Source organism: Ranitomeya variabilis, chromosome 3 (genome assembly GCF_051348905.1).
Source record: "Ranitomeya variabilis isolate aRanVar5 chromosome 3, aRanVar5.hap1, whole genome shotgun sequence".
Classification (NCBI taxonomy): Eukaryota; Metazoa; Chordata; class Amphibia; order Anura; family Dendrobatidae; genus Ranitomeya; species Ranitomeya variabilis.
In genome coordinates, this window is record NC_135234.1 from 205,916,489 (window position 1) to 205,988,577 (window position 72,089).

The following is a 72,089-nucleotide window of genomic DNA, read 5'->3' on the forward strand; positions in this document are numbered from 1 at the left end:
TTGAGCGTTTATAGGAACTTTCGTTCATGACTCTTTCAATGTACATGGATCTTTATTCCCCTCTGCCTACTGAGAACATACTTTATACAGACTCAACTATTCTGTGTGTACATATAAATGCTGGGAATTGATTGATCAACTGGACAAGTGACTAACAGCTATTAGGCCACGTTCACACTTTGCGGCGTCCCTCTGCGGGTTCTCCCGCAGCGGAATTGATAAATCTGCAGGGTTAAAACCGCTGCGGTTATCCCTGCAGATTTATCGCGGTTTGTTCCGCGGTTTCCGCTGCGGGATTACTCCTATACTATTGATGCTGCATATGCAGCAATATGCAGCATCAATAGTAATGTTAAAAATAATAAAAATTGGTTATACTCACCCTCCGATGTCCGGATCTCCTCGGCGCTGCACGCGGCGCTCTGGTTCCAAAGATGCTGTGCCGAGAAGGACCTTCGTGACGTCACAGTCATGTGACCCGGGCGTCATCACGGTCATGTGACCGCGACGTCACCGCAGGTCCTGTTCGCACAGCAACTCTGACCGGCCGGCCGCGTGCAGCGCTGAGAGGTGAGTATAACATGATTTTTTATTTTTATTCTTTTTTTTACCCCAAATATGGTTTTCAGGGCCTGGAGGAGAGTCTCCTCTCCTCCACCCCGGGTACCTCCCGCACATTAACCGCTTACTTCCCACAACGTGGGCACAGCCCCATGTGGGAAGTAAGTGGTTCAATGCATTCCTATGGGTGCAGAATCGCAGAGATTCTGCACAAAGAAGTGACATGCTGCGGGTTTTAAACCGCTGCGTGGTTTTTCCCGCAGCATGTGCACAGCGGTTTGCGGTTTCCATAGGGTTTACATGTAAATGGAAACGCTATGGAAACTGCTGCGGACCCGCAGCATCAAAATCGTCGCGGTTCCGCGGTAAAAACCGCAAAGTGTGAACATGGCCTTAGAGGTGTCTGGCTACATTTCACAATCTTGTATTGCAAATATAATTAAATCATTAAGTAAATTATTAATTATATGGGATTTCTTAATGTGGGAAATCAATGAGCAGAAACTACCTCTAAGTTCCATATACTAAAAGTGCTACCTTTGTGCATGAGATCAAACTCATTATAAGCTCCAATTATTTAATACTGATAATGGATTTACCAGGGTTGGAGCACAGGTTTTCTGTTCTAGACATGTATCTGTTCCTGAACTCTACACAACATATTCAGAGAAAGTGGCAAGAATTACACAAATAAAATACCTTTTGGCAATATAAATTCATTGCTTGACTTGCATATGTTAAAACTTGTAAAGTGGGAACAACTGTACTAATATTTCCTGAGGGAAGGTACATAAGTTAAAAAAAATTACAAAAAATCTAAAAATGTAATTTTAGACAACTCATGCTAAGGAATACTTCCAATAATAAAGTGTTTTATTTTACAAATATCTTCCTCTCTGGAGGGCAGATTACATTGTTACTGTTCTTAATTTACATATCAAAAGGATTTTGAATAATCTGCAAAACAATAGATCTGTGGTTCACATGCCCCAGTAGCCACATTGTCCGCCCCTTTACAGATGTTAAGAGGCCTTGTTGGTCTCCAGGCTACTTTGGGACAAAGACTGTTCACACCTCTTGGAGTCTATACATTTGTATATTGCTCATCTCTCAAAAGGAAGACTGAATACTTATCAGAATAACCACACAGGCATGGGTTCCTTCTAAAATCCTATTAAATTGTGCAAACCTCAAGCAGGATATAGATTAGGACTACAGAAATCCATGGGTGTGTTCCCGTAAATTTGTGCGGGCAAAGTCAGGATATGACATGAGAGGCGGAGGCGAACTATCAATTATGCCAGGCATTCTGGGGAGATGCCAAGAGCCTGGGCACGAGTAAGTGAATCAGTAGCGTCTCATAAGAGGAGTGTATTATTTTGACCCACTGAGAACAATAACCTTGTGAGCCACCTACAGATCAGCCTTCCCAGTACAACCTCTGCTTTCAAGCATGAAGCACCAAACAGTGCTACTGTGTGCGGCAGATAGAGTCCGCTGACGGCTACATTCCTCTCCTGTATAATACAAGTCCAGACAAAGGACGCATTCACAATGTAAGCCGGGCACACAATAGATTTAACTCTCTAATTGATTGCAAAAGTTAATTACTTTCTAATAATAGGACAGCATGAAAAACTGTAGTACTAATAAGTAGTGACTAAGATCCATTTATACACACCGGCCAATGGGCAACATGCTTGCCAGTTGCTTAACAACCTGTTTACACAAGCAGACCCCTCTTCTGATTTATTACATAGAACGATCAGGTTAAAAAATCGTTCAGTGCACCTAGGCTGCTATTGATCTCGTCAGTGTATGACCAGTTTACACAGGACAATGTGCTACCGAGAACGCTGAGGTTTGTGCAAACCAAAAGATTAATTCATCCAATGAACAAGCATTTTGCCCCTTGCTCCAGTATACTGGACTTGACAAAGGGGAAGTTCTCCTGATTTATTAAGAGGCACCAGCTGAAAAGGGACTGGAGTAAGATTTGTGGCTTATGGAAGGCCACAGCTCGTCATGAATTTGTTCCACCCATTGTGTCAGAGCAGGGCGAAAATGGTGCGAGTCTGCCAAAAGTGGCAACATTTTAGCACAGACCTGCGTGGTGACAAATTTTTCAACTTTTAAAATCTGTTTACACCATAATTCTGGCGTAACAGCTTTGATGCATTGGGGCCCTTGTGTTTCCTTCTTCTACTAAACGACCTAAACCCAATAATGGCATTTTCCCTGGTTGGTTCTACCATAATTTGCAAGCAGCACACCCGCTGTTTTGGGGTTGTATCTGACCCAGATCTTTCCTTGACTCCTTATTTACAATCGCTGACTCGCTCATGTCCCCTGCACCACAAAAACAACTCCAGAAAGCAAACGTGCGCTCTATGGTTCATCATTTTCAGGCCTATATGCCTGTTTGAAGTGGACATGTAGGATGCTAGCAGGTGCGTAGGATGCAGTGACACACAGGAGGCAGAACAAGGGTTAACAGGTTCTTTATTTACAAGAACAGTAATGGTACAAGCAGGGGGGTAAGGAATGTGATTGGAGGATAGGGGGAAAGTCAAATGCAATAGAATGTAACAGGTTAACTTATCAGTCTCTGTGCGCTGGAGGGAGGCAGCTGGAAGATCCCACGGCGGCACCTCAGGCGGAGCGAGATGTCTTCGAACCGGTCCCGCAGATGAGCAATGCACTTTCTCCTCGCGACGACGAATCCTCCAGGTTCTTTGGCACGCGATCTCCTGATCCATGCACACGGTGAGGCAGAGGTGATAGCCGGCGGCACAGAAGAGGAAGCAGAGTTCAGTGAGCAAGGCCGCAGTAGGAGCACACAGTCTAGTGGACACAGCCACAGGCACGGCACGGTCCTCAGCAGGCACCGCAAGGATGGGACTAAGCGGTGCCTCCGCAGTGGCGAGCGGAGCAAAGGTCTGTACTTTATCCTGGCCACTACCCGGTGAGGAAGTCTCTCTGGGCTGAGGGTAGGAAGCGTTGGCAGTCTGGCTAGCTGGGGATATAGGCACAGCTAGCGGGCGTGGGTCTGTGAAGAGGGAGTTAACCGTCTTACTACTCAAAAGCTCAGTCCCCACCAAGTGTCCTGTCTTCCCGCTCAAACTGCTACTTAAGTCTGATCCGCCCCATCAGTCAGGTGCCATGTACTGCCCCGGTCAGTAATCCCCTGACCTGATCCCCCTGCAACACTAGTGACAGCCTCGATGGTTCCAGCCCAGATATGCAGGAGAGATCATCAACTTGGTTCTCCTCCCTACAGACACTCAGAGGTAATAAACTGCGTCTGAGTGTCCACCTCCAGTTGATAGCAACAGATCAGTTTAAATCTGAGGAAACGCTAAAGTAAAAAGGACGTCTTCCATTTATCATTCGTTTTTAATTGCTTCCCTAAACTTTAATGTCTAAGTCTGATACACAAAACGAATAGGAATAGAACCTACTATGAGTCTTGTGGATTTAATACACAGATCCGGATCAGTGTATGGATCAATGAAATTCTATGGTCCATGTGCTCATTGTATAAAAAACGGACAACATATGGATGTGTACAATGAATATATGAACGTAGCCTTATTCTGCAGTACTTTAGGAACAGGAGTACACACCTCCCATAGAGAACGGCAGGCAAGTGTTGGAATCAATAAGATAACCAGTGAATATGCCAATCAGCGATTAATGGGACCTGCACACAGTGGATTTTCTGAAGTAAAACTCGCAGTAAAATCTGAATGTGTCACAATTTGTCACAGATTTTGTTGCAAATTTTACTGTTTATGTTGAACAGGACAATTTACACACAGATAATCTCATCTACCTAGCTGGTAGCGTAGAATTCTACCAATTTTATCAACGCAAATTTAAGCGGAAAATCTGTCACAAAAATGTGCAATGTGCGGATTTGAGTCGTAAGTTCCCAAATATACATTAAACTAATTTTGACAGCACTCCCCAATATCGACATGTTCAGCCGGAAAGCTAATGTGAAAGGAGTCATCAGCTAACTGACTGTCGGGGATAGGTCAATTAGGCATATCCGATTTCGGACTGCCAATGGCTTTGTTCTCCCAGAGATAAGCCGCTGCAAAAGATGTCTGTAGGCAGCTTTCATAGAGAACACAAGAGCGCCCCTGTGTATGGAAGAGACGGCCAAGGTGGCTGTCAGTTAAACAATAGGCAAAAGTATTGCTTGACCAACTGCCATCTAATGTGGATGGTGGCCTTAAAGGGAACCTATCACCCCGTTTTTTAAAGATTAGATAAAAATAGTGTGAAATAGGGGCAGAGCTGGGCTTTACATTAGTGCCTTTTTGTTGCCTTTATTCCCCCGTTAAGCTGCCGAAATACCTGTGTGAAGTGGCCGTTTTGTCCTGTCACTCAAGTTGGTCAGGTCGGATGGGCGTGGTTACAGCGCTTTTTTTCCCTCAGAAACCTGCTCATCATTACGTTGGTGGCGTAGTGGTGTGCGCATGTCCAAAGCGAAGATCCACTGCCCAGGAGATTCAAAACAGTGCGGGCTTCGCTATTCGCCGTTTACCGGTGGGCGCGGCCATCTTTCCTGTGGCCGCGCGTGCGCAGATGGAGCGCTCTGCTGCCCGGGCTTCAGGAAAATGGCCGCGGGATTCCGCGCGTGCGCAGATGGAGATCGCGGCGGCCATTTTCCTGAAGCACGGGCAGCAGAGCGCTCCATCTGCGCACGCGCGGCCACAGGAAAGATGGCCGCGCCCACCGGTAAACGGCGAATAGCGAAGCCCGCGCTGTTTTGAATCTCCTGGGCAGTGGATCTTCGCTTTGGACATGCGCACACCACTACGCCACCAACGTAATGATGAGCAGGTTTCTGAGGGAAAAAAAGCGCTGTAACCACGCCCATCCGACCTGACCAACTTGAGTGAGAGGACAAAACGGCCACTTCACACAGGTATTTCGGCAGCCTAACGGGGGAATAAAGGCAACAAAAAGACACTAATGTAAAGCACAGCTCTGCCCCTATTTCACACTATTTTTATCTAATCTTTAAAAAACGGGGTGATAGGTTCCCTTTAAGTATGCAAAGTCATGGATCATGCTAGATATCCAACTTTTAAGCCCCCCATATACTTTAGATATGTCTCCCAAAATATTATTCACCTGGGAGCAATTTTAGCCATCTCTCTCATACCCATTGCATTGCATTGCATTGCATCTACGAGAGTCACTGTCAGATTCCTCTGGGGGTGGCTTATCTAGAAGAGAACAAAAGAATCATCAGTCAGAAATGGACCTGCCAGATACTTATAATTTGGATAACACCACAGAGGAGAGTAGCTGTAAGGAAATCATATTTCCATGTATCTACTCCACCTAGTGCCATCAATAGAACATAGTTGACATTGATGACACTAATATTCTCTGTTAATGGAAAAAAGGTAGAAACAATGGTGATGGCTGGCAGCCAGTCATAGGGTAAGTTCACATTTGCGTATATATGTACGCAGCATATCATCTGCATGCGCAAATGCATGCAAAAATGTGTGCAAACGCATGCTTACGTAGCGTTTATCCGCATCAGCGTATGCACAATGCCAAAAAACGCTGTGTGTGCGCATGCGTTTGTGTTGTTTATGCGCATGCATTTAGACACCCAATGGGCGTGTTTCATGGGATATATATATATATATATATATATATATATATATATATATATATATACACACACACATATACACACACTGTGTGCAGATTAGGCAAGTTGTATTTTGATCACATGATACTTTTTATACATGTTGTCCTACTCCAAGCTGTTCAGGCTTTAGAGCCAACTACCAATTAAGTAAATCAGGTGATGTGCATCTCTGTAATGAGGAGGGGTGTTGTCTAATGACATCAAAAGGGTGTGCTTAATTATTAGGCAACTTCCTTTCCTTTGGCAAAATGGGTCAGAAGAGAGATTTGATGGGCTCTGAAAAGTCCAAAATTGTGAGATGTCTTGCAGAGGGATGCAGCAGTCTTGAAATTGCCAAACTTTTGAAGCGTGATCACCGAACAATCAAGCGTTTCATGGCAAATAGCCAACAGGGTCGCAAGAAGCGTGTTGGGCAAAAAAGGCGCAAAATAACTGCCCACAAATTGAGGAAAATCAAGCGTGAAGCTGCCAAGATGCCTTTTGCCACCAGTTTTGCCATATTTCAGAGCTGCAACGTTACAGGAGTAACAAAAAGCACAAGGTGTGCAATACTCAGGGACATGGCCAAGGTAAGGAAGTCTGAAAAACAACCAGCTTTGAACAGGAAACATAAGATAAAATATCTCTTGATGGGCCAGAGGCTGGATCAGTAAAGGGCAGACCGCTCCACTCCTGACTCAGATGCCAGCAAGGTGGAGGTGGGGTACTGGTATGGGCTGGTATCATCAAAGATGAACTTGTGGGACCTTTTTGGGTTCAGGATGGAGTGAAACTCAACTCCCAGACCTACTGCCAGTTTCTGGAAGACAACTTCTTCAAACAGTGGTACAGGAAGAAGTCGGTATCGTTCAAGAAAAACATGATTTTCTTGCAGGACAATGCTCCATCACATGCCTCCAACTACTCCACAGCGTGGCTGGCCAGTAAAGGTCTCAAAGAGAAAAAAATAATGATATGGCCCCCTTGTTCACCTGATCTGAACCCCATAGAGAACCTGTGGTCCCTCATAAAATGTGAGATCTACAGGGAGGGAAAACAGTACACCTCTCGGAACAGTGTCTGGGAGGCTGTGGTGGCTGCTGCACGCAATGTTGATCATAAACAGATCAAGCAATTAACAATCTATAGATGGAAGGCTGTTTAGTATCATCATAAAGAAAGGTGGCTATTTTGGTGACTAATTTTGGGGGGTTTTGTTTTTGCATGTCAGAAATGTTTATTTCTAAATTTTGTGCAGTTATGTTGGTTTACCTGGTGAAAACAAACAAGTGAGATGGGAATATATTTGGTTTTTATTAAGTTGCCTAATAATTCTGCACAGTAATAGTTACCTGCACAAACAGATATCCTCCTAAGGTAGCCAAATCTAAAAAAAAAAAAAAAAACCCCACTCCAACTTCCAAAAATATTAAGCTTTAATCTAAAACTAAAATTAAAACTAAAATACAATAATTCTGCACACAGTGTGTATAATTTATATATATATATACAGTACATACACACTGCACTGATGAAACCATAGTCTTTGGCTGCTTTATCAAGCTGCAAGATAGATCTCGACATGGGACAGCTTCTATGAAGATCTAGATTTACAATTGAAATTGTCTGCTGCCTTTGCTTTTGCTTGTCAAGAACAAAGAAGAAAAGACGGAGTAGACGTCGTCGCTATTGGCAACACCCCTTCCTTGAACTCTGAGAGAGCCGTGGAGCATACTACTCCTTGTACACCGAACACCGGCAAAACCTGGATAAGTTTTTAGACTATACGAGGATGACTGAAAAGAGCTTTGATCACTTATTGCAACATGTCCAAGGATCAATCGCCTGGCAGGACACACAGCTCCGTTGACCAATTCCTGCTGAGGAATGGCTGTTGGTCACCCTGAGGTACGTAATTTTGAAAAACAAACACCTGTCATTAGTATTATTGTAATAAAAGCCATGTACTGATTTTTTTCCCCTTCTTTTCTAAAATCCATTATTTTGTTGTTGTTTTTTTTTTTATTTTTTAAAAAAAGCCATGTACTGACTTTTTTTTCTCATTTTCTGTTCCGCAGATTTCTGGCTACTGGAGAGACATTATCATCTCTCCATTTTCAATTCAGGATTGGAGTCTCCACACTGTCTGGGATTATTGGAGACACCTGCTGTGCTTTAGGTGAAGTTCTGCGTCCAGAATTCCTCCCCCAACCCACAACTGAAATTTGGTTGAAAAATGCTGCCAAATTCCAGGAAATGTCTAATTTTCCTAACTGCTTGGGGGGATGTGTACGGCAAACACATTAGGATTATGAAACCTTCTGGTAGTGGAACTGAGTACTTCAATTATAAAAAATACTATTCAATCGTTCTAATGGCGACTGCCGATGCTAAGTTCAGATTTGTCACCGTAGACATTGGCTCATTTGGACGAGAAAATGACTCACAAACTTTCAAAAACTCAGACATGGGCCAACGATTGTATGGGAATGATTTTAATTTCCCACAGCCACAACCTCTTCCTAACACTGAAGGACCACCAATGCCATTTGTTGTGCTTGGGGATGAGGCCTTCAAAATGTGTGCCAACCTACTAAAACCGTATTCAAGTCGGGACTTAAATCACACAAAAAAATTTACAACTACCGACTGACAAGGGCACGAAGAACTCTGGAGTGTGCCTTTGGATTGCTGGTATGTAAATGGCGCATTTTGGGAACATCTATTAATCTAAAAATTAAATCTATTGGTGAGGTTGTGAAAGCATGTGTTCTTCTACACAACTACATCATGGCAAAAGATCAGCCCAACTTAGAAACTGAGGAACCTCTTACATTGCATGATTACCAAAGTCACCCTCTGAGGACTACTGTGGAAGTTGCCCAGATTAGAGATAATCAGTAATAGAAGAAATGGTGTGCACTCAGGTCTAAAATGTGAGGTGCAGGTGGAACGGACTGTGATTGTCCCAGAATTACAGAATTAAAATTCACCGCACGCTCTCTTTCGTTAGTTTGCAAAAAGTGTTCATCAATTTTTATTCCAAATCACAAATTCAAAAAAGAACCACAAGCATTGGAGGTCAAAATAATATAATCTGACTGAAACCCAACGTTTCGACCCTCTCGGGTCTTACTCATGGGGTTACTTAGTTTCAGATGTGATAGTAAGGTAGGAAGAGAGTAGGGTGTAGAGAGACCTCTGTTGTTAATATCCAGATGCTGTTACTGGTAGTAGAGAATGGCTGTAAAGCTGCGCTCCCGCGCCCTGCTTTCATGCTGCTGCTGTGCTCAGTCAGATTGTATTATTTTGACCTCCAATGCTTGTGGTTCTTTTCTGAATTTGTGATTTGGAATAAAAATTGATGAACACTTTTTGCTTTTGCAAACTAATGAAAGAGAGTGTGCGGTGAATTTTACTTTTGCAGATTACAGATAAGTTTGCTGCTTACTTTGTGTCTGATAATGGACGTGTGGAATTTAAAGACGAAATGGATTAAGCAGCTAACTAAAATGTACCTGTAATTTTAAAATGTATCTATAATTTTAAAATGTACATGTTATGTTAAAATGTACTTGTTATGCAAAAATTTACCTGTTCTATTCAAATGGACCTGTTAAATTAAAATGTTCCATTAAAACTTACAAGTTACCTCAAAAAAACAACAGACACATGCATGTGCTTGCGGCAGCAGCGCAAAAATCAAAGCAAAGATATTGTGGAAAAAAATACAAATTTTATTTACAATAATAACAAAAAAAGTGTGGTAAGGTTCGGGGTGGTGATTGGGTTTAGGATCGGGGTGTATCAGAGGGTGAAATCGGGTGGACCTTGGGGGTGTGCAGCTGTGAGGATTGGGTGGTAGTTGAAGTGGTTACAGGGGAGGGGGAAACAAATTGAAGGATTGAATCAGGGATGGGAGTCGACACATTGGAGAAGCAAGAAAGTGAAACATTTGTAGGTGAGGGTTGAGGTGGTGGGTCCAATTTTGAGAGGGATTTCTGTCTCCGGGTCTTCGTCCTGGTCCTAAGATGAGTTTTGGTCCTCTTTTTTGTTGGCCCAGTGGGAGTGGTTGCCTCTGTTGAAGTCATTGGCCATGGTGCTGGATTGGGCAGGGGTGCTGGAGTGGGCAGCGTGGTGGATCGGTGAACTGGAGGCGTGGTGGTGGAGGATAGTTCGGTGCTGTGGAAGTTGGAAAGATGATCGGCTGCTGGTAATATCCTCCGACCTGTGGATGGAAGCTTTGGGACTGCTGCTGAGACTGCTGCTGAAATTTGTAGCTGTAAGCAGCCTGGCAGGACTGCATGACGTCCAGCTGGAGTTGAGGCGTAAGGTTTTCCGACACGTTTCGTTCGAAGGCTGAAAAAAAAAATATTGCGCCAGTCTCTCAGGGTCGGCTTCCAGGTGGTCAAGGCGTTTGCTGACATCATGTAAAAGTGTGTTCACATGGGTGAACCCACTCTTCAGTCTACTACCAAGCACTCTAATCCCATCCTGGAAGACCGAGCTTAACTGCATAAACTCGGGCATGCCTATCCTCTCCCAGGCCCTCTGACGCTGACGAGAAGACCCAGCAGAGGAAGAGGGCTGGGAGAGGGGAAAACTAGATGGACTGGCTGCCTGTTCCCCAGCCTGTGAAGCCTGCCTGGTTGCTCCATTGCTGGTGGATGATTGGGACTGTATATGTTCGGTGGCTGGTCGATGAGGGGCCGCTTCAACAGAGGATGATCCAGGTTGTGTTGTGCTGCAACAGGTTCTGTGTGGAAAAGAAAAGAAACACATTAGTAAAAAAAAAATATATGCTGTGACGTGCTGCTCCAGGTTCTGTGTGGAAAAGAAAAGAAAACATTTTAAAATCAACATTAAAAAAAAAATAAATATATATATATATATATATATATATATATATATATATATATATATATATATATATATATATATATATATATATACACATATACATACACACTTACGTTCACTGAGCAAGCGCTGGCCTCAGGAAAGCAAGGTTCTTGTGATATTTGTATTTTCTTAACCTTGTTGCAGCACCACTTTTAGTTAGGTTCTCCTCTCTCATGTCCTTGATGAAGCAGTCCTTCATCGAACGCCACCGGATTTTGATTCTCTTCACTGTGAAGGGAAAAAAAAGGAAAAAATTGGGAAAAAGTACATTAAAATTTTCACTGCCGCATCAGACCACATTGCAATAGTTACCAAAATCATTTCTTGCACGTGGCTTGGCACAGTCCCAATCAGCAATCAGAGATGTTGCCACTTCTTCCCAGAGACGTCGAATCACCACATTGTCGGAGTGCTGACAGTCACGGGTGTCCCACAACGGTACTCACTCTTGGACAAGGTTGATGAGTTTCTCATTGTCAATATCTTGATTGGCTTCTTCCTGTTGTGGAACCTATAGATCAAATAGAACAAAAATAAATTGTAAGCAAAACTGAAAACAAATTCTATTACAACTCTGTTGAAAAGACTACTTACACCCCACCTTTCCTCCTGACACACATGGGCCCGACGACCCCAAGAAGCCTCATTTTCACTTGAATGCTCCAGCTCATCCCCACTGGAAGGTACCTGTAAAGAAAAATAGAATTAGACTTACCGGCAATTCGGTTTCTAGGAACCTTCCACGATGGCATACGTTGGTTGCCTCTTTGCCCTGATGGGGAACAGGAAATATGGAGAGGTTAAAAGGCCCTCCCACCTCCACTTGCCAGTGACTTATAACTGAAAACCATAGCACCGGTTTACCTTTGAATCCCAGATTTTTATCCAGGACTATAGGGAATTAGCGCCGTCGTGGAAGGTTCCTAGAAACCGAATTACCGGTAAGTCTAATTCTATTTTCTCTAGTCACCTTCCACGACGGCATACGGAGGAATACCAACTAATTTGGTGCTAGGGTGGGACAATGGCCTTTAGAACTTTGCAGCCAAAGATTATATCTTTATTGGACAATATGTCCAATCTATAATGCTTGGAGAAAGTATGTAGTGAAGACCATGTCCCCGCCCTGCAGATCTGGTCTGCGGATGCGCCTGCTCTTTCTGCCCAGGAGACTGATGTGGATCTGGTTGAGTGGGCCTTGATCCCCACTGGGGGTGATTTATTTTGAGCGAGATATGCTTCTGCTATAGCTTTTTTAATCCAGTTAGATATAGTGCTTTTTGCAACTTTTTTCCCTTATTTTGCCCAGAGAGATGGACAAACAGATTCTGATGTTTTCTGCAATAGCTGGTTTGCTCTAGGGAATATAGCACAATACGTCTGACATCGAGAGTATGGAATTTTTCTTCTTTTGAATTTGCTGGATTTTGACATAAGGAAGGTAGGACGATTTCCTGGGAAAGGTGAAATTCAGAGACTACCTTTGGGAGAAAGGAAAGGTCGAGACGAAGTACTATGGAGTCGTCTCTGATTGACAAATAGGGCTCTCTTATTGATAGGGCTTGCAGCTTTCCTACTCTTTTTGCCGTGGTTATAGCCACCAAAAAGACTGCTTTGTAAATAAGGTTTTGAGGCGAGCAAGAAGATAAAGGCTCAAATGGTGGACCTGTGAGCCCCTGTAGTACTAGGTTAAGGTCCCATAAGGGAACCACCAACTGAGTTCTAGGGTTCATTCTGAGGGCTGATGTCATGAACCTCTTGATCCAGCAATGAGGGCAGAGACCTGGACTTTTAAGGTGCTAGGCCTGAGGCCTATCTCTAAGCCCTTCTGTAGAAAATCTAGGATTTGTGACATATTTGGGCTAAGGGGATCTGGTAGATTATGGAGGCAGAAGGACGAAAATTTCTTCCAGACCTTATTTTAGATAGCGTTGGCTACTGGTTTTCTGGACCTTTGTAGTGTAGCAACTACTGGGTCCAATAGCCCTTTGGCTCTTAGCACCTGGGCCTCAGTAACCATGCTGCTAGATTCCATTTCTGAGGATCAAAGTAATGAATAGGCCCTTGCAAAAGAAGGTAGTTTTCTGCTGGAAACTGGACCGGGCCGTATACCTGAAGATCGATAATCAGGTTGAATCAACTTCTTTTTGGCTACAACGGGCCTACTAGGATAGTTGGGGTTCGTTCTTCTCAGATCTTCCGTAAAACCTTCGCCAAGATCGGAATTGGTGGGAACGCATAGGCCAGGTGAAAATCCCACTTCTGGGCTAGAGCATCTACTCCCCTGGAATTGTCCCTGGGGTTTAGGGAGAAGAAGGCTTCGACCTGCGTGTTTTGACGAGATGCAAAAAGATCGATTTCTGGTAAACCCCACCTGTCTACCAGTATCTTGAAACTTCGACTGTTCAGGCTCCATTCCCCCGGCTGTATGTCTTGGCGACTTAGATAGTCTGCCTGGGTGTTGGAAGAGCCTTTCAAATGGACTGCTGTCAGAGACAGTAGGTGTTTCTCTGCTCAGGAGAATATTCGAGCGGAGATGCTTTTTAGGTTGTTGAACCTTGTACTGCCGTGATGTATGATGGGAGCAACTGCAGTCATATTGTCCGAATATATTTGGATATGTTGTCCTGTGATCTGATGACTTGCTGCTAGAAGGGCTTCCTCTACAGCTTTTAACTCTCTGAAATTGGATGATTTCCTGTTCGTTGTCTGGTCCCAGAGTCCTTGGAACGGGATGTTGTTTATCATGGCTCCCCAGCCCCTCTTGCTGGCATCTGAGGAGATTGTAGTTAGCGGGACCTGAGTCCAGCTGACACCTTTGGGAAGACTTTTTGAGTTTATCCACCATGGCAGGGAGACTCTGACTCAACCCAACGTGTGTAGCCTTCTGTTTAAGGTGCTGGGATGGCCGTTCCAGTTCCCTAAAATATGAGCTTGAAGGACACTGGAGTGGGCCTGAGCCCAGGGTACTGATTAGATGCAGGCTGTCATGGAACCCAAAAGTGACATGCCTTCTCTGAGCGTAGGAGACCTCATGTCCCTGAATCTCTTGACCTTTGTTATTAAGGTTAGACGGTGGTCATCTGGAAGGAAAGACATTTGTTTTGCAGAGTTCAGGAGTACCCCTAGGAATTTTCTGGATTTGGAGGGCCGTAGCTGGGATTTTTTCAGATTCGGGATCCACCCCAGGGATGTTAGAATATCGAGAGTCTTTGATACGTGAGATTCTAGGATCGTCTTGGTGGAGCTATTATCAGCAAGTCAACCAGGTAAGGCACTATGCAGATGCCTTGGCTCTGGATAAAGGACACTACTTCCGCCATTATCTTGGAGAAGACTCTTGGAGCTGAGATGCCAAACGGAAGGATGTTGAACTGATAGTGTTCTATCTGTCGACCTTCCTGTACCGCAAACCTGAGATACTTCCTGTGTCTCAGTTGAATTGGAATTTGGAAGTATGCGTCTTTTAAGTCAATGGTTGACATAAAGCAGTGAGGGCCGATCAAAGGAATGGCTGATCTCATCGATTCCATCTTGAATCTGCGGTATCTCACATGTTGGTTCAGCCACTTCAAATTTATAATGATACAGGCTTCGCCTGAAGGTTTGGCTACCAAAAATAGTCGGGAGTAATGGCCCAGACCTCTTTCTGTTTCTGGAACGTGAGAGATCACATTTGATCTTGCCAGGTCTCTGAGGCCCACTAGCAACACTGTTTGGTCTCTTGGGGAGGGAAGGGAGGTGATCTTCAGACCCCGTGGAGGGGAGGAAATGAATTCTATCAACAAGCCCTCTTTGATGACATTGAGGACTAAGTGGCAATTGGTAACATTCTTACACTGAAGTGCGTATTTTGAGAGTCTTCCCCTACCGGGTCGAAGTCACCACTTTTCCTGTTGGGACTGCTGTTGTTGCGGGATAAGAATATTCTTTCCTCCACCTTTTGCATAGCTCCACCTCCCAGACTTGCCCTTTCTCCTCTGAGAGCTTTGAGGCTGTGAGGGACGAAAAAAACTTTTCTTGGGGGGTTTTTGTTCTGGGAGAGCTTTTTTCTTGTCTGTGGCCTTTTCTAAGATCTCGTCCAGGGAGGGCCCAAAGACATAGTCTCCTTTAAAGGGTATGGCACACAACGTGGCTTTGGAGGTGATGTCACCAGACCACATCTTGAGCCAGAGGGCTCTCCTAGCCGAGTTAGTTTGTACAAGTGACCTAGCGGCAATTCTGATGGTTTCCATGGAAGCATCGCTAAAAACCCAGTAGCCCTAAGAAGGCTAGGTAGTGAGTCCAGCAGTTCACCTCTGGAGGTACCCTGGGATATATGGGACTCTAGCTCCTCTAACCAGCGGGAGAGGGCTCTTGTTGTGAACTCTGTTTTCAGGCTCCCTCTTGTGGTCACTGGTGGTATGGTGTGACTTTTGCTTTGGGCTCCCCCTGGTGGCTTTGTTTGTTATCCTGCTGGTCTCTGGCTATCAGCTGGTTCGTTATCCTCTGGGAGGTTCCTATATAGCTCTGTTTTACTTCCACTTGTTGCCGGCTGTCGATGTAATCAGTGCTACCCAGATTCCTTCTGACTACCTTGCTCCCAGTCCATCCAGGACAAGCTAAGTTTTGTTTGCTCTTTTTTTTGATCAGCAGTGTTTATCATGTTTTCTTGTCCAGCTTGCTAAAATGTGATTCCCTCGCTTGCTGGATGCTCTAGTGGACTGAGTTTCTCCCCACACACCATTAGTTGGTGCGTGGGTTCTTGAAATCTCAGGATGGATATTTTGTAAGGGTTTTTTATTGATCGCATAGACCCCTGCTCTATTTTCTGCTTTCTAGTACTAGTGGGCCTCTTGTGCTGAATCTGATTTCATCCCTATGTATGTGCCTTCTTCTTACTTCACCGTTAATATTTGTTGGGGGCTTCTATATCTTTGGGGATTATTTCTCTGGAGGCAAGCGAGGTCTTTCTTTCTCTTTAGGGGTAGCTAGTTCCTCAGGCTGGCTCGAGACGTCTAGGAATTTTTTAGGCACATTCACTGGCTACCTCTAGTTGTGTTGGATAGGTTCAGATTTGCGATCAGTCCAGTTACCATCTCCCTAGAGCTTGTCCTTAGTCTATTCACTTGCTGGTCTATTCGTGATCCTCAGCCACTAAGGATCATAACAGGCTCTAGCTACACAGGTGGAAGCAATATTAGCCTTTAAGGCCACCGTAGAGGTCTCCCAGGATTTTTTCATGAGACTTTCTATTTTCCTGGCCATTGGATCCTTCAGTTGTGAAGAATCTTCAAAGGGAGTGCAGTTCTTTTTGCCACTCTTGCCACCTGTACGTTGATTTTGGGAATGTCCCATTTGACAGAATCACTTTCTATGGGAAATCTGTGTTTCATCTCTTAGGGGGTGCTGAGGCATTTTTCCGGCAGATCCCACTCTTCAGAAATCATGTCGAGTATATTAAAATGTACTGGGAATCTTACACGTTTTCCCTTTTTTATCCCACCAAACATCTGGTCCTGGATGGACTGAGGTTCTGACTCTTCTTCCAGCCCCATAGTGCTGTGAACCACCGATACCAGGTCCTCAATCCAATCTGAAGAAAAAATATATTTTCTGGCTTCAGAGTCCTTGGGTGATATGGGTTCTTCCCATTTACTAGAGGACGAGTGTTATGATCCGGTGACTTTGGAGCCGCATGAACTTTCTCTGGAGTAGGTGGAAACTGTACTGACCGCAAAACCTGAACTAACACCGCAACTAGAAGTAGCCGTGGGGTGTGCCTAACAAACCTTAGACACCTCGACACAGCCGGAGGACTAAATACCCCTATAGATGGAAATAGGAATACTACCTTGCCTCAGAGCAGAACCCCAAAGGATAGGCAGCCCCCCACGAATATTGACTGTGAGTAGGAGAGGAAAGACACACGCAGGCAGAAAACAGGATTCAGCAAAAGAGGACACTCTAGCTAAATAGGGAAAGATAGGACAGAATACTAAGCGGTCAGTATTAAAACCCTTCCAAAAATATCCACAGCAGATAATGCAAAAAGTTCCACAATCTAACTAAAGACATGGAATGTATATCTTCCACTCCAGAGAATCCAACAAGACTGAGAAAATACTGACACAATCTAAGCTGGACAAAAAAAAACACTGAATAGCACAGAATTATTAAGCACACAGCATGTGTGCCACAGAAACCAAAACAAGACACTTATCTTTGCTGATTTGGCACAAGGCAGAAGGAACCAAACCAGGACCAAAACCTCCCAACAACCATGGACAACTGGCAAGCACTAAAGAATCCTGCACGCCTAAATACCCCAGTCAGAACCGCAATCAGCAGATACACCTGACCAGGACTGCAACTCAGGGACAACTGCATTACCACCTACAACCACCGGAGGGAGCCCAAAAGCAGAATTCACAACAGACGAGGCATAGGAGAGGTCTAATTCAGACTCAGAGTCTTTAACCTGAATTTTTCTTTTCTTCCCTGAAGAAGGTGGTGGTGGCGGGGTAAAAGCCGCCATGGAAGACTGCACCTCCTGCTTGACTAGCGAGCGAATCTCTCTCGTCTCCCTGGAACGAGAGGGAGAGTAGTGTCAGACAAGGAGAACCTCCTAGATCATCTATCTGAGGACCCCATCCCTGCATACACTTACTGTGGCAGGGGCAGCGCTGGTCTCTGCAGGCACAGGGCATGGATTGCCTTCCATACTGAAGGATAGTCTTACCTTTGGCGACTTCAGGCAGGTTTTATGTGGTTGGTAGCAAGCCCCTGCCCCCAGTGAAGATAGATTTCCCTCTTCCCCCTCCTGGATCCATGTGCAGGAGGAACGGCGCCCATGAGCACCAAGCGCCGCCGACGGAAGTTCCGGTACACTCCACTGGAACGCAGAGTACCAGTGTGACGCGCGCCAACCACTTCCAGGATGCCGGCTAAGCGTGTGAAGGGGGAGAAGACCGGAGAGCTCTGGGAGGACTCCGGTCGGGATCACTGGCCTGCTTTACCCTCGAGGGGGTGCAGGAAGGCCAGGAAGGGGTCCTGAGGTTAACCACAAAGTGGAACGACGGGAGCAGCCAGGAGGAGGCGGGACGCGACCACATGCTGCCCGGCAATACAGGCAAAGCCTGTCATAAGGTACTGTAGCCGCCGGCCACCACAGCACACGGAACCTCTCCCTGCTCCATGGGGACTAGGAAAGACACTGGTAAGTGGGAGTTGGGAGGGCCTTTTAACCTCTCCATATTTCCTGTTCCCCATCAGGGCAAAAAGGCAACCTCCGTATGCCGTCGTGGAAGGTGACTAGAGAAATAAATGATTTACCACATGTATAGTATTGCAGTCAATACATACAATCAGTAATCAAATGTGATTACATAGTCAGCGTCATGTCCGCCTTCGGAAGCTTCAGTGGAGGACATCTTGTAATAGCTGGTAGCAGTCAAGTGAAACACTAGAGAAAAGAACAGAGAAGAAAAAGTAAAGTTGTTAAGAGCCAAACAATATGTTGGCAAAAAAAAAAATGGACACCAATACTTACATTACAGGCAGTAGTCGAATAGCACAGCAGTCAGCACAGGCCAGGGACAGGCGGCAGCACCAGGAGAGAACCGCTGCACCAGGAGAGAACCACTGCACCAGGAGAGAACCACTGCACCAGCAGAGTCGACCAGTCTACAAGGAACAGAAAAAGCAGTGAGAGAGACACAGACATTTTCTAATGTTCTATACTTACATAGACTGTGTTGTCCTCACCAGGACAGCCAGCAGGACCAGGAGACAACTGCTAAACCAGGAGACAACTGCTACACCAGGAGACAACCGCTACACCAGGAGACAACCGCTACACCAGGAGACAACTGCTGCACCAGGAGACAACCGTTGTACCAGGAGACAACCGCTGCACCAGAGTCGACCAGTCTAAAAAGACAAAAAAAATTGTACAAAGTCCAAACTGCAGTGAGAGAGACATTTCAAAGGTTCTATACTTACATAGCCAGTGTTCTGCTCTCATCCAGAGTCCATATAGTAATGGCCTTGCAGTGACCACACCCTCTTTTTATACACATTTGTTTTGGGAGTGGCTGAAACCATTTCCTGGACCTTCTCATTATGAAGTGCGCATGCGTATCGAACGCAGGCGAACGCATGTCCTTGTGTACACTTGCATTCCCATAGACAGTAATGTGTTGTTTTGACGCACTCCATCGACAGTCATCCGCTGCCAGAGGACTACAGCAGCTTTCTGATGGAGAGCACAGCGTTTAGTGCTGAGCATTCCTGTGTATGGAGAGAGGGGTGGGCGTTTATCCTTTATGGATTATGCAATCCTTACACAGTAAAGTGGCAGACTCATGCGAAGTATGTAACGGTCCATTTACACAGACCGGCCAGTGGCATGATGCGACCGCCAACCAGTAAGCCTTTACCGATCAGCAGCCCTTTAATAGCCTGTCTACACAGGAAGAATAAAGTAAACAATGCGTACTGAATGATCTGTAATAGATCGCTCATTGCTTATACACTGCCATGGTTCTCGGCAGCATGAATTCTATTTACACAGGACAATGTGCTGAAGAGAATGATAATTTGTTGCTCTGCACAAAAGATTATTTCACCCAATAAACAAGCATTTTGCTTCTTCGAGTGGTCAGCAGCCATTTTCATGGCAAGGTAATTATAAAACGTTCATCATCATCTTTCACAGCAAATGCAGCGTAACATTTTTTTTATTTTACAGCACTGAAATGAAAAAAAAATCTTAACCATGATAAGTTAATGTTTATATGATAAGTGAATAATTCATTTTGCATAGCTCGCTTATCTGTGTCATTCATGATAAAGGTTACACTACTTGTATATTGTTGCCTGTAATTATTTTCCTTTATACCTTGATTAGTGTAAATGATATATTGTGAAATAATTATCCTAAAGATTCACTATGTCTGTGTACTAAACTTGTCAATAGGAGTAAAAATGTTTAGAGACTGCGACCACCACACCAAGTATTGATGGTACGTTATGTTGGTTATGTTTAACTGTTGAAAAAAAATTAGAATAGACATATGCATTATAGGTGTGCGCAATATGTGCTGATTCCTGGCAAGCGGCCAATGGACGACACATCAATAGCGCCTCAATAGCGCCTCTGATGTCCCGATGCAAGTAGCAGCTACTGATTACCCCCGGTAACTCTATCTCTGAGTTACACATGAGTACATGTAGTCCTACTGTGGGTGGTTTCACATTTGTGTCTCTGCGTGCAGCGTATCATCCGCATCTATCTTTAACATGGCGTATGCAGGGACATGCGTTTGTATGTGTTCAGATACGTCTGCGTACGCATGCGTTGTTTCTCGGAGTGCGTCATGTTCCGGAGAACGCAACATGCTGCATTTTTTGAGGTGTCAATTATGCGCAGTCATCCGCATGCAGCTCATCTCACAGGGAACAAAAGGATAGGCTGTCAGAAATCAGAAATGCTAGATCCCTTGAAGTTGCATTTCAATTAAATAAGCTCTGATGCAAGCGTGCATCGGCTCCTATGGGCCCTCCGCAATGAGATTGTGAGGGACCAATGGGTTACTATGACAGCCAGTGGTGTATTCAAGACCCCCATCACCGCAATCTCAGTCAGCTAAAGGCCCCGTCACACATAGCGACGCTGCAGCGATACAGACAACGATGCCGATCGCTGCAGCATCGCTGTTTAGTCGCTGTGTGGTCGCTGGAGAGCTGTCACACAGACCGCTCTCCAGTGACCAACGATGCCAAGGTCCCCCGAGTAACCAGGGTAAACATCGGGTTGCTAAGCGCAGGGCCGCGCTTAGTAATCCGATGTTTACTCTGGTTACCAGTGTAAAATGTAAAATAACAAACAGTACATACTCACCTTCGCGTCCCCCGGCGTCCGCTTCCTGCACTGACTGAGCGCCGGCCCTAACAGCAGAGCGGTGACGTCACCGCTGTGCTGTACTTTCACTTTACGGCCGGCAGTCAGTCAGTGCGGGAAGCGGACGGCAAGGGACCTGACGGACACCGGAATGTGAGTATGTACTGTTTGTTTTTTTTTACATTTACGATGGTAACCAGGGTAAACATCGGGTTACTAAGCGCGGCCCTGCGCTTAGTAACCCGATGTTTACCCTGGTTACCAGTGAAGACATCGCTGAATCCGTGTCACACACACCGATTCAGCGATGTCAGCGGGACCTCAACGACCAAAAAAAGGTCCAGGCCATTCCGACACGACCAGCGATCTCACAGCAGGGGCCGGGTCGCTGGTACGTGTCAAACATAGCGAGATCGCTATGGAGGTCGCTGTTGCGTCACAAAACTTGTGACTCAGCAGCGATCTCGCTATGTGAGACGGGGCCCTTACAGCTGAGCATCACAAGAGAAGTTCATTAGGAGACCTAGATTTTCACTATATTCTGTAATACTGTGGTACTGCAGTAAATAGTATAAGAAATCGATTGATTGCAGGTTAAACTCCCCTAGGGGAACTAAAAAATGATGTAAGAAATAAAAGGAAAACCTTTAAAAAAAATATAAAATAATAAAATCTATATATATAATTCAAATTACCCTCTTTTCTCTATGCTAAAAATAAGGGAACAAAATGTTTAAAAATTAACATACTGTGGCGTTCATAAAAGTTCAATCTATTAAAATATGGAGTTAATTAACTCAATCGGTAAATGCCGTAAAGAGAAAAAAATCAAAACTCCATAAATGCGATTTTTTTTTTGTCTCTTCTCCTCCTTAATGAAATTTAATAAATCATAGCATCACACACAAAAAAAAGGATATAAATAAAAACATCAGCCCCCTGAGCAAAAAAAAAAAAAAACAAGCCCTCAATCAGCTCCATCAACAACAACAAAATATTGTGGGTTGCGGAAAATGAGGACACAAAGCAAAAAATGTATTTTTAAATATTCAAACATTTTTTCATAATTTCAAAAATAAAAATCGAGGCATGTTTGGCATCACCGTAATCGGAATGACGTGGACAATCATGTTTCCAGGTTACTCTAAGCGCACATTGAAAGCCGCAAAAACAAAACCCCAAAAAACAGTGACAGAATTGCAATTTTTTTTCACCATTTCATGAAACTAGGAATTTTTTTTTACCCCTGTATCAGTAATGTTATATGGTATAATGAATGATATCATTCCAAACGAAAACTTGACCAGCAAAAAAACGAGCCCTCATATGTCTATTACGATGAAAAAAATGAAAAAGTTACGGCTCTTAAAAGCAAGGAAAAAATAAAAGGGCGGAAACAAAAAAAATGTCTTCTCCTTACAGGGTTAACGTTGTAAAAGACAGGAGAAGCTTTGTAATTTATTTTTCCAAGTGAAAGTCACTGATGAAAAACTAATGGTAAAAACTGATTCACCGAGAAAACTCTGATGAAACTCAGATCCAAAACATTGAGGATACTTGGACCATTTTTTTTTTGTGTACGTCAAAAAAACACGTTTGATTATAACCTTAGGGCAGATGCAAGTCATCCATGGATCTCGGACCGCAATGCATGGTCTGTCCACGGCTCTCCCGACCAGAGCGTAACAGCCTCATAGAAATATATGAAGCGGTCATGCTCGGGTTGGGAGTCAGGAGGCCAGTCCGTGCAATGCAATCCAAGATTGGACTAAAATCCACGGATGTCTGCACGAGCCCTTAAACGGTCAGCCAATTCTGCCAATATCTGCGTGTTCGGCCAGTAAGTCTAATACATATGGGTGCCTTTAGAGTTGTGACCGGATGACATCAGTTTGGTGGGATAAAGTCATGTCACACTTGGTCAATTTCTGTAAAAAATATTATTGAAGTCCTTAAAAACCCCTTTTCTTAGACATTTTTTATATTATATCCCTGTTTGCTAACGAGATATTATTTGGTGACACCAAAAGACAACATTGTTTAGGTAGAGAAGGGCACATTTCAATGAGAAAGCCTTGTTTCCAGTCACTGGAGGACATTAGAATGCGCATACAGTTAAAGGCCACTGGAGAAATCAAAGTGTCATTTCCCATTCCATTAAACCTTTATTACAGGAAAACAACATAGCAAGGTATTCTGACAGTAAATAGATGAGAATGGCAATGCCATGTTAGATCCCAATCTGAGTCAGCCTTCTCTCCAAGTGACTCTCCGTTGTGGCTCTTAAGTGACTCTCCGTTGTGGCTCTTAGGGAATCCCCTTTATAGATATGGCCTCGAAGTACAGATTAAAACATCTTCATCGCTCTACGGAAAACACGCCTAAATAATGTTCATGCTGACATCTTCTCAGACACTTACTCATAGTACATCATCAAGTTGGGATGTTTGATTTGATTCATGCAAAACACCTAAGAAGCTGCTAAGAAAGTCATGACCATCACATCATAGTATATGTATAGAGTTGAAGCCTCATAAATAATTTATGTATGGCCTGAAGCACAATGAGCGTTATATACTTATGCTTTCTATATTATATTCTGAGTAAGCAAAAATCTCATTTACACCAAAACGAGGTGGTGCCGGCTTCGATATTTTCCGTTTAAGAACAAGAAAATAAGAGAAATTTTGCAATTCATTTCTCGTCATCACATGCCTCATAAAGTATATACACTACATATATGGAGGCGTTACGTCTAGTATGACAGTATCATTCACTTGCATAATGTAATCCTAACCGATGTACTGCTTAACATTGGGCACTTCACTGATCTGCGGGATTATTCAGATTCCTATTGACACATAGAAGAAAAAGTGGGGCATCCTCTAAGCTTACAATATACAGATGAATTCAAGCGACTCCAAATGAGAGGGGTACATGAAGCACCAGAAATGAGAGGGGCACATGAAGCACCAGAAATGAGAGGGGTACATGAAGCACCAGAAATGAGAGGGGTACATGAAGCACCAGAAATGAGAGGGGTACATGAAGCACCAGAAATGAGAGGGGTACATGAAGCACCAGAAATGAGAGGGGTACATGAAGCACCAGAAATGAGATTAGCAATTCAGAGTAACATTTCGCAAGCAAAATCTTTAGGAAGGGTTTCCTGATTTTGTCCAGACAGGCTCTGATCCCATTTTTAGTACCCAGCACAGTTCTCCTCTCTAGAGTGTCCTCCAAGCATGCCCCGCCATTGCAGATGCCTTATTTGTAAGGCAATGTGAGAGGACTACAAATGGGCTCAACAGGAAATAACATAGGAACTAAACGGAACAATCTGTGTTTCTATGGGGCAATTTCTTGATAATTCTATGAATTTGTTGTCAGAGGCACATGGACACCATCATTGCCAGACCAATTAGGTAATATACTGTATTTACGCAAAGCGATGAGACTTTTTTAATCAAAACACTAGTTATCATACCTTAAGATCTATGATTTCAACAATATTACGTCTGAATCTTACATATGGCATATACAGTCATGGCCTAAAGTGCTGGCGCCCTTGAAATTGTTCCAGAAAATGAAGTACGGTATTTCACCCAGAAAATGATTACAATTGCTTCCTTTGTGTGTATTGGAAAAAAAACTGAGAAAAAAAAGGCAATTTGGACATAATTTCCCACAAACCCCAAAAACTGGATGGACAAACGTGTTGGTACCCTCAACTTAATATTTGGTTGCACATTCTTTGGAGTAAATACTGTAACTACAATCAATAGCTTCCTATTACCATCAACAAGCTTCTTACATCTCTCAACTGGAATTTTGGACCACTCTTGCATTGCAACCTTTCATCAATATTTCTCTGTCGGCCACATCCAGGGAGATTAGCTACAGAGCCATGGGTTGTAAACTTCTTGATTATGTTGAGCACTGTGAACAAAGCAGCATCAAGATCTCTGGAGATGGACTTGTAACCAAATTTTTAACAATTTTGGTTTTCAAGTCCTCAGACGCTTCTCTTCTCCTCTTTCAGTTCTCCATGCTTAGTGTGGCACACACAGACACACAATGCAAAGACTGAATCAACGTTTCCCCTTTTTATCTGGTTTCCAGTGTAATTTTCATATTGCCCACACTTGTTACTTGCCATGGGTGCGTTTGAATGAGCATCACATTGTTTACCCACAGTTCTGTCCGGCCCATTTTGGGGGTTTTGTGTGAAATTATGCCCAATTTGCCTTTTTCCCCTTTTTTTGTGTTGTTCCGATACACACAAAGGAAATAAACATGTGTAAAACAAATTTTCTGGAACAGTTTCAAAGGTGCCAACACTTTCGGCCATGACTGGCATAAATAGATTTGAAAAGTTGCAAACTTTTTGAACAATACAGAGTTGTGTAAAAATGTTGCATCTTTTGGCGCATCTGGGGCAAAATGAGGCACAGTGGGGAGTGATACCACAACTCGTTTAAGGCTACGTTCACATTAGCGTTGTGCGACGCAGCGTCGGGCGCCGCTGCGTCGCCGCATGCGTCATGCACCCCTATATTTAACATGGGGGCGCATGGACATGCGTTGCATTTGCGTTTTGTGACGCATGCGTCGCTGCGGCGCACGCGTCAGGGCGCACAGGACGCAGCAAGTTACATTTTTTGTGCATCCAAAATCAAGCAAAAAAAGGACGCATGCGTCACAAAACGCTGCGTTGTGCATGCGTTCACATTTGCGTTGTGCGTTGCGTCGCCGACGCTGCGGCGCACAACGCAAATGTGAACGTAGCCTAAGTCATGAGTATCTCCAGCATTACTGTTACTTGCGCCAGAAATGAATATTACTTATGCTCATTCATGAATCATGAGTGTCTGACTCCTACATGTTCGCTTATCAAGATAAGTGAAAAAAATCTTGATGAATCCAGAGAACTCTATTCACTCAAGAGAAAGCAAAAAGAGTCCTGTAGGCCTTTGTCAGGGAGTATGCATCACTATACTTTAACTGTATAGGAAAACAAAGCAGACTGCGCTTTCCTATACAGAGGGCAACACACAAAAAATTAGCATGCAGTATACTATTTATCTTACAATGGGGCCCTAAGGGCAACATATGCCTTTCTATGCCATTATAGTAATATACTGTACGTTGGAGCTTTCCTTCAGAGACATACTTTGGGAAATTTTCCCAACCTATACACCTCAAGCCTCTCCTGCACGGAGCCTACACTGGCCATGTATATTTCCACATTAATCACAAGCGACCACTGCAAAGAATCCAAATACGCATTGTAGCAGTGGGTAAAAGCAGCTCAAGAACCTGAACAATGATCTGGCAGGTCTGGTGGCCCTCAGAAGTGGCTGCTGTGTTACAATGTCTAACAAGTCATCACTGTTAGGCCAGGTTTGCATCACGCCTATATCAAAGTTCATGATTTAGTCAGGGGCGTTTGTCTGAAGCCCAAAATAGCCAGATTCAGACATGCCCCTGGTAGAGCCACTGAATTCAATTAAGCAAAATGAGGCTAAAATATGAAACGTTGAATTTCATTTGATCTTTATTTGGCGGTGCCCATCATTTAGCCAGATGCTACTGTGCACAGTTAAAAATACATCACCACCAGAAAGAGGGTCAAACATGGCCTACTGCACTACTGTATATGGCTAAAAAGATGGGCATTGTAAAACAGAGGGTCGATCTAAACATAGTCTTCTAACACTACTGTGTATGGCTAAAAAGATGGACACTGCCAGACAGAGGGTGAAACATAGCCTACTGCATTACTGAATTTGGCAAAAAAGACAGATACTGCTAGAGGGTCATATACTGACTACTACACTACCGAGTCCGGCTTCAAAGATGACCAGCACCGACCGGCTAAAGCCACAAACAGTCTACTACTCCACTGAGTCCAGCTACAAATATGGGCACCACCGGATAAAGCCACAAACACAGTCTACTATACTACTGAGTTCAGCTACAAAGATGGGCACCACCGGATAAAGCAACAAACACAGTCTACTAGACTACCGGATAAAGGGACAAACACAGTCTACTAGACTACCGGATAAAGGGACAAACACAGTCTACTAGACTACCGAGTCCAGCTACAAAGATGGGCACCGCTGGATAAAGCAACAAACACAGTCTACTAGACTACCGAGTACAGCTACAAAGATGGGCACCACCGGATAAAGCAACAAACACAGTCTACTAGACTACCGAGTCCAGCTACAAAGATGGGCACTGCTGGATAAAGGGACAAACACAGTCTACTAGACTACCGAGTACAGCTACAAAGATGGGCACCACCGGATAAAGCAACAAACACAGTCTACTAGACTACCGAGTCCAGCTACAAAGATGGGCACTGCTGGATAAAGGGACAAACACAGTCTACTAGACTACCTAGTACAGCTACAAAGATGGGCACCACCGGATAAAGCAACAAACACAGTCTACTAGACTACCGAGTCCAGCTACAATGATGGGCACCACCGGATAAAGCCACAAACACAGTCTACTAGACTAACGAGTCCAGCTACAAAGATGGGCACTACCGGATAAAGGGACAAACACAGTCTACCAGACTACCGGATAAAGGGACAAACACAGTCTACTAGACTACCGAGTCCAGCTACAAAGATGGGCACCACCGGATAAAGCAACAAACACAGTCTACTAGACTACCGAGTCCAGCTACAAAGATGGGCACCACCGGATAAAGCCACAAACACAGTCTACTAGACTACCGAGTACAGCTACAAAGATGGGCACCACCGGATAAAGCAACAAACACAGTCTACTAGACTACCGAGTCCAGCTACAAAGATGGGCACCACCGGATAAAGCAACAAACTCAGTCTACTAGACTACCGAGTCCAGCTACAAAGATGGGCACTGCTGGATAAAGGGACAAACACAGTCTACTAGACTACTGAGTCCAGCTACAAAGATAGGCACTACCGGATAAAGCGGCAAACATACTCTACTACACTGCTGAGTCCGGCTACAAAGATGGGCACCAGTGGATAAAGCGACAGTCTACTAGGCTACTGAGTCTGGCTACAAAGATGGGCACCATCGGATAGAGATAAACATAGCCCTCTAAGAAATTGTATCTCACTAAAAAGATGGGCACCACAGAAACGAAGCTCAAACAGGCTCCGTCAGCGGCACATCTGAATATTGGCCTCACATTAAAGTCATAGGGTTTCTCCCATGCCCTCCCTGTGATTATATGGATTTCTTCCCAAACATACTGACTGGTCTTGGGTGGGGATGTCAAATAAGAAAACTAGGCTGCTTCCATATCAGTGATGACCTGTGTGCAGCACCTTGGACTATGCTGGCGCTATATAACCATTGGGAAATACGTTGGCAAGGGTTCACAGAACAGGGATAAATGGATGTGCAGGAGGTCCACATCACACCAGCAGAGTTTGCAGCTGATCCATGGTGGAAAAGGCGCTTTTAGAGAAGCCAGTTCCCAGCAATGTCCTGCTAGATGCCATCAGCTTCACCGGTCCGTAATCAGCCACAAATCACATCCTGACACCGGTCTATTCATGTGCAAAGAAGTGAGCGCAGAGCTGACAGCGAGGCGTCCAGTCGCCATCACCCGCAGGCTCATTTGCACACAGTGCAGGGCGCAGTGCCGCCTGCTGAGGGCTGCGCTCGCCGTGCCCTGACTCATGCTGCGAGGAACAAGCGGCTGGCAGCACGGGCCGCCTCACTGCTAGGTGTGTCCTGTAGCCCAGAGCCAAGTGACGTCAGCCATACCTGAGCCAGGCGGCCGGCAGGAAGGGGAGCGCGCTCACAGCGCAGAACAGCAGGGAGGAGGCAGAAGGGGCTCGGATCCGGGGGGCTCCTCATTGATTCCCCGTTGCCAGCACATCGCTCACAGCCGGAGAGCTGCGCTGTGGAGGAGGCAGGTGGAGGTAAGACTCTGCATTTCCTGCTTGTGCTCTGCTGGGATCGCCCCCGTGTTACCGATCAGCTGCCATATTGTGGCTTCGGTGGAACTTCAGAGCGTTACATTACATTACATTGTTTACTGTTCGGACGTTCTGTTGAGTACGGACAGGTGAGCTGTCCCCCGGTCACGTGCTGGACGGTGGCCCAATACCGGACCTGTCTGCGCAGCACTTGTGTTTATTGTGCCTATCCATATAGTATAATATCCATGTAGTGCTGTGCTCATAGTATAATATCCATGTAGTGCTGTGCTCATAGTATAATATCCATGTAGTGTTGTGCTCATAGTATAATATCCATTTAGTGTTGTGCTTATAGTATAATATCCATATAGTACTGTGCTCATAGTATAATATCCATGTAGTGCTGTGCTCATAGTATAATATCCATGTAGTGTTGTGCTCATAGTATAATATCCATGTAGTGTTGTGCTTATAGTATAATATCCATATAGTACTGTGCTCATAGTATAATATCCATGTAGTGTTGTGCTTATAGTATAATATCCATATAGTACTGTGCTTATAGTATACTATTCATATAGTACTGTGCTTATAGTATACTATTCATATAGTGTTGTGCTCATAGTATAATATCCATATAGTACTGTGCTTATAGTATACTATTCATATAGTACTGTGCTCATAGTATAATATCCATATAGTACTGTGCTTATAGTATACTATTCATATAGTGCTGTGCTCATAGTATAATATCCATATAGTACTGTGCTTATAGTATACTATTCATATAGTGCTGTGCTCATAGTATAATATCCATATTAGTACTGTGCTTATAGTATACTATTCATATAGTGTTGTGCTCATAGTATAATATCCATATAGTACTGTGCTCATAGTATAATATCAATGTAGTGCTGTGCTTATAGTATAATATCCATGTAGTGTTGCGCTTATAGTATAATATCCATGTAGTGCTGTGCTCATAGTATAATATCCATGTAGTGTTGCGCTTATAGTATAATATCCATGTAGTGCTGTGCTCATAGTATAATATCCATATAGTACTGTGCTCATAGTATAATATCCATATAGTACTGTGCTCATAGTATAATATCCATATAGTACTGTGCTCATAGTATAATATCCATATAGTGTTGTGCTCATAGAATGTTCTGTAGTATAGGATTTTCTATTTCACTTTGGGTTTACTTCCAATAAAGGCAGTAAGGCCACGTTCACACGTTTAGTATTTAGTCAATATTTTACCTCAGTATTTGTAAGCCAAAACCAGGAGTGTATAAAAAAAATCCAGAAGTGGTGACGTGTTTCTGTTATACTTTTCCTCTGATTGTGCCACTCTTGATATTGGCTTACAAATGCTGAGGTAAAATACTGACCAAATACTGAATGTGTGACTGTGGCCTAGCACTGATACTATAAGGTTTGTTATTGGGGCTAAATATTTCCCCTTCGTGCCATATTGGTGTTATTTACTGGTGCCAACAAACTCCTTTTTGTTTAACTTTGGGAAATCCTGCCTGAGACTTGGTGGGACCACCCCATTTCTACTCTTAAGGCCCCGTCACACATAGCGAGATCGCTAGCGAGATCGCTGCTGAGTCACAAGTTTTGTGACGCAACAGCGACCTCGGTAGCGATCTCGCTATGTGTGACACGTACCAGCGACCAGGCCCCTGCTGCGAGATCGCTGGTCGTGTCGGAATGGCCTGGACCTTTTTTTGGTCGTTGAGGTCCCGCTGACATCGCTGAATCGGTGTGTGTGACACCGATCCAGCGATGTCATCACTGGTAACCAGGGTAAACATCGGGTTACTAAGCGCAGGGCTGCGCTTAGTAACCCGATGTTTACCCTGGTTACCAAAAAAACAAACAGTACATACTCACCATCTGATGTCCGTCAGGTCCCTTGCCGTCTGCTTCCTGCTCTGACTGAGTGCCGCCGTACAGTGAGAGCACAGCAGTGACGTCACCGCTGCGCTCTGCTCTCACTGTACGGCGGCACTCAGTCAGAGCAGGAAGCAGACGGCAAGGGACCTGACGGACATCAGATGGTGAGTATGTACACTGTTTGTTTTTTTTGGTAACCAGGGTAAACATCGGGTTACTAAGCGCGGCCCTGCTGCAGGGGCACTTCGGCATCGTTGAAGACAGTTTCAACGATGCCAAAGTCGTTCCCCTGATCGTTGGTCGCTGGAGAGAGCTGTCTGTGTGACAGCTCCCCAGCGACCACACAACGACTTACCAACGATCACGGCCAGGTCGTATCGCTGGTCGTGATCGTTGGTAAATCGCTATGTGTGACGGGGCCTTTAGGCAGCTGTGTTTAGGGTTGTCGAACCTTCATGTGGTTGTACATAATGCTCAGCAAAAATAGGAGACTTTGTTTTGGGGCTCATACATATCACTGTAAAAAAAAAAACGGTCTGATATCAGTCCAGAAATGTGCGACTGGTTTCATGCGATTTTCTTGCGAGTACAATGCGATTTTTTTTTTTTTTTTTTTTTTTTTAAATCGCCTAGCATCTGAATGGCGTCTGACTTGTGAATGCGATCCAATTGTGATGTGATTTTTAACATGAGTTTTTACATAGAGTAATTCTCTCTGTCATTTACATGTAATTTTCCAAAGAAATATTCTTGTATTGAAGTGAGGTCAACGGAGTTCATTGGATATGAACTCCGCTCAACTTTACCACGTCACAGAGAGGAGGCGCTGAGTAAAGCAAGCGCAGCTCAGTGTCTGCTGGATGACAGGCTGTATGGTCACATCATGCAACAATGCAGCCTGCCATCCAGATGTAGGAGAGCTAGACGTGTTGAGGGCCAATTGGACTATTATCTTGGCGGACAGGTGAAGAATATGGTTGATTATTATTTTAAAGGTAAGTTCACTCTAGGTGGTTTTTTTTCAGCATTTTTTTTCAGATCTCTTGGCAGGAAAGAAGCTGCAAAAAAATAGGTTTTGCTTGGTTTTTCTTGCGTTTTTTTTTCATTTTTGCTGCGGTTTTGGCATGCTAGATTTGTCTCTTGTACATGCTGATATACTTCTAGTGCAAAAAAAAAAAGTCGTATTCTACAGAATCAGCTTTTGGCGCCTAAAACGCAGCAAAACCTGATACCTGCATTTTTGCTTTGGATTTTCAGCGTGAAAAACTCATGAAAGAAGTGACATGCTCTATTGTGCAGAAAATACTGACGACAAAAAACCAAGACCTGAAAAACCCAGCTGAAAATTAGCACAAAAAAAAATGCTGAGAAAACGCCTAGTGTGAACTTACCTTAATTTTTTACATAGGACATTGGCTTCAGTGGATTGAGCATAAGGTGAGTGTTTTTGGTTAATTTGGAGTCCATAAAGGAGTGTGTGTGTGTGTGTGTCATTTATAGACTCCTCTCCATTGCTAACCTCGGGGCTTGATGTCACCTGACAATACAAAGGTGACATCAACCCCCCCAACTATCACTCCATTTGCCACCGCACCAGGCCAAGTGGAAAGAGCAAAGCTAAGTGCCAGATTTGGTGTATCTTATGCATGCACTGTTTCTGTGATGCCTGAGAGCTGGTGTTTTTAGTCTGGGAGGGGGCTAATATCCATTGCCCTTTCCTAGGCTATTAATATCAGCCTGCAGCTGTCTGTCTAGCCTTTGCTGGTTATTAATTATAGGGGGAACCTATGTCCTTTTTGGGGGGGCTCTCCTGTTTTAATAACCAGTAAAGGCTAAGTATACAGCTGTGAATTGATATTAATAGCCTGGGAAGCTCTATGGGTATTACCCCCTTCCCAGGGTATAAACATCTGTCCATTCTCCCATGTTTTTTTGGAAAATAATTTATTTAGTAATTAAATGCATGTATAGTAAGCTATACAAGCGCTACTAATTATATGTCACTGACATCTATATATCTATCTATTCTATGTATATATATATATCTATTCTATTTTGTTGGGTCACGCTTAGATTTTACTGTACGCGGTAGATGAAATGCCGAGTTTTCAAGGACATGGGTGTGTAACAATCAGACAGCACTCACATGATCCGAGTGCCGTACAATTTATTTATTTATTTTTTCCTCCACCCAATCTGAATGGGAAAAAAAACGCAGATGAGCAGGGACTGGGAGATTAAGGGTATGTGCACACGTTGCGGATTTGACGCTGCGGATCTGCAGCTGTTTTCCATGTGTTTTACAGTAGCATGTAAAGCTATGGAAAACCAAATCCGCTGTGCACGTGCTGCGTAAAATTCAGCGCAGGATTGCTGCTGCTTATTTTCTGCAGCATGTCAATTCTTTGTGCTGAGTCCGCAGCGTTTTACACCTATTCCTTAATAGGAATCCGCAGGTGTAAAAATGCAGGTGAAATCCGCACAAAAAACGCAGCAAATCCGCATGTAAAACACAGGGCGTTTTACCTGCGTATTTTTCTGAATCTGCGCAGAAAAATCCGCACATGAATCCGCAACGTGTGGACATAGCCTAACATTGGTCAGAGAGCAATCCAATTTTTCACTCGTCTGTTTATATCAAATGAGTATAAGTCCTTAAACAAACATTCTGCTGGTGTGTATTATTGGGAAATTAGCTATAGTTAGGTGAATATAGTGTGTTTAATTATACAGACAAGTCCATACAGAATATAGAACATATATTAATCCTCTAGAATAAGTTCAGTCCCCTCCTATAAAACACATTGGACCAATAGAGCAAAAAGGAGTACTGGGATCCAAATATATTAAATGCAAAAAGTATTAATAAATAATATTATACATAATGGTATATGTACATGGGTAACCACATAAATAGACAATAAATAACAATCAACAGACAGCAGAAGCCGCAAAAAGATCTAATTACCCCACTATTCTTTAGGTGTATTTATTTAAAAATATGTGAATGGTCATAAGTACGGTCAATGGCTAACACATACAGTTATATCTCAAAATTGAATAAATACACAGTAAAATAGTAATGGTACTCTCCTCAGCCAAAGAAAAAACCCATATTAATGCCTTTAGATAAATGGTAACTCTAACTCACCTAGTATAGACTGACTAATAGAGAATTAACCTTATTATGATGATATATTACCTGTCATAGTGTATGCAGAGATGGGGGGTTAAAACACCCTCAACGCACGTTTCACTACAAACGTGGCTTCATCAGGAACTCCTGACTCTTTTTGCTCTCTATTGGTTGTAAGTCCATACAGAAGCCTGTGAGGTCAGACTGTGTACACAGAGCTGAATGCACTATGCGTATTCAGCGTGCAAAAACACAGTCCCTACACCAAGGACCATGTGGCAACAGAATATTTTACAACAATGGGTGTGGCAAATAGACTAGAGAGTCCCAACTTTTTCAGTGGCCTATGCTGGGTGATAGTCTAAAAATGGACCAAACTTATCTTATTTTTGGGGCATGTTCACACTGAGGTTTTTTTTTCCCAGAAGGTTTGAGCAGAAGCTCTCCAATCAAAATGTGGTTTTTAGAGAGTTTCTGCTCCAAAAACTCAGTCTGAACACACCGTTAGGCCTGGTGCCCAAGATCCTGAACTTGCAGCGCTTTGAATGCAGCGTACGTTCGCTGCATCCAAAGTGCCGCCGTCTTTTGAACGCAGGTAAATCTGCTTGTGTTCACTGACTGTGTGGATTTACAGCGTCCAATACATTTCTATTGATGTAATTTCTGTTGCGGAGACTAGCAGCTCTGTGAGAGAAATTGACATACTATGGTCTTGATAGACGCGCTGCATGTCACTGTCCGCGGGCGATCCACAGGTGCACATGCATAGTGGACATGGGATTTCTAGAAAGCCCATCACCTATGCTGTAACATCTGGCCGCTACGGGTTTGATGCTGCATAAATACGTAGTGTCAAACCCACAGCCTTTCCTGATCTTGGGCACATACCCTTAGGTTATTCTCTGTCCGTTTTTTTTTTTTTGGGTGCAGTCAGACGGCTGTATAAACATCGCATCCCCTGGACTAGCCGTCTGCTCACCTGACCTGAGCATGACAGCATTTATTTCTATGGAACTGTCAAGCTCAGGTCAGGACAGGAGCCTGCAAGTCTGAGGAACGCGATGTGATCCTCGCTCAAGTAATACGGCAGTCTGTCTGCGCCCTTAGACAGTGTGTCCGGGGGGAAAACAAAATGCCCAAGTTTCATCCGACTATCGAATCACACTTGGTTATGCATGTCAACGAGTGCTTTGGAAACATCGGACTGCACTCGGATGACATCTAAGCGCAGCTCAATTTCCACAGACCTACAGAATGGAAAAGATGGAGAAAAATGTTTTCTTCATCTTCTCATCCAAGAGAATCAGATCACACTGTGATCAAAGTCTGATCAGCATGTCATTTGCATAATTGGCTCAATTCTATTGGATAGGAGAATCTACGGTCCTCTGTGCCTGCCCTTTATAAGCATGTATAAAGATGTTGATTTCAGGTCAGGAGACCTGTGACTGGTCCGGACATCAGTCCTTACTCAGACCATAAGAGTCTGGCTTTAGCCTACCAAAAAAGTGTCTAAAAATCCTAATGTGGCACATGGCTTGTATGTCAGAATTCTCATGTTTTTTTAGTTAGTAGACCCCCTCGCCCACCCAGGTTTATTTGTTATGCTTCTGCTTATTTAGCGCTATCTTATTCCACAGTGCTTTACGTATTACACACATTATCATCACTGTTCCCATTGGGGCTCACAGTCCAGATTCCCTATCAGTTTGTCTTTGAAGTGTGGGAGGAAACCCACGCAAACACGGGGAGAACATACAAACTCCTTACGGATGTTGTCCTTAGAGGGATTTGGACCCAGGACCCCAGGACTGCAAGGCTGCAGTGCTAACCACTCTTTGCACATATGAGCAATGTATGGTTATAAATAAGGGGTCAATTCACCAAGCAGTTTGCGCCTGAACTCGTACCATAACTTTCTAACTAATCCCCGATTCATCAAAGTGTTTACACTCTCTAAATTTTGCAACTTTTGGCGTTCTCACCAACATTGGCAAAGCTGGGGAGAAGATTGGATGTGACTATATTCCCACCCATCGAATTCATCAAAAGTGGTAGTGTTTCTACCGCCAGAGATGTTACCCTACTGGAGTAACGTTTCTGATGAGGCGCACAGTGGCGCTTTCTACTGATGAGATGTCCCAAATTCTCCCCTCTTAATGAGTTCGGCATACCTTACTCCTGCATACCCCTCACTGTATGATATATGAGATGTCAGTCTTGATGAGTTGGACCATTAATACAGTTATATAAAAAAGTTTAGGCACCCCTATTAATCTTAAGCTTAATGTTTTATAAAAATTGTTTTTTTTGCAACAGCTGTTTCAGTTTCATATATCTAATAACTGTTGGACACCGTAATGTTTCTGCCTTGAAATGAGGTTTATTGTACTAACAGAAAATGTGCAATCTGCATTCAAACAAAATTTGACAGGTGCGTAAGTATGGGCACCCTTATCATTTTCTTGTTTTAAATACTCCTACCTACTTTTTACTGACTTACTAAAGCACTTTTTTTGGTTTTGTAACCTCATTGAGCTTTGAACTTCATAGCCAGGTGTATGCGATCATGAGAAAAGCTATTTAAAGTGGCCACTTGCAAGTTGTTCTCCTGTTTGAATCTCCTCTGAAGAGTGGCATCATGGGCTCCTCAAAACAATTGTCAAATGATCTGAAAACAAAGATTATTCAACATAGTTGTTCAGGGGAAGGATACAAAAAGCTGTCTCAGAGATTTAACCTGTCAATTTCTACTGTGAGGAACATAGTAAGGAAATGGAAGAACACAGGTACAGTTCTTGTTAAGGCCAGAGGTGGCAGGCCAAGAAAAACATCAGAAAGGCAGAGAAGAAGAATGGTGAGATCAGTCAAGGACAATCCTCAGACCATCTCCAGAGAGCTGCAGCATCAACTTGCTGCAGATGGTGTCACTGTGCATCGGTCAACTATACAACGCACTTTGCACAAGGAGAAGCTGTATAGGAGAGTGATGCGAAAGAAGCCGTTTCTGCAAACACGCCACAAACAGTCGGCTGAGGTGTGCAAAATCACATTTGGAGAAGCCAATTTCTTTTTGGAAGAAGGTCCTGTGGACTGATGAAACCAAGATTGAGTTGTTTGGTCATACAAAAAGGCGTTATGCATGGCGGCAAAAAAACACAGCATTCCAAGAAAAACACTTGCTACCCACAGTAAAATTTGGTGGAGGTTCCATCATGCTTTGGGGCTGTGTGGCCAATGCCGGCACCGGGTATCTTGTTAAAGTTGAGGGATGCATGGATTCCTCTCAGTATCAGCAGATTCTTGACAATAATGTTCATGAATCAGTGACAAAGTTGAAGTTACGCAGGGGATGGATCTTTCAGCAAGACAATGATCCAAAACACCGCTCCAGATCTACTCAGGCATTCATGCAGAGGAACAATTACACTGTTCTGGAATGGCCATCCCAGTCCCCAGACCTGAATATCATTGAACATCTGTGGGATCATTTGAAGAGGGCTGTCCATGCTCGGCACCATCAAACTTAACTGAACTGGAATTGTTTTGTAAAGAGGAATGGTCAAAAATACCTTCATCCAGGAACTCATTAAAAGCTACAGGAAGCGACTAGAGGCTGTTATTTTTGCAAAAGGAGGATCTACTAAATATTAATGACACTTTTCTCGTGAGGTGCCCATACTTATGCACCTGTCAAATTTTGTTTGAATGCAGATTGCACATTTTCTGTTAGTACAATAAACCTCATTTCAAGGCAGAAACATTACTGAGTCCAACAGTTATTAGATATATGAAACTGAAATAGCTGTTGCAAAAAAAACAATTTTTATAAAACATTGAGCTTAAGATTAATAGGGGTGCCCAAACTTTTACATATAACTGTATTTTTATGCTGCAGAACTTGGTGAATTGGGATGTGGCTGGACACAGTCAATATTTCATTATAACTTAAATCATAAAAGTAAGAAAATAACTCCAGTCAAAACCGGAGGACGTTTCTGATGTCGGCACTTGGATGCACCAAGAGAAGTCGTAATGAATTTGTCCCTTCTTAATCCCGGTTCAAGACTGGAAAGCCAAACGTCCGACTTGAGGAACTGACTAAAGAAACATGTCCTGGGAGAGGGATGTTGAAATTAGTTTTGGATTACATTGGATAAACCAAAAACTGCGTGAATTAGCAATTCAAATCCTTGCTTTTATTGTGTGTGACTGTTCATTTGGCTAAGTAAATAATGGAGGACCATAAAGTTTAGCTCTGGATGAATTGTGTGCAGTGCGTCATTCACGGGATCTATGCCTGGAGACAGCGACAGCAATGCTGTTTTTTCCTGATGACACACTGATCCAAAACCCTGAATGACACCAGTACTGCTTTTTTTTTTTTTTTTTTTTTTTTCAGTACCGGGTTTATACGGATGTGTGAAGGGGGTCTAGCCCTGGAAAAAAAAAACTTTTTTTGGTATGTGCACACAGCTTCTTTTAACCACTTAAGAGTTCAAAAGCCAGGAAATGGCATAACTAAGTCACCGATCCGTTCTTCTGGCGGCTTCTGTTTGGAAGACGCTCCCGCACAGCCGACATAAAAGATGCTAAAAAAGACTCTTCAGGAAAAACACTACTGGGATTTTTCTGAAGCATTTCCCTATAGCAAAAACCCCAGTAAGTATGCCGGCATAGATAACATGCCAGGTGCAAGCTACTGCCATCAGCAATTGTCTGGAAAAGGTAAGCTGTAGCCTTAGGCCGAATTCAGACATCCGTGTATGGACTGTGGTGTATGGACTGTGGTGTATGGACTGGCCACGGGTCTCCTGACCCAAATTCGACAGCCTCATGAGTATCAATGAAACCGTTGAGAGACTTGCAGCCTGTCTGTACAAGGACCATTGTTTCACAGAACTCTAAATTTGGGCTTTTGATGTGAATAAGGGCCTTGCATGACTGCACCAACAGGCCACAGCGGAGCCTGCTGTGATGGGATAAATGAATCTGCATTTGTATTGCCAGCTTCGTTTTACAGTTTAGACCAAACCTGTTTTGTAAAAATGACATCTGAAACCACAACATGACCACAGTGTGGGAACACAGCCTTGAAACAAAGTACATGCAGATATCACCACATATTACTACCCAAGTTATGCAAGTTTTCTGTATTTTTTTATGTCCTGCAAAATATGAATATGGGCACAAAAATCCAGATATCGTTGAGGTAGCGTGTCATTTAAAAAAAAAAAAAGTGGAATGTTTCACTTCTCAGTAGAATATTATTTCCTAGAAGAGCTCAGACGAAGTAATGCTCATCCTTCGCTTCTGTTTCTACCTTTACTGGTTTCCACTTCCTGGTTCCCTTTCGTCGCACTGGAAATTCCCTCACAACCAATAAATGCCTGCATTGGTGACCTGACTCCACAATAGGACTGGCCGAGAAGGCATTCCCTCTGTGTGAACATGAACCAAGAAGTAGAGACCAGCAGGGACCGAGTAACTGGCAGAACTGGAGCATTTTATTTAATTTCTAACCAGTTCTAGCCATTTTAGAAATAAATTGTATCCCCTTTAAACCCCCTTAAGCTTGTGTACAAAGCTTCCTATGATCTGCATTAAAGACCAAATTTCTATAGTCTTTTAGTCAAGAGCTGTATATTTTCCCTGTTATTAATTTGAGGGTCCAGGTTATTGAAGTGCAGTAAATAGTTAATTGCACGTTTCCTTCAGTTTACCACTTGAAAACATCAAAGGACATTGGGGGTGTACTTCTTTACCTTTCATCTGTTTTCCATAGAACTTTGCGTTCTGAAACCTGAATTTCATGTGTTTCCAAAGGTTACATGCTCCTGTTAATGGCTAATTTACATACATACCTTTCCTATACATACGTGTGTGTGATGGGGACCTTTTATTGGACTGTGTCTAAAACCCATATAATTTTTTGGGGGGCAAACTCCTATAAATGTCCCCATACACAGGCCATATGATTGTTTGGCTGACACTCTCTCCCAAATCTACCAAAACAGAGCCACTCCGCTACACCAAGCACTCCTGTATTTTCTGGAAGAGAGACTCCACTACTCTCTTAAGACATTGCCTTATCTCCAGATAGACCTAAAGGATCAACTTCTGAAATTCAGAAAGCCGGATCCTTCAGACACCCATATTTATCAGACGGTCATCCAATATCGGTGGATTATGCCGACATTAATGTGTATGGGGGCCTTAACATTTGTGGTAAACCAGATGAAATATTTGTGTAGAAGGCAAAACAAGAACTATCGATTGTGGATAAAGAAGTGGACACCTTCTTCTAATCTTGCTCTACTCCTTTAAATTGAAAAATTAAAGAAATTAAACTTTGAAGGGATCTGCCATAAAATCCTGTGGTAGGAGCAAGTCCCTCTTTAATGACTATTGGGACACCATGAGTCATTTGACACTGTCTTGCTGATTTAGGCCAGTGCGCTCACTATACAAGTCAATAAAGAGGTGGCCACCTTTCTTTTGATGTACCGTAGATGGAAGTTCCAGAAACATATGAGAGCAGCTTGCTCAGCATTCTGTGATTTTCATAGACTTCCCTTTAACCTGGCTAAGCAGCCATGTATTTGAGAAAGGGGGCAGGTGAGATGGCAGAATACTTTTTCAGGTAATTGGTGGAGAAAGGTTGAACTTGATTGACCTAGGTCCAAGGTGTTAGGCTCCTTTAGAAGACTCTAAAGTGACACAGAAGAACTTGTATCTGGTATTTGATACCTTCTTAGACCGGTTTGATGTGTGAGAGGGCAAAGTCATCTAATAGATGTTCTGGAATTCATGACCCAGGTAAATATTTGTTCAGTGACAAAGATGAAAGGCTGCAGTAAATTATTGGCTGAAGCAGAATTAATCAGGAAGAGACATACATTATATCGTAATAATCTATTCTTAGTTGACCTTGATTGCTGTTGGCATTCCTATGATGGAATTCCATCTCCACAGACAGTAAATATTAGGTTTACTTGACACCAAACATCTCAATATTGGTTTCTTTATTGCAGAAAATGGCCCTGCACCCTCGTCGTGTTCGTCTAAAGCCATGGCTGGTGTCTCAGGTGGACAGCGGAATGTATCCTGGTCTGTCTTGGTTGGACAGAGATGCCAAGAGGTTTCAAATCCCATGGAAGCATGCAACACGTCACAGTCCTCAGCATGAAGAGGAGAACACAATATTCAAGGTTAGTGATAACGTTCCAAATAAAAATGAATCCCCTGAACATGGCTGAAACTGACATGCTTCCAACAAACGGCCTACAAGAGGGTTTCAATTGGTTGTGCATACATAAAAAAAACACGAATACCATTTTTTGGGGGTGGCAGCACCTGTAATGTAGCACAGGACAATGTTTTTCATGTACGAAAAAGGGACTCTTTCTGTAGTATCAACCCTCTTAGGCGGACTATAAGGGCATGTAGGTCATAGGAAGCTTAATAAAATATTACCAAACCAATGTTTTATTCCAGAAATATCCACACTTTTCTTATATGTAAAAGAGCTGTTCCAGGCTTTGGGCTGGACACTGGTCTGCATGAGAATCTGTCTCCAGAGCTTTTAAATAAAAGGGGTTGTTACCAATGTGGTATGTTATGGCTGCTCTCTGATCACATGATCTCACAGCAGAGTGGTGTGATTATACCTTACACATCTGCAGGTTCCTCCTAGTGCTTCAGCTTCCAGCTCTCTGTCAGCTGATACAGCAGAGCTGTGAGAGCTACAGATACAAACGTGTTATTATCAGATAAAGTTCAGTGTTACTGGGCTGTGTTAGTTACTAGTGATGAGCGAATATACTCGTTGCTCGGGTGTTCTCGGAGTATTTGTGAGCTTTAAGTTTTTGTTGCCGCAACTGCATGATTTGCGGCTTCTAGACAGGCTGAATACATGTGGGCATTCCCTAACAAACAGGCAACCCCCACATGTATTCAGGCTGTCTAGCAGTCGCAAATCATGCAGCTGAGGCCGATGAAAACTAAATCTCCAATTAGTTACATGTCTTGCACTGGTAACGCCTCCTTTTTGTCTAAAATAAGCTCTGATGACAAATTCTCATGCTGATCAGTGTCCGGCCCGTGATCTTGAGGAGCTCATTTATATATAAGAAAACATGGATATGTCTGGAACAAGACATGAGATTGAAGATATCATTTTATTCAGCTTCCTGTGACGTACATGCTCATATAGATGGCTTAGGAGGGTTCAACACCTTACTGACAGATTCTCTTTAAGGCCTCTATATTAATTAAACAAATGTCGGATGATCCTGCCTACAGTATATCAACTGGTTCAGACAACTGTTTAATATGTATGGCTGCTCCGGATGACTGATGGTCAGGAGATATTTCGATTACGCATGTCAGATTTGTCGCATTATGATCCCAGGGATAAGCCACCGGGAGACGTGTCAGTCGGCGACATTCTCCTAGAGAACACCAGAGCTCTCAGCAGAACGAGCGCTCCTGTGTATGGGGGAGTCGAATGAGATGGCAAATGGTGGTTTGGCCACACATTTGGCTTTGTCATCAGAATGACGTTTCTAACCAGTGTTCATTGTTGATTTGGAAAACTGTTTCATGTAATGGGTGAATGCATTGAGCATGCTTTAAATGGTAAAAAGATGGTAATCAGATCTTTACTTAGAACATGTTTACAACGGGATAAACCTCATTTAAGTGAAAGGAGGAGCTAAAGGAGGAGCTGATCGGGCTCATTCTTCTGGACAAGGTGTTTACCCAGACGCTATTCTTCACCTGTCCTCCTAATCTGTGTTTAGCCTAGAAAAGCACATGGTGGGGTAAAGAAAGTGCTAGTCTAACAAACCTTCTCCTAGGCAAACAATTCTACACCATTAATCTATAATTTGGTAATAGAAAAAAAAATCAAAGAAGCGAGCAATTGTTTCAAAGGTGTACAGTGCTGATAATCAGTTGCATTATCAGTCTTGCAACAATGTAAATTGAAGAACACATAGAATGTCTATCACTATTTTTTTTTTTTTTTTTACACTGTAGATTACATACACAAAGATATTGAAGAGAATTCAACTAAGGGTACCGTCACACAGTGCCATTTTGATTGCTACGACGGTACGATTCGTGACGTTCTAGCGATATCCATACGATATCGCAGTGTCTGACACGCAGCAGCGATCAGGGACCCTGCTGAGAATCGTACGTCGTAGCAGATCGTATGGAACTTTCTTTCGTCGCTTGATCACCCGCTGACATCGCTGGATCGTTGTGTGTGACAGCGATCCAGCGATGTGTTCGCTTGTAACCAGGGTAAACATCGGGTTACTAAGCGCAGGGCCGCGCTTAGTAACACGATGTTTACCGTGGTTACCAGCGTAAACGTAAAAAAAACAAACAGTACATACTCACATTCCGGTGTCTGTCCTCCGGCGTCTCAGCTTCTCTGCACTGTGAGCGCCGGCAAGCCGGAAAGCGAGCACAGCGGTGACGTGGTGACGTCACCGCTGTGCTTTCCGGCTATGGCGCTTACACAGTGGAGAGAAGCAGAACGCCGGGGGACAGACACCGGAATGTAAGTATGTACTGTTTGGTTTTTTTTACGTTTACGCTGGTAACCATGGTAAACATCGGGTTACTAAGCGCGGCCCTGCGCTTAGTTACCCGATGTTTACCCTGGTTACCCGGGGACTTCGGCATCGCTCCAGCGCCGTAATTGCAACGTGTGACCGCAGTCTACGACGCTGGAGCGATAATCATACGATGCTACGACGTCACGAATCGTGCCGTCGTAGCGATGTAAATGGTACTGTGTGACGGTACCCTAAGGGTACTGTCACACTCTGCAACTTTCCAACGATCACGACCAGCGATACGACCTGGCCATGATCGTTGGAAAGTCGTTGTGTGGTCGCTGGAGAGCTGTCACACAGACCGCTCTCCAGCGACCAACGATGCCGAAGGCCCCGGGTAACCAGGGTAAACATCGGGTTACTAAGCGCAGGGCTGCGCTTAGTAACCCGATGTTTACCCTGGTTACCATCGTAAAAGTGAAAAAAAAAAAAACCCGTACATACTCACATTCCGGTGTCCGTCAGGTCCCTTGCAGTCTGCTTCCCGCTCTGACTGAGTGCCGCCGTAAAGTGAAAGCAGAGCACAGCGGTGACGTCACCGCTGTGCTCTGCTCTTACATTCCGGCCGGCAGTCAGTCAGAGCGGGAAGCAGACGGCAAGGGACCTGACGGACACCGGAATGTGAGTATGTACGGTTTGTTTTTTTACTTTTACGATGGTAACCAGGGTAAACATCGGGTTGCTAAGCGCGGCCCTGCGCTTAGTAACCCGATGTTTACCCTGGTTACAAGCGAACGCATCGTTGGATAGATGTCACACACACCGATCCAACGATGACAGCGGGAGATCCAGCGACGAAAGAAAGTTCCAAACGATCTGCTACAACGTACGATTCTCAGCGGGGTCCCTGATCGCTGCTGCGTGTCAGACGCAGCGATATCGTATGGATATCACTGGAACGTCACGGATCGTACCGTCGTAGCGATCAAAAGTGCCACTGTGTGACAGTACCCTAAGGCCGAGCATCGGATGTGATATGCTAATGACCCTCGGCTCTTACTCTGCTGCAATCCAGAGCCGAGTGTCATGCGTTTGTGCTCCAAGCCTCTCGCACAGGGAGGATCGGAGCACAGCTGCGGAGAAATGAATTTCTTGATCTCCTCCATTGCCGGGGTCAGCGTATATCGCACATCACTCGGATGATATCTGAGTGATGTGCGCTGTGTCACCTGCACCCATAGGCTTATATGGATGCGAGTGCGCCGAGTGTTGGTGACAATCGCAGCATGCTGCGATTTCACTCGCATGTACAATACGGCCGAGAAAAAAAAACGGTGATGTTAGCTGCCCCATAGATTAACACTCGTCCGTATTCTACGGTAGTGTGACCTCGGCCTAAAGGCCCCGTCACACATAGCGAGATCGCTAGCGAGATCGCTGCTGAGTCACAAGTTTTGTGACGCAACAGCGACCTCCATAGCGATCTCGCTATGTGTGACACGTACCAGCGATCAGGCCCCTGCTGCGAGATCGCTGGTTGTGTCGGAATGGCCTGGACCTTTTTTTGGTCGTTGAGGTCCCGCTGACATCGCTGAATCGGTGTGTGTGACACCGATCCAGCGATGTCTTCACTGGTAACCAGGGTAAACATCGGGTTACTAAGCGCAGGGCCGCGCTTAGTAACCTGATGTTTACCCTGGTTACCAGCGTAAATGTAAAAAAAAAAAAAAAACAGTACATACTCACCATCTGATGTCCGTCAGGTCCCTTGCCGTCTGCTTCCTGCTCTGAGTGCCGCCGTACAGTGAGAGCGCAGCACAGCAGTGACGTCACCGCTGCGCTCTGCTCTCACTGTACGGTGGCACTCAGAGCAGGAAGCAGACGGCAAGGGACCTGACGGACATCAGATGGTGAGTATGTTCTGTTTGTTTTTTTTGGTAACCAGGGTAAACATCGGGTTACTAAGCGCGGCCCTGCGCTTAGTAACCCGATGTTTACCCTGGTTACCAAAAAAAAAATCGGGTTACTAAGCGCGGCCCTGCGCTTAGTAACCCGATGTTTACCCTGGTTACCCGGGTGCTGCAGGGGGACTTCGGCATCATTGAAGACAGTTTCAACGATGCCGAAGTCGTTCCCCTGATCGTTGGTCGCTGGAGAGAGCTGTCTGTGTGACAGCTCCCCAGCGACCACACAGCGACTTACCAACGATCACGGCCAGGTCGTATCGCTGGTCGTGATCGTTGGTAAATCGCTATGTGAGACGGGGCCTTAAGGGTTCGTTCACATCTGCTTATAAAAAGTAGCTGAGATTCTCAGCCAGAAAAGTTGGAGACATGCTAGTGTCGTGTGTGTGTGTGTGTGTGTGTGTGTGTTTTGTTTTTTTTTATCACCTAGTCCCACCTAGCATCCATATGCCATGCGAGTGTGCGTTTTTCCCTCACCTAGCACCCATATGACATGTGTATGCAATGCAGTTTTAACATCGGCTTTTACATACAGTAATTCTGTCATTTCAAGCTGGTTTTTGAATTAATCAGTCCTATATACAGATATAGATAAATACATAGTTGGAAATTAGTGATGAGCAAACGTGATCTTATCCGAGCACACTCGGGTGTTATCCGAGCATCTGGCAGTGCTCGTATATTATGTACGAGTTCCTGCAGCCTCATGATTTGCGGTTAGACAGCCTCAACACATGTAGGGATTGCGTAACAAACAGGCAATCCCCACATGTGTTGAGGCTGTCTAACAGCCGCAAATCATGCAGCCGCAGGGACTCAAACATAATATACGAGCACTGCCAGATGCTCAGATAAGATGTTACCCAAGCACGTTTGTCATCACTAATAGAAATATGTCAGTGAGATATATAATCAGTGGAGTGCGTGAATAGTTTACTATACATGTATTTAGGTAATAATTAAAAAATTAAGTCATCCATATAATTCTTAATCAGCTGAGGGAAAGAAGACAGCTGGGGGCTGATGTTTATAGCCTGGGAAGGGGGTAATAAACATGGAGCTTCCCAGGCTATTAATATCAACTCACAGCTGCCTACTAAGCCTTTACTGGTTATTTAAAATGGAGGACTCCAAAAATAAAATGACTTTCATTTGTGTCTCATCCGTTTCATGCAGCATGCTGCAAATTTTTCCTCACGCCAATTCTAGGTGAGGAAAAACTCGCAGATGAATACTGTGATGCAGTGACACCTGTTACAGCTAGGGGGCGCTGCATGTGCTCCTCAGGATAGGCATATCTGTAGTTGTAATAGTTGAACTAGCCACACACACTTCCCACCTATGGGAGTGGCTACAAGTATATAATGTGACCATGTGGTCACATGGGAAAAGATGGATGGACCTGAGTGGTCTGTGTGCCAGGTCCTGGAGGGTCTCTGTGTTGGGAGGTCCTGGGAGTAGGACTAGATCCCTGAAGAGCACATGGTGGAGGCCTTGGACCTGGGGGGCCTGTGTGTTGGATGGTCCCAGATGGGGATGGACATCCTGAATAGCGCACAGAGAGGACGCGTGTGCAGAATCAGTGATGGCACTGCGTTTGGGGAAGCAACAGCCTGTCTGACGATCTGGACTGTCAGGTGGCCAGGCGAGCAAGGCATTGCCCGGGACAGTGTTCCCAGTTCGGCAGCTTCCCTGAGAGAGAGTGATTACTGACAGGAGTCAGAGTATGGAGCAGGAGCTCCTAGAAGGTAACCCAGCTTATGGGGTGCTGTGCGGTCACCCACGGCAACTGGTCAGATAAGGATCAGTGTGTTTAGAGACCGCGACCCAATGTCATGTGCGCTATATGACTAGGGACATTGATGAACTGTTCGGCGTTCGGACACCCATGGTAACTGGACAAAGTGAGGTCCAGCATGTTTAGTGTCCGTGATATAAAGCCGAATATGAAGCGTCTAAAGATAAAGCTGCAACTTAATGTCACCGGTTGTTGCCTATTGTGTTCTATGAAGTGTATATGATGAACTGTGCATAATCAGGTTTATGATGCCATAATAAACCATGTGGACTGGTTAAGTAGAAAAACCGTGCCTAAGTGCTTGAATCCTGTGCCAAGCGAGTGTCCCCCAATACACTCAGTAAGTGCAATCTTACAATACTGACACAGTTATTAACATTGTAGCGAGTGCAATGCGAGGTTTCCTCACATTGCACTCGCCGAGTTTAAACGCAGATGTGAGCGCACCCTAATTCAGAGATCTGTCAATAATCCAAACAATACGTCAGCATCTCTCATAGAACAAAACTTGGGTTTGATTTCAGCCTCAATTAAAGATAAATTGTTGACACTGCCTTTTGTCAGGCCCAGTGATCACAGAACCCGCCATAGAGCTTCTTGATCTAACATACTGAAATGGTCACTGATTTCTGTTCGTAGGCATGGGCTGTAGAGACAGGCAAATATCATGAAGGAGCGGATGATCCTGATCCAGCCAAATGGAAGGCCCAACTCCGCTGTGCCCTTAACAAGAGTCGGGAGTTCAAACTCATTTATGATGGCACTAAAGAAGTTCCTATGAATCCTATCAAAATCTATGAGGTTTGTGACATACCTCAGTCTCAAGGAGCCATCATTAACCCAGGTAAGAAAAGAACTACCAACTACCCTGATATTAGGGAACCCCTTGGATGGAGCGGAGGTGCACAATTTCGTTATTCAATCCATTCATTGTCTATGGGACAGCCAAGTGCAAAGCTCAGCTTTTTGCAGCAGTCCCATAGGCAATGACTGACGCTGAGGCTAGGCACTCGGGAAGTAGCTGCAGAGCCTTGTTCTTGGGGTTCCGGAGCCAGGGTCTCTGTATCACTGGGGTCCAAGTGGTCAGATGACCAGCAATTAGTACATTATATATTATACATAGGGGGTCACCTAGGGATTTTTGGGGAAATAACCCTTTAAATTCATACATTGTTCTCCAACGTTTTAAATATGTATTGTATTTATTTGTGTAGAAAATGGAGCATGCTGTTAGATAGTCATGGCAACTGAAAAGCAAGTGAATATACAATCTGCCAGAACACTAATCCCTTTAGAAGACTGTTCCAGAACAAATTAGCTTAGAGATGTTTACTGTGTGTGTGCAAGCCATGCAGTCATGCCAGGTAAAATCAACATCAGTTTTTGAGTCCTTCAGAAAGAGCCCTAAACTGTATATTCTGGTATATTCTGTAAAACTGTGAATTAAATATCACTCTTCATGATCCACATTAGGGTAAGGGCGTCATAATTACACATAGTAGCCATTTGCCTACACGTGGTCCAATATGGTAAATCTGGCTATACACTAGAAAGCCCTTTGGCACCTTTTCTTGAAACCAGCAAGTGTGACCAGTGCCGATGTGAGGTCAAAATCTGAGTTGATCTGGAATTTTTTTTGTTTGGCTGTTAGAGAATCACATGAATAACTTTTCATAGCATTAAAGAGATTTTCTGGGACTTTAACATTGATGGTGTATTTTTTATAATGGGTCATCGATATCTAATCGGTGGGAGGTGTGACATTCGGGACCCCCGCCGATCAGCTGTTCCCGGTGGTGACTGGAACTGTTCGGTTACGGAGCTACACAGCTCCATCTACTGTATAGTGGCTGTGGCCAGGTACTGCAAATTCACCCCCTATTGAAATGAATCGGCACGGATGTGCAGAAGCCGGCCGTGATCACTATTCCATCAACAGAGCCGTGCAGCTCCTTAATTGAGCACCAACATCAGGAACAGCTGATCAGCAGTGGTCCTGGGTGTCGCACTCCCACCGATCAGACCTTGTTGACCTATCCCAAAGATAGACCATCAATTTTAAAGTACCAGACAACCCCTTTAATAAAAGTTCAGACCACAGATCAAGGCACAGATCGATTAGCTATCTGTCATTTTAACTTATTGCTATGTGGTCCCAAAAAAAAAAAGCAACCTTTACAAACGAACCATAAATGATGAGAATCGGGAAAATGGCCATCAGAAAAAAACTCATGTATGAGCAGTTTTGAACAAAAAAAGAAAGTTCCCAAATATTGGATGTAACGAGACGAAGCAACTAGATACGTAAGGCCCTTTTAACCTATCCCGATTAGTTTGCAACCATGTAAACATATCTATTGTATCTGGCAGCATCTCGCCTTGTGTAGACAGGACAATAATGAACGCACTGGCACTAATGCCGATTCAGTCCACACGATGCCGAAGATTATGTCCATGTAAATTTACTATATTACCGATCAATCTAAAGTCTGTTCCATCCTACAGGTTCAACTGGATCGTCACCATGGGATGATGAGGAATATGACGAGGAAGATATAAGCCAGTCTCAAATTCACGTCCCAATCCAAGAGCCATTCAATGGATTAACAATCAACGGTAAACATCCATTGTTGTGTTTTTGTTACTTTTTCTAAATTTTGCATACTAAATTAAAAAGGTGTTTTGCGGTATTCTGAATTTCCTTAGAATTTGAGGCCAGTATCTCCTTGTCTTGGTTGTGCCTGCCGTATATGAATGCTCAGCTAAGGGCGATTACCTGGTTTTTTAGTGGTGACATGTATAATGATTTGAATGAAAAACTCGTATTTACTTCCCATTGCTGAAATATCGTCAGTATATTCTGTAGTGCTGCACAGAGACTGTCCTGTTCCCAGTTGGGCTCACAGTCTCTAATTTTCCCAATCTGAGACACTAAACACTAGGGCGAAATTTTAATTTTGAGGAGCAGATTACATTTTCAGTACGTTTTAAACATGGAAGGAAATCCAAGCAATTGTAAGTATAGTTTAAAATGGCACCCAAAAGCTTAACCTGCAAAAAAGCAAAGCCTTATGCTCAACGAAAAGTGACCTTTTTGGACCATCATTTGTAAACTTAATCGGACTACAAATGGATTAAAATACCAATCGAGCTTCTCACCGCCATCCATTAGCGATCGGTAATATATGTACAGTGCGCATTAAAATACTAACCTGGGGTGGTTTTCTGCCGGTTTCGGCATTGCTCCAGCCTTTCTCTTCCACCATATAACCGTAGTGGTGACCAGCCAGCTCACATAGAATTTAATGTCTTACTATCAATTGAAGTCTGAGACTGTGAATGATGACCTGACCTTAAGAAAGGAAGTAAGAGTTGGCTGCATGAGTCTGAAAGAAAGACCCGATGCAGGGGAGGGACCAGAGACTCCTGCTCGAGGCTTATCTCACCGAGAACCAAAGGATTAATAGCCAAAAATTGGAAATGCTGGATCATTATTTCTGGTGACTTCATCTCTTGGTGAAGAGTCGGTAGACCTCCGTACACATTAGACGGCTGGCCGAGCCTGCCGATATTGGAGGGCTCAGTTGATGTTGGTCTAAGGAGTATGGGGCTTCTTAACACTAATGGTAAAATGATCTGCTTTGTTTTTTTTATATCATGTACATTTGAGATTGTGTTTTGCTTGAAGATGACTACAACAATCCTGAGAAAAATGTTAAAAAGTTGCAGGCTATCTTAAAGGGAACCTAAGATAAAAACAAACTGTGCAAATACCCTGTTGTAAGTAAGTAAAAGTACATGTAAATAACATGGGGTACTTTGTTAGCATTGTTTTGATCAAAAATATGTAATAGCCATCCCACTGCAACAAGGTGTACCCCAATCGGGATGGGACCTAACTCTTGGAGTTCACTTTCCTATGTGTCAGCAGATGTAGAAATAGATAAGGGCAGAGTAGGTTCTGGGCCTTGACTGCTCAGACACCTGTCCATAGAAAGCTATATAGATAAAATCAACTGCTGGTTGCTTGACCGGTCAGTGGCCATTTAGTAGTGAAAACAACCTGCCAATTAGATGGGCCAGGAAACACTGCTAGAAGTGTATCATTACCCAATGCACTTCCACACATGCAATGTCTCACTAAAGGAGCTGTGCTTTGGATCATAAAGAGATCGATTGGCTATAAAGGCCTACACGATCATTAATGGTCTAGAGGAGGGTAAACGTTCCGGACAGGTTCCCTTTAACTAGAACGGCCTACTATTGATAGCTAGAATGAAGACACAGTGACAAGTCAGGTTCTTCATCCCACACAACACATATCTCCGTTCCCTCTGATCGCAGCATATATAAAACTCAAGGTCCGGCAGCCATAAGTACAGGTTTTTATCCGTTCTTGTCAAATGCTAGAATTTCTCCCACTCAGTTGTTTATTAAAGCAAAGTGATGTTGAACAGCTCTGTATAAGCCAGGAAAATAAGTGGCGAGAGTCAATTCTATGCCTACCAGACGAGCAATGGGAACATGTTATTGAAGCCCACACATTGGTATCTCCAGCAGCCAACAATAAAATAATACATTATATATTTTCTATCAATTTGTCCCCATCCAGGATTCACAAAATTGGTAATTACTAAACAACAAATGCCAGGGCTCCTACAAGGCTTCCTTGCACCTAATATTCAATGTTACTGTTCATACTTAGAGTAACAGTCGTTTATAAATCGATAGTACGCGTGACAATCAGACGTTTTATAATAATATATGTTATCAGAGAAATCTACTTCTTTCTCTGCCAGGACTGATTATTTACTCTCAAAATTCTCAATTCTGGAGTAAAATCTGTATTCAGTGAAGACCGATTTTCCCATTACTGAGATAGGAGGTGACATTTGGTTCTCAGCAAGTTCTATGTAGAACTGTCACTGTTGTTTCAGAACTGGTAGCAAAATATGTTTATCTCCTATAGCTTCTCCCTCTCCACAAAATTTGTCATCTCCAGTCTCAATAATGGGAAAATCTGTCTTCAATGACTACAGATTTACCGTGGAATCTCAATCCTGAAAGTGAAAGAAGCCAGTGTTCTATGATAAGATAACTTACAAAGTTTCTTATTTTCATGTAAACTGCTCTTTTATGAAATAATAAAATGACGGTAACTCTTTTAAGATGCTTCTCAGTGGAGGTAATCTATTTTACTCCCGATTATACTGGATACTCATGTAGCGTTTTCACTGAAAATGTGTCTATTTGGAATTCTAGATGAAGAACTGATGGGGTCTTATTCTACAAGGACCTCCTTCTAGCCACTATACCCATGAGATGGATAGGGGATAGACATCTGTCTCTTTCCCAGAGGAAAAAAATGTAAAGATGTTATATTAAAATATGCTATATCACATAATATTAAAATACAGTATACAAGAATAGAGTGTCCCTGAAAATTCCCATAGGGATGTCGGAAGTGCTGTGATTCAGTCCAATGCTGGATTACACATTGGAACCGTTTAATCATGGTGTGTAATCCATTGGAAATGCCGTGTCCACATTCCTGGAAAATAATCTGGTTATGCTTTGCTTCCTTTTGGCATAGTTCTGACATTGCATATTACGAGTGGTTGTTTTATTGTCAAGCGTCTGTCTTTCGGGAGTGTCCGTCCATTGCACCATGTGTGACCCAGTATATACAGAAGCTCTATATTATTTGCAATTTCCCAGGGTTTTTTCTTTCAGTAGAATGAAATGTAAGGTTTTGTTAGACACTAATCCTTTGTTACTGGAGGTGTTGTAAAGGTTTAGTAATGTTGTCCAGCCTGTCTGTCAAGGTTCGGGCATTATGTTACAAATATGTGACCTGTATTTGCCTTTACTGAACACTGGAACACTTGCGACCAAAACTGCAATGCGCCAGGAATCTTCTATTTGTGTCCTGTTCTTACTACTTTTATCTGCTTCAGTGTGTAATGTTCACAGTGAGGTTGTGTTCACATGCAGCATTTTTTTTCTTGCGTTTTTATTATTTAAACGACAAGCTGCATTTTACAGTGCCAGCAAAAGCTTCGAGCCTTTTTTTTTCATCCAAATTTGAGAATTGGAGCATTTTTTAAATACATTTTTACCAATGGAAAGCAATGAAAATGGGGAAAAAAACCTTAATTAAACATGTACTATAGACAAAGCACACATGTAATTTGCAGCGAAAAATGCTGAAACCGTGCGTTTTGAACATAATGATTTTACTGCAGGTTTTGGCTGCAGAATAAAAACCGCAACAAAAAACTGCTCAAAACGCAAGATTTTCTTTTTGTCGTTGTGCGTTTTTGGGTGCGGCGTACATGTGTGATTTGTGTGCAGTACATGTTTATTGAAGTTAGTTTTATTCACCGAAAACACAGCAAAACTTGTTTTCTGCATTTTTGCAGCCGTTTTCCTTTTTATTGGTGATTAAAAGCCCTGCAAAAATGCTGAAAGAATTGATATGCTGCTGTTTATGCTGTAAAACTTTGCAGAAAAAAAAAATTCTGCAGGGGGAAAAACTGCATGTGAACATAGCCTAATGGTTCAGCAGAAGACATACAATGTCCTGTATGCCTGTTTGAGTCTTGCTGTACCCAGATGAAAGCTGTAGACTCCATATCATCACTGGATCCTGAAGGTGCCTATTGATTTAGTAGTTGAAAAGATGACAGCAAGACATATATCTTTATGATTATATGTATATAAATGGTAACTTTAATTTTCCAGATTCTCCCATGGCCCCTGCCAGTATTGACAGTTGCACCCCAGAGCCAAATTGGCCAAAATCGGAGCCCCAAGATATGGAGGTCCCACACACTCCTGTGGCGATGGAGTTTTTCAACACTCCTGAGTTGTGGATTAGCTCTCTGCCCAGTAAGTAAGCCTTGCTACGTTGTCTTCCTATACTCCTTCAGTGCTTGCGCTGAGCCATTATTCTATACCTGCTGCAGCTCCAATCTAGATTTTCTCTTTACAGTGACAGATTTAGAAATCCAGTTCTTGTACAGAGGGAAAGAGATGGACCAGACGATGACGGTCAGTAACCCCCAAGGTTGCCGATTATACTATGGAGATCTGGGCCCAATGCCCAATCAGGAAGAGCTCTTTGGACCCATAAGTCTTGAGCAGGTTCGATTCCCTGGTCCAGAGCAACTAGTAAATGAGCGCCAGAAATTGTACACCAGCCGTCTCCTGGATGTCATGGACAGAGGCCTTATCTTAGAAGTGAGTGGACATGCCATCTATGCTGTAAGACTATGCCAGTGCAAGGTGTACTGGACAGGACCCTGCTCTCCTTCTCCAAATGTTCCAAATTTGATTGAGAGACAGAAGAGAGTGAAACTTTTCTGTTTGGAGACCTTTTTAAGCGGTAAGTAACTATATTTTCTATATTTTTACTAATTGTTAATTTGTAGTTTAGGACATAAACATCTCCATAAGGACTGTTAATAAAACTGTATTATCCCTAAAATTGGAGACCTTTTCTTAAAGGGGTTATCAACTACTCAAACAACCCCATATCAATCAGCATGTGTGCCCCCAGCTAAATTACACATGTACTCGCATCCGGTGCCAGCTCTGTTCCAGCAATTTCAGCACTTGCTTTTCTGTGGTTTGCGTGACATTGTCACGCAATCCCTGCAGCCAATCAGCAGCTGGCTTCACTCTCCCTGCCTTCAGAGCAATCCGACATCAAGATTAAGTGAGCGACCAGCCACAGCTCTGACTTCCACTTGATGTCTGCATCTGAAGGCAAGGAGACTGAAGCCAGAGTTCATTGGCAGCAGGGATCGCTTGACATAACAATGTCACGAGATCCCCGGGAGCCAAGTGCCGACACCACTGGAACGGCATCGGAGGTGAGTAAGTGTTGTTATTTTACTGGGAGCAAACATGCTGACCAAGACAGGGTTGTCTGAGTTGTGGACAATCCCTTTTAAAGACACACGTGCAGTTTTTTGTAATAATAATAATAATAATATTTCCTCGAAACAGAACTCATTACACATCAAAAAAGTGCTGGTGCTAAGCAGCCCTCATATGAAATCGACTTGTGCTTTGGAGAGGAGTGGCCTGATGGCAAACCAAAGGAGCGCAAACTTATCATTGTTCAGGTGAGTTACCTTCTGCTAATCCAAGTTCACCACTTTTATGACTTTACCACATATGGCCCATTTATACAGGTCAATAATTGGGAAACAAGTGTTCCTAGGAATCGCCCAATGTACGAGCAAAATGCAAGTTCGTTGGGCGAGATCACTTTTGAGGAGGCTTAAAAAAATCATTATTCTCGGCAGCACATCATTATGTCTAAACATGATAAATGCTGCCAATAACATGATGTTCTGTGCGCACAGAAGTTGTCAGGCCATTAAACAAGCGATGGATTTACACATCAAAATGGGCCCTTGGATTGGTACTTTAGTATATAAAAGCCGGTAAGACATGTTCGAGAATGGATAGATCCTGCAGTGACAGCTTTTTATGTAACAAGGGTGTGCATTACATTTATCTTTTGAATAGTATATTGACTGATTGACAACATATGCTCAATGTCTTTGTAAGTATACATTAGCGGGATGCACCGGCTGCTTGTTCAGGCTTTTATACACAAAGGGACATATGCTCTGAGATGTTCTGCATATGGCTCAGTCACATATTTCGTCTTCAAGGCGTTGCCTCCTTTGAATAAACCTCTACCCGTAGGCTCAGCTGCATGTTTTTAAAAAACAAACTGCCGACATACATGGCTCTATCTGCTGAGCTCAGTGATTGGTTGCAGTTCTGTTGACATGAAGTCACCACAACCGCTTCTAAAGGGATTTTCCAGCCCATGACATCTTTTTACAAACTTGCTGATCTCTATCTCATTACAGCAACGACTTGGTTGTCGACGTGACTGCTGCAGCCAATCACTTACAATAGTGTTGACACCATTGAGATCACCTCTGCAGCAGTGACATTTCGAGGCGACACCACAGAGATTGGCGTAGTATTATGTGAAGGGGATGGACAAGGTCTTAATTATTTTATCGGATCATTAGCTGTTGAATAAACATCTATTTTGGGATTAGAATACCCAATGTCCCCCTGATGCTTCTTTATGTACAGTCCTGACTTTTCACATTAGTGTACCATCCAGTGTCATGGTGCGTAGAACCTCAGCAGCCCATCATTGAACAGTCAGCTTATGATGTACAGTATTACAAAGGACTGTGAAGAGATGTTTCCTATATGAATAATATGTAAGGAGGCACAAAAAAATCATAACTAATAATCAAAAATCATGAAGAATATAATCAGCTTGCTCATGGAATAAAGCATCCCAGATGCAAAGATAAAGCCTTGTAGCACAAGTATTCGGTGTTGAAAGTGCAAAGAAAATCTAGCAAAGGTGTCCTTCACAATCCACCTTTATTGCATGTCTATTAAAATCCAAGTATTAGAAACTGCAGACGCATTTCTGACATACGTCCCTTATTCATTGCATGAATAAGTAAGGAAGTAAGTCAGAAACTCGTCTGTTGGTTTTTTCTCTCCCTTTTTATATTAATCATAAATGTTACTGCAGCCTCCAGTATATATCAGTATATCAAAACATTATTTAATATTTCAGTGCAATATTTTCTGTGTGCTCATTCTTTGGCAGAGTTGTAAATTCGCACATGTACATATATATATATATATTTTTCTTTTTTTTATGGTAGATTATTCCAATTGTGGCTCGGATGATTCTTGAGATGTTTTCTGGAGACGTCACTCGCTCCTTTGAAAGTGGAAGTGTTCGCTTGCAGATTTCTGTTCCTGATATCAAAGACAACATTGTAGCCCATCTGAAACAGCTTTACCGCCTTTTACAGAACCACCAGGGTCCTGATGGCTGGCCGGTTATGCAGCAACCAAATCTGCACCAAGTCCCGAATCTGCAGCCACCAAACCTTCATATGGCTCAGGCACTGCAAGCTCAGTGACTGCATGCGTGAATAACTTGTAAGACCTTGGTGACTATTGTAAAGAGTATGATCCAGCGTTTCTTTGTGGTTGGACTATCAGGGCATGGCGTACTTTGACGTAATTTGTGACCTTAAAGATGTAAACCAGCAGCCATACTCACTATGGAGAAGATAAGGGAGCCTGAAAAGTAATGCAGCCAACATTATATCTTCTGTTTGCCTGTGCACAAGTCACTTACTGTACTTAAGCAATGCTTATATTAGCAAATATCCCAAATATCTACATTTTTATATGCAATATGTTTTTGTTCCCGTTATTAGCAATCAGAAAATACATAACCACAAGTGCCTTGAGAAAGCTGGAATTTCTATGGCATAAACAGCAATAATCAATCTACAGATTTTAGAAGACAATACTTATTTATTATTTTAATGTGTCATAAGCCATTATATCGTTTTACTATTGATTATCGACCGATATAAATGCTTTGTCATCACATTCACTCTTCTTACAAGCTTGGCTGCAGAATAGGAATTTGTACAAAAGTTGCGTCATAAAATGCTCCTTTTCTACGTGCCTTTTTAAATATTGTTTTATTTTCTAAAAAGTAAACTTTCTTACTGCGAAGTGAAATGTGTGATTTGTAGATTTGTACACCCTGCTTCACATGTGCACATGTAAATGTTAATCGAAAGTTCTGTTGGGTGACAACAATATAGCATTTACGGGTCTCGTGTGGCTTTTTATCCACATTCCCCAGATGCTAGTTCTGCTGCTTAACCAAGCTAATTTATCATTACTGTAGTCTGCAAGCTCTTGGTGGTTCAAAGGGTGAAAATACACCCAAGTCTGGTGTGCAAGTATAGATGCATCACGCAAAATTAGAATATCGGCAAAAAGTTAATTTATTTCAATACAAATAGTGAAACTCATATATTATATGGAGTTATTACAAACAGAGTGATCTATTTCAAGTGTTTCTGTTAATATTGATGATTATGGCTTACAGCCATTGAAAACCCAAAAGTCATCATTTCAGTAAATTAGGATACCGTATATACTTGAGTATAAGCCCCCCTAATTTTGACACAAACTGGGAAAACTTATTGACTCGAGTATAAGCCAAGGGTGGGAAATGCCGCAGCTACTGGTAAATTTCAAAAATAAAAATAGATACCAATAAAATAAAAATTAATTGAGACATCAATAGGTTAAGTGTTTTTGAATATTTAATCAGGAGCCCCATATAATGCTCCATAAAGTTCATGATGGGCCCCATAAGTTGCTCCATACAAAATACGCCCCATATAATGCTGCATACAATTCATGATGGGCCCCATAAGGTGCTTCATACAAACATTTGCCCCATACAATTCTGCATAAAGGTTGATTATGGCCCCATAAGATGCTCCATAGAAAACATACCACATATAAAGCTGCATAAAGGTTGATTATTGGCCCCATACGATGCTGCATAGAAACATTTGCCCCATATACTGCTGCTGCGATTAAAAAAAAATTACATACTCCCCTCTTGTCCTGAGCAGACGGGGACACCAGCACTTGCGATATTCACCTGTCCCTGTTCCACCGCCGCGCGCCGCTCTGTCTTCCGTCTCTCTGCAGTGACTGTTCAGGCAGAGGGAGGCGCGCACTAAACATGTCATTGCGCCCTCTCACCTGAACGTCACAGCCAGAGGACGCAGAAGACACAGCAGCGCGCTGCGGTGGAACGGTGACAGGTGAATATCGCAATGCTCACCCTCCCTGGCAGCTTCTCCGATGCGATGGTCTCTGACGCCGGCAGCTTGTTCCTGTGTTCAGCGGTCACTACCGCTCATTAAAGTAATGAATATGTGCTCCACCCCTGTGGGAGTGGAGTCACGTCCATATTCATTACTTTAATGAGCGGTACCACGTGACCGCTGAACACAGGAAGAGCTGCAGGTGCCGGAGAAGCAGGGCCATGCAGAGACGCGCCAGGAGCAGGTGAGTATGATTTGACAGCTGCCGCTGCCCCTCCCCCGCCGACCCCCTGGGACAATGACTCGAGTATGAGCCGAGAGTGGCACTTTCAGCCTAAAAAAAGGAGCTGAAAATCTCGGCTTATACTCGAGTATATACAGTATTTTATAACACCAGCTTGAGAAAATTATTTTAAAAAGTTGGCCTTCTGAAATGTATGTTCAGTAAATGCACTCAATACTTGGTTAGGACTCCTTTAGCATCAATTACTGCACCAATGCGGCGTGGCATGGAGGCGATCAACCTGTGGCAATGCTGAGGTGGTATGGAAGCCCAGGTTGCTTTGATAGCAGCCTTCAGCTCGTCTGCATTGTTGGGTCTGGTGTCTCTCATCTTCCTCTTGACAATACCCCATAGATTCTCTATGGGGTTAAGGTCAGGTAAGTTTGCTGGCCAATGAAGCACAGTGATTCTGTTGTTTTTAAAGCAGGTATTGGTACTTTTGGCAGTGTGGACAGGTGCCAAGTCCTGCTGGAGAATGAAATTTCCATCTTCAAAAAGCTTGTCGGCAGAGGGAAGCATGAAGTGCTCTAAAATTTCCTGGTAGACGGCTGCGCTGACTTTGTTCTTGATAAAACACAATGTGCATACACCAGCAGATGACATAGCTCCCCAAACCATCACTGGGCGGTCTTATCAGTGACTGACAGCTTTCCTTGTATAAGTGTGCATATAGAGATAGCTGTCAATCACTGGCACGACCGCCCACTGGATCAAAAATCCCAGAAAGAGCAGAGGATTCAATTATTAAAACACAGGATATACTGATTCTTTTCTCTCAAAATTATATATCAATCTGCTCAGCTCATTCTGCTTTATAACATGGTGCCTTCAGAATGGTCTGTATTTTCTTGGTGACAGGTTATCTTTAATGTTTGGTAAAATGTTCTTTTCCTGAAATTCTGTGCTCTTTATTCTCCACACATACCTTTCTGAAAGTGTTTTTTTTTTTTTTTTTTTTTTTACAGTCAACTGGGGCTTCTGATTTGCCTCTCGAGTGAGCGAGCATGCTCGGTGCTCGCCAGAGCATCGCAGTGCTCAGAAAGCTGCGAGCATTTCCAGGGTTGACCGGCGGGAGACCGGATCACCGCCCTGCATGTTTGGTGCTCTTTAGAGCTCCAATCAACATGCAGGGATTGTCTGCCATGCACTGTAATGCTGCACCCATATTGGTTGTGGCATTAGTAATTGGCTGGCCGCACAGCGTAATCAGGTCTATATCAGACCTTGCGCCACCCTGCTCGTCAGTCAGCTCCGGACTTAGGCAGTGTAGGGATAGGTGCTGCTGAGATAGGGACAGAATTGGTGGTGTATCAGTTAGTGTGGGTATACCATTATTGAATACACAAATCCAGCTAAACCAACAGTCCTTCTAAGGACTAATTACGGGGTATATACACTGCTCAAAAAATAAAGGGAACACTAAAATCCCACATCCTAGATATCACTGAATAAAACATTCCAGTTGGAAATCTTTGTTCATTACATAGTGGAATGTGTTCAGAACAATAAAATCTAAAAATTATCAACATAAATCACAACGAATATCCCACAAAGGTCTGGAGTTGGAATGATGCTCAAAATCAAAGTAGAAAATGAAGTTACAGGCTGATCCAACTTCAGTGGAAATTAATCAAGACAAGGAAATGATGCTCAGTAGTGTGTGGCCTCCACGTGCCTGTATGACCTCCTTACAACCCCTGGGCATGCTCCTAATGAGGCGGCGGATGGTCTCCTGAGGGATCTCCTCCCAGACCTGTACTAAAGCATCTGCCAACTCCTTGGCAGTCTGTGGTGCAACGTGACGTTGGTGGATGGTGCGAAACATGATGTCCCAGATGTGTTCAAACGGATTCAGGTCTGGGGAACATGCGGGCCAGTCCATAGCTTCAATGCCTTCATCTTGCAGGAACTGCTGATACACTCCAGCCACATAAGGTCTGGCATTGTCCAGCATTAGAAGGAACCCAGGGCCAACCGCACCAGCATATGGTCTCACAAGGGGTCTGAGGATCTCATCTCAGTGCCTAATGGCAGTCAGGCTACCTCTGGTGAGCACATGGAGGGCTGTGTGGCCCTCCAAAGAAATGCCACCCCACACCATTACTGACCCACTGCCAAACCGACCTTAGAAAGGCGCGGGAGTGCCGCTTCTGACAGCAATCACTACAGATCTCCACCTACCAGCTATATGCATCTCCAAGCGGACATTTACAGATCAATAGTATATGTGAGACACTACTAGGACCCTCATCCCCTTTCCCTTTATGCTTCTCATCTGGAATAAGCGATTACGTGACAAAGGCTCCGGTGCACCCGAAACGTTTGTAGATCGCATGAGTTATAATATTCGGTTACGCTCCCAGATTATGTAATAATAAAATCATACTAATTTTTGCATGAGAATTCACACGAGTGTGCGGTGAATTATAATCTCCACTGCCAAACCGTTCATGCTGAAGAATGTTGCAAGCAGCAGATAGCTCTCTATGGCGTCCCCAGACTTTGTCACATGTACTCAGTATGAACCTATTTTTATCTGTGAAGAGCACAGGGTGCCAGTGGCAAATTTGCCAATCCTGGTGTTCTGTGGCAAATGCCAAGCGTCCTGCATGGTGTTGGGCTGTGAGCACAGCCCCCATCTGTGGATGTAGGGTACTCAGACCATCCTCATGGAGTCGGTTTCTAACCATTTGTGCAGCCACATGCACATTTGTGGCCTGTTGGCAGTGATCATCTGGTTTGGCGTGGCCCTGTGAAGCGCTGCGGGTTGCCGACTTGATGGTGATTCGTGGTGTGGTGGGGCTGGCACACCACGGGTGGATGCCAGGGCCGTGTGGTGAGCTGGGGCACGTGGCACAATGAGCAGGAGGTCCATGTCTCGGTAGGGGGTGCGGTCTCATGGGGGAGGGGCCTCCCAGTGGCATACATATTATGTACCGGGCAGATCACCCAGATTTGCCTGCTGACCCCGTCCAGGGGAGGTGGGGGCTACTTAAGGAATCGTGATAGGCCGCCATATGCTTCTCGCCAATTTGGAAAACGGAGTCTCAGGAGCAAGAAGCGCTGCAGCACTCTCCAGAGCAGCAGTGTCAGCCCTTAGAGAAGCCCCAAGCAACGGTTACCCAGCGGTGATCTAGTGGCAGTAGTCACCCTGGAGGAGATAGAACCAGTCAAAAATCAGCCTGGCAAGTCCTCAAGCTGTAGAGATGAGTTACCGACTGAGAAGGACCCCCCGCGGACTACTTTACCACTCTTTACTATGTCAGGAGTAAGTGATCTTCGAGAAAGTTCACTTGATGTGTTGTCTCCCCTTATGTTCCCTCTTTCCTTATCTATCATGGGGAAAAAGCGGTCTGCTAAGGCTAAGCATAGGGAATGTGCTGAACGTGTGGGGTTCCACTTCCAGATGGCAACGTAAAGAAACTATGCAGACCATGTATTCAGTGTTTGATAGCGGAGAAGACATCAGACTTTGCCACCAGCCTAAGGCCGGCGTCACACTCAGTGTATGAAAATACTTTCCGTTTTTTAAGGCCGTAATACGCAGAAATGTTCCCAAAATAGTTATCCGTATGTCATCCGTAGGGAGGGTGTGGCAGCGTATTTTGCGCATGTCATCCTCCGTATGTAATCCGTATGGCATCCGTACGATATTTTCTCGCAGCTTGCAAAACCGACATCTAATGGATTTATAGGCGCAAATGTTCGTTAAAACATATATACAGTTATATATACATATATTTAATTCAGCTCTAGATAGCATAAAAGCCGGTAATTCAATTGCCGGCTTTTGCTATCTCCTTCCCAAACCCGACATATAAGACATGGTTTACATACAGTAAACCATCTCATATCCCTTCTTTTATTACATAGTCCTCTTTACTAATGTAACAAGTGTCTGTGTGTAAAATTTGGTGTCTAGCTATTAAATTAAAGGGTTAAATCTGAGAATATTGGCGTGGGCTCCCATGCAGTTTTCTCCGCCAGAGTGGTAAAGCCAGTGACTGAGGGCAGATATTAATAGCCTAGAGAGGGTCCATGGTTATTGGCCCCCCCCCTGGCTAAAAACATCTGCCCCCAGCCACCCCAGAAAAGGCACATCTGGAAGATGCCCCTATTCTGGCACTTGGCCACTCTCTTCCCACTCCCGTGTAGCGGTGGGATATGGGGTAATGAAGGGTTAATGTCACTTTGCTATTGTAAGGTGACATTAAGCCAGATTAATAATGGAGAGGCGTCAATTATGACACCTATCTATTATTAATCCAATATGGTTAATAAAACACACACACATTATTACAAAGTACTTTAATGAAATAAAGACACAGGGTGTTGTAATATTTTATTATTCTCTTAATCCACCTGAAGACCCTCATTCTGTAAAAAAGGAAAAATAAAAAATCAATTTTTCCCACGCTCGAGTTCATATGAGGACATCCAGCAGAGGGCGCATCACCACGACTCAAGGTAACTACAGGACATTCCCCTGCTTTCCATTCATTCCCTGGGGTTTTACATCCAGGAGCACAACTGCATTAGCAGAGCTCCTGGGTGTAAAATGATTTAACCCCTTCAGATGGATTTACATCGTGGGACGTGCCAGAATGACGGAAGGTATGGGATATTGTTGATTTTTTATTTTTCCTTTTTTACAGAACGAGGGTCTTTCGGTGGATTAAGAGAATAATACAATATTACAACACCCTGTGTCTTTATTTCATTAAAGTACTTTGTAATAATGTGTGTGTGTTTTATTAACCATTTCGTACTATTGGATTAATAATGGATAGGTGTCATAACTGACGCCGCTCCATTATTAATTTGGCTTATTGTCACCTTACAATAGCAAGGTGACATTAACCCTTCATCACCCCATATCCCACCGCTACACGGGAGTGGGAAGAGAGTGGCCAAGTGCCAGAATAGGCGCATCTTCCAGATGTGCCTTTTCTGGGGTGGCTGGGGGCAGATGTTTTTAGCCAGGGGGGGCCAATAACCATGGACCCTCTCTAGGCTATTAATATCTGCCCTGAGTCACTGGCTTTACCACTCTGGCGGAGAAAACTGCGCGGGAGCCCACGCCAATTTTTTCCGCGATTTAACCCTTTAATAGCTAGACACACCAAATTTTACACACAGACACTTGTTACATTAGTAAAGAGGACAATGTAATAAAAGAAGGGATATGAGATGGTTTACTGTATGTAAACCATGTCTCATATGTCGGGTTTGGGAAGGAGATAGCAAAACCTGGCAATTGAATTACCGGCTTTTATGCTATCTAGCGCTGAATTAAATATATATATATATATATATATATATATATATATATATATGTGTGTGTCTCGCTGACATATATATATACACCTATTCTATGTGTACACATTTATTCTACCTATTCTATCAGTGTGATTTTACTGTACACCGCACTGAATTGCCGGATTTTCGAGAGAACACTGCTGCGTATTTCTTGCAAGTGACATGCATGGTCCGTGTGTAATCCGTAATTTTCTCGCCCCATAGACTTTCATTGGCGTTTTTTTTGCGCAATACGGTGACAAACGCAGCATGCTGCGATTTTCTACGGCCGTACAAGACCGTATAATACGGATCAGTAAAATACGGCAGATAGGAGCTGGGCCATAGAGAATCATTGTACTGTATGCAATCCGTATTTTCTGCACCTCTCATATGTCCGTAAAACTCGCTAGTGAGACGCCGGCCTAAGACAGATGGTCAGACAGGAGGTCAGGGGTTCGGTCAAATCCCTATCTCAGGATAGAGGTGTTAAAGGAAGAGAGCCCAGATCCCCGATTTCAATTGACGAGAGTGACTCAGAAGAGCTAAGATCAGATTCTCCCCATTCGTCCTCGTCACCTTCAGAGGCCGAGTCCGGTCATTCATGTTTTTCTTTTGTCCGGATAGATCGACTGGACAAAGCGGTAAATAATACCATGGGGATTGAAGAAACCTGGTCAGAGAAATCTGTACAGGATGTAATGTTTAAAGGTCTAGACCGGAAAACTCGTGGATGCTTTCCTGTGATTGACAAAGTAAGCTCCCTTATTACATGGGAATAGAAGAAACCTGAAAGGAAAGGTTCTCTTCCACCATCCTTTACAAGAAAGTATCCATTTGAGGAGGCGGCATCTTCAGCATGGGATAAAGCCCCAAAACTCGATGCAGCTAAGGCTTCCAAAAGAACCTCCCTACCATTTGAGGATTTGGGGAGTTTAAAGGACCCGCTAGATAGAAGGGCTGATGTGTTTCTTAAAGGAGCTTGGGAAACATCAGCGGGAGCTCTGACCATCAATTGCAGGCGTTGTACAGCACGATCTCTAATGGTATGGCTAGACCGCTTAGAGGACCAACTTAAAAACAAGGTTCCGAGAGATGAGATCTTATCCTCCCTTCCCATAATTCAGGGAGCAGCGGCTTACCTTTCTGATGCGTCGGCAGATTCTGTAAAGCTGGCAGCCAGGTCAGCGGCTCTTTCCAATGCTGCCCTTAGAGCCATACGGCTGAAATGTGGCCGGGGAACATGCGAGCCAGGTCAAAACTGTGCAGCATTCCATGCGAAGGGGTACATCTATTCGGCTCAGTTCTGGATGAACTACTGGAAAAGGTGGGCGATAGTAAAAAAAAAAAAAAAAAAGAAAACAGTTCCCTTACTTAGGAAGATCCTCATACAGACGGGATACTAATAGAAGGTGGTTCGACCGTAGAAGGTAGAAGGTCTACTAGAGAAAGGACCAGATATGACGCCAATAGGAGGAAAGGTAGAGGCTTTATGTTCAACTCCTTTCGGGACAATAGAAAACCACGATGACTGCCGGACCGGGTGGGAGGCAGGTTCTTAGCCTTCTATCCGGCCTGGTTAAACATTTCTAAGAGCCCATAGATCCTAAGCATTATTAAGACAGGGCTAAAATTTAATTTTTAGAGGATACTTCTGAATGAGTTTCTCTTAACGCCCATCCGTTCTTCACCTACAGAACAACTGGCGCTAGAATCTGAGGTCCAGGAACTTCAACAGAAGGGTGTACTGGTAAAAGTTCCTAAAGCACAAAGAGGTAAGGGGTTTTACTCCCCCCTCTTCTTGGTTAAAAAGTCAGACAGTTCCTTTCGCACGATTATCAATCTGAAAGGCCTGAATAAATTCTTACTGGTCCATTCGTTCAAGATGGAGTCTGTAAAAACGGCAATAAAGCTGCTGTTTCACAATTGTTTCATGGTAGTCTTAGATCCAAAGACGCCTATTATCATGTCCCTATACACACAGACCAACAGTTTTTAAGAGTAGCAGTTTCACTGGGCGGGACAGTAGAACACCTCCAATTCAGAGCACTCCCCTTTGGGGTTGCGGTTGCCTGCGTTTTCAGTAAAATAATGGTGGAGGTCATGGCACATCTGCATGAAGATTTGAAGGGCTCGACAAAGTAACGCAAAATCCACTGATCGGGGGTGGGGAGTGTTTGAATATGTGGGCATGTCATTATATAGTGGGGGTGTGCGTGCGTGTGATTTATACAGTGGGGCTGTGTGTGTCATTATACAGTCTGGCCGTGCATGTCGTGTGTGTGTGTGTGTGTATATATATATATATATGTGTGTATATATATATATATATATATATATATATATATATATATATATATATATATATATATATATATATATATATATATATATATATATACACACACACACACTTGACCCCATCCCACCTCCTCCCCAACCTCACCACCACACTAATCCCATCCCTAACCCATCACTAACTTCTGGTACCTTCCCCACTGCTTTCAAACATGCCGCAATCACACCTATCCTCAAAAAGACATCCCTTGACCCAAGCGCTATGTCCAGCCCCATATCTTTGCTCCCATTTGCATCCAAACTTGAGCAGCACGTCCATGCTGAACTTTCCTCTCACTTTGCATCTAACTCTCTCTTCGACAACCTACAAGCTGGCTTCCGTCCCCACCATTCCACTGAGACTGCCCTGAACAAAATTACTAACGACTTACTTACAGCCAAAGCTAACATTTCTCTATAACAATTCTCTATACTCCTCCTTCTAGACCTGTCCTCTGCCTTCCACACAGTTGACCACTGCCTCCCACTACAGATCCTCTTCCTTTGGGGTCAAAGACCTCCCCCTATCTTGGATCTCCTCATACCTTACCAACCGCACATTTGGCGTTTCCTACTCCCATACTACCTCTTCATCTCGCCCCCTCTCTGTTGGTGTCCCTCAAAGCTCTGTCCTTGGGCCCTTACTTTTCTCAATCTATACACTCGGCCTGAGACAACTCATAAGGTCCTATGGCTTCCAGTACATCTATATGCTGATGACACTCAGATCTACCTCTCTGGCCCAGATGTCACCTGTCTGCTCTCCAGAATCCCAGAGTGTCTATCAGCCATATCCTCCTTCTCCTCTCGCTTCCTCAAGCTCAATGTGGACAAATCTGAACTAATTATCTTTCCTCCATCTCGCATATCTTCCCTACCTGATCTATCCATCCAAATAAATGAAATCACTTTCCCCTGTCCTCAAAATCCGCTGCCTCAGAGTAACCCTGGACTCTGCCCTGTCCTTCAAACCACACATCCAAGCTCTCGCCACCTCCTGTCACCTCCAGCTCAAAAATATTTCCAGAATCCGTCCTTTCCTCAACCTTCACTCTACCAAAATGCTTGTGCATGCCCTATTCATCTCCCGCCTCGACTACTGCAACATCCTCCTCTGTGGCCTACCTTCTAACACTCTCGCACCCCTCCAGTCCGTCCTTAACTCTGCTGCCCGACTAATTAATCTCTCTCCTCGCTACACTCCTGCTTCCACTCTTTGCAAATCCCTTCACTGGCTCCCAATTTCCCAGCATATCCAGTTTAAACTACTAACACTGACCTACAAAGCCATCGATAACCTTTCTCCTCCGTATATTTCCAAACTAATCTCTCAATATCTTCCCTCATGTAATTTCCAGTCCTCCCAAGACCTCCTTTTCTCCTCCACACTTATTCGCTCCTCTCCCAGTTGCCTCCAAGACTTCTCCCGAATACCCCCCATCCTCTGGAATTCTGTGCCCCAACACATCCGGTTATCCACCACATTTGGATCTTTCAAAAGAAACCTGAAAACCCACCTCTTCAAAGAAGCTTACAGCCTGTAATGACCACACGGCCACCTCCACACCATCGGAGCTACTGCAATCTTCGACTTACTGTCTCCTTCCCCATAATCCTGTAGAATGTAAGCCCTCAAGGGCAGGGTCCTCTTCTCTCTGTATCAGTCTGTCATTGTTAGTTTTGTTTACTGTAAGTGATATTTGTATTTTGATGTAACCCCTCCTCATGTACAGCACCATGGAATTAATGGTGCTATATAAATAGATAATAATAATAATAAGGTCAGAAGATATCAGACTAATGATCAGAAAGGAATTATGAGCCTTAAAAGGGTCGGATAGTATTCCAGAAATAAAAACCAAGAAAAAATATGATTCACCAAAATCCAACCATTCCACAGATACGTAATGAGGATAAGGATACAGATATTTCCCAGGAGTATCTTTCCTCAGAAGGTGAACAAGACACATTTTCCAACAGAAAGCATTGATAATCTCATTAAATCTGTCTGTGGCACAATGGGTATTACAGATACCAAAGACCCCAAAACCCCACAGGACATCATGTTCGCAGGCTTATCTGAGGAAAAAAAGACCAACCTTTCCAGTGATTACAGAAATCGAAAACTTGGTGAAAAAGGAATGGGAAAGTCAGGGGCAAAAAGGTTGCCTCCATCATCAAAAAGGAGCTATCCCTTTAATGATGAGGATCTGTCTACCTGGACAAAAGCCCCAAAAGTAGATGCTGCAGTAGCATCCACATCCAAAAAATCCTTACTATCAGTAGAGGATTCGGGTTCCTTACAAGACCCGCTGGATCATAAAGCTGACTCCCTTCTAAAGAGATCATGGGAATCATGTATAGGGGCATTTAAACCGGCAATATCAGCTACATGTACAGCAAGGTCCATGTTAGTCTGGTTAAACGATCTAGAGGAAGGTTTAAAAGGCGGTCTCTCCAGAGATAACTAATCTCTTCCATACCTCTGATTAGAGGCGCTACAGCCTTCCTGGCGGATTCTTCTGCTGACTATCAGTTTAGCAGCTAAATCAGCAGGCCTGACCAACGCAGCACGCCGAGCACTTTGGCTAAAAGGCTAGAAAGGAGATGCTCAGACGAAATCCAAACTCTGTAGCCTACCATGCCAGGGAGAGCATTCCAGAAACCCGTATTTAATAAGAGAAAGGATTTTAGAAACCAGGACCGCTGGGCCAATAAAGATATCAAACAAAAAGGTGCATTTTTCAGGAAACGTCCATTTAGAATGGAAGACAAACCACATTAGGACAGAATTACCAGTTTGGTGGTAGGTTGTCCTTTTTCTGCCAACAATGGGGACTAACATCCAATTCATGGGCAACTAGCCTTGTAACTTCAGGCCTAAGATTAAAATTTGCCCGGGTCCCTCCGGACACCTTCCTGTTGACTTCTCTAAAATCCCAATCTCAACAGGGGTTTTTGGAGCAGAAAATAATAAGTCTTCTATCCAAACGGGTCTTAGTAGAAGTCCCGTTTCATCAAAGGGGAAAGGGATTTTACTCCCCTTTATTTTTGGTTCCAAAACCAGATGGGTCATATAGGACTATAATAAATCTAAAGAAATTGAATATCTTCTTAGAAAACCAGACCTTCAAGATGGAGTCTATCCGATCCACTGTAAAACTTCTGTTTCCCAGGTGTTTTATGGCAGTCCTTGACCTCAAAGATGCGTACTACCATCTACCAATCTATATCGAACATCAACAATATCTTCGTGTGGCGGTCATGATGAAAGGACAAGTATGTCATTTTCAATATACAGCAATGCCCTTTGGACTATCAATAGCTTCCAAAGTTTTCACCAAATTAATGTCAGAAGTGATGTCATACTTGAGGTTAAAAGATACCCTTATAGTCCCACACTTAGATGACCTTCTAGTGGTGAGAAATTCCCCTTCACAGTGTCAGCAATGCCTAGTTGATACAATTTAATCTCTGCAGGAATTGGGATGGTTAATTAAGTGGGAAAAATCCAGATTGTTCCCAACAACCCGCCAAACATTCCTAGGTCTTCTTCTAGACTCCGTAAGTCAGAGGTGTTTTCTTCCAGAATCTAAACAACTGACAATAATGAATAAAGTACAATCAGTAGTCAATAACCCTACAATTTCCCTCAGGGAAGGCATGTCCCTTCTTGGTTCCTTTACATCATGCATTCCGGCTGTCCCATGGGCTCAGTTCCATACTAGACGGCTACAGTATACCATACTGCAGGAAGAAGAGACTACAGGGTTATTTAGGAAGTCGTCTCTCCCTACCAGTAGAAGTAATTGAGTCCCTTACCTGGTGGCTAGAGCCAGATCATCTTGTAGGTGGGGTGCCTTGGGTGGTTAAACTTTCAAAAATAATTTTTACAGATGCAAGTCCTAGTGGTTGGGGAGCACATCTGGGAGATCAGATAGTTCAAGGGCAATGGTCTATTAGTGAGTCAAACGATTCCTCTAATGAAAGGGAACTAAAAGCCATCTATCATGCCATGTGTAAATTCCTTACGCAGTTACAAGGAACACACAGAGGAATATTATCAGACAACATGACATCGGTCGCGTACATAAACCATCAAGGAGGAACGAGATCAGGAGCTCTCATGTCTATAGCAGACAACATCCTAACTATAGCCGAAAAACATCTTCTATCCTTTTCAGCGCTGCATGTCAGGGGAGTGGACAATTCCAAAGCGGATTTCCTCAGCCGTCCCACCCTCCACCAAGGAGAGTGGGTACTCAACCGTTGCATCTTCAGGATGATAACAGAGAGATGGGGTACACCCAAAATAGACCTTTTCGCGACAAGGAGCAACAGACAATTCGAAAAATTTGCTTCTCTGTTTCTGACGGACGGCCCCCAATATTCTCGATGCCCTCCAAGTCCCATGGACATACAGGCAAGCATATTTATTTCCTCCAATGATACTCCTTCCAGCAGTCATCAGAAAGATAAGGGAGGCCAGAGCAAATATGATTCTCAAAGAACCATTTTGACTCAAAAGACCATGGTTCTCCTGGCTCAGAGCCATGTCAATCTCGGATCTGTGGATTCTCCCAGAGGATCAGGATCTCCTGTTCCAGGGACCCTTCTACCACCCTCATGTGAAGGGCTTACGGTTGACGGCCTGGAATTTGAAAGGCAGTTACTAAGGCTAAGAGGCTTTTCAGAAAAATTAATTGACACCCTTCTACCGAGCAGGAAAACCACAACAACTATATATGTAAGGGTATGGAGGAAATTTCTTAGTTACTAGCCAGCAGCTCTGTCCAAAGAAATTCCCATTCCCGCTATTTTAGAGTTTCTACAAAAAGGGCGTGATTTAGCCTTATCACTCAGTCAATACTTTGAAAGTACAAGTATCTGCACTAGGGGCCTTATATAGTCACAGTATTGCAGGAGACAGGTGGATAGCCTGATTCATTTCAGCATGTCAAAGGTCAGAACCAACATAAAACTTAGCACGCAACTTAGGATGCTGGAACAGAAGAATTTATTTTGCAGTATACTCAAAACGTTTCGGTTCAACATGAACCTTCTTCAGTTACTACTAAATGTAAAAAGTGCAAATAAATACAAAAAAACAAAATAACCAAAGTATGTA

At 43.6% G+C, this 72,089-nt stretch overlaps 1 protein-coding gene and 1 long non-coding RNA gene across 3 annotated transcripts; one reads left to right on the top strand and one right to left on the bottom strand.

Moving 5' to 3' along the window:
• Positions 1–10,000: 10,000 nt before the first annotated feature.
• LOC143818071 (uncharacterized) lies at positions 10,001–11,726 on the bottom strand. Its single transcript, XR_013224295.1, has 3 exons — positions 11,438–11,726; positions 11,197–11,353; positions 10,001–10,979 (listed from the first exon to the last, which is right to left on the bottom strand). It is a non-coding gene; the product is annotated as an uncharacterized LOC143818071 (long non-coding RNA).
• Positions 11,727–28,393: 16,667 nt separating this feature from the next.
• IRF6 (interferon regulatory factor 6) lies at positions 28,394–57,931 on the top strand. Of its 2 annotated transcripts, none has more exons than XM_077295015.1 (8): positions 28,394–28,948; positions 41,027–41,203; positions 47,966–48,170; positions 49,832–49,942; positions 54,071–54,217; positions 54,321–54,713; positions 55,340–55,458; positions 57,052–57,931. In XM_077295015.1, the coding sequence occupies exons 2-8, from the start codon at positions 41,030–41,032 to the stop codon at positions 57,313–57,315; spliced, it is 1,413 nt and encodes a 470-aa protein (XP_077151130.1). In that variant the 5' UTR covers positions 28,394–28,948; positions 41,027–41,029; the 3' UTR covers positions 57,316–57,931. The 2 variants fall into 2 exon arrangements, with proteins under 2 accessions (XP_077151130.1, XP_077151131.1); XM_077295016.1 differs by lacking the exon at positions 28,394–28,948 and adding an exon at positions 32,114–32,293.
• The last annotated feature ends 14,158 nt before the right edge of the window (positions 57,932–72,089 follow it).

Excerpts from the sequence above, each read along its gene's own strand:
- IRF6 (XM_077295015.1), top strand. The coding sequence starts at position 41,030 with ATGGCCCTGCACCCTCGTCGTGTTCGTCTAAAGCCATGGCTGGTGTCT. Across the intron at positions 41,204-47,965 it reads AGGAGAACACAATATTCAAG|GCATGGGCTGTAGAGACAGG; the intron begins GTTAGTGATAAC and ends TTCTGTTCGTAG. Across the intron at positions 48,171-49,831 it reads AGGAGCCATCATTAACCCAG|GTTCAACTGGATCGTCACCA; the intron begins GTAAGAAAAGAA and ends TCCATCCTACAG.